Consider the following 63,784-nt stretch of genomic DNA (forward strand, 5'->3'; position numbering starts at 1 on the left):
CTTTCAGCACAGGGACAGGTATTGACAGGCAGAGTTGACAAAGGAAAGCATGAGCAAGGGGAAATCATCAGAAGTTTCTAAAGAAATGTGACACAATCAATATTATAGAAAGATTAAGACAGTAGTGGCAGCAATGTTGAAATAGAGTAGGGATTCATTTGTTGTAGGGATTATATGATATATCTTTTCATGTATCCTCCAGAACCCAGAGAAGACCTCTCCCTATGGGTAGGAAAAACATCTTGTTCAAGCAGCACATCTTTTTAAAAATTAAAATTCGTTGGGGTACTAATCAAAGATGTTTTAGATTCACTTCACCTAAATCCTGACACTTAAAATGAAAAACAATGTAGAGATACTTAAGACAGCAATAGTGACGAGAACTTAGCTAGGAAAAGAGATGGTCATTGGCTATCCAGAGATTTCAAAAAAATCTCTGAAGGGAAATAGTAGATAGGAGAGTATGGACACATAAACAGGACATAACATACCAGGAGAAGCTGCAACTGGGATGAAAGTCAACCTGCCCTCTGGAATCCTAGAAAGATCTGGGCTCAGACACACCCAGGAACTGTCTCTAGTGGAAATGAGGGAAGAGGTGAGAAGGAAGGCTAAGAACAGAGATCAACTAAAGATCTGAATATAGGAAGACCACACTACTCACATATTCCACCTTCTTCCATCTTCACCCAGAGCAAATACACAGAACCTAGTACTCGCCACCAGACAAAAATTATAACAAAAAGAGAAACTTCCTCTGTGGCAAAGATAGCCAACCATCGCCCAAAATTCTGACACCCTCTTCTATAGTATAGAGTGACTCTAGGGTCAATGGACAGGTCACCTGCTCCCTATCAATCTACATCTCCTTCAAGTTGGTGTCCACCTTAAAAAAATTACATGTGGTTGTGCACATCTATAATCCCAACAACTCAGGAGGCTGAGGCAGGAGAATTACAAGTTCAAGGACAGCCTCAGGAACTTAGCAAGGACATAAGCAACTTAGTGAGAACCTGTCTTTAAATAAAATATAAAAAAAGGACTGGGGATGTAGCTCAGTGATTGAATGCCCCTGGATTTAATCCTTGGTGCCAAAAAAATTAAAAATTACTTTAAAAGGTTTCTTTAATAATAAACAGAATCCAAAAGCTGCCTATATTTTTTCAATGACTGGAGATAATATGAAGATGTAAAACTATAAAAGCAGCCGTTTCTTCAGATGGCTCAGAGGCAGAACCATGAAGTTTCTATGAGTTTAAGAATGCTATAGGAATCAACAAAAAAGGGCCATAAATGTAACATATACATATAAAATCATTATATTAATTATATAACATATAATCCATGCAACTAATATAATATTATATGTATTTTATATGTATAAAATATGCATTAATTTCCTCCCCAAAACTGCTTTACTAAAAACATGAGACAAATAAAAGTGCAGGTACAAGCTAAGCAGTTAAAAATATTAGTTGAAAACCTTAAAGAAAGCTATTGTAAATGGATGTTTACAGTGATAAATTTTATAATACAGCCTACATATGAATAGGAAAAATATTATCAGGTGCTTATAAAGTAATCTCAATACAAAGGAACATTATGACATTCTGCTGCATGAACTTTAAAGAGTTACTGTTTTAAAAGACACTGTTTAGTTAAAAACTAAAGTGTGTTCAACCTGATTATAGACCATGACATGGTACCTCATTAATATGTACAACTTTTTAAAAGTGCTGTTTACTTAAAAACATCATTTTTTTTTTTTTTCCTTCCAGTACTGGGGATTGAACACCAGAACACTCAATAACTGAGCAACATCCCCAGCCCTTTTTATTTATTTTTTCAATTTTGAGACAGGGTCTCACTAATTCACTTAGGACCTCACTAATAAAAACTTCATTTCTTAAACCCGCTTGCATCTAGACAGGACCACATGTCTTGTTTTAGTCAATGGAATGTAAGCATAAGTAACATGTCACTTCCTGGCCAAGGCAGTTAAGTGCCTGTCTCCATTCTCTCCCGCTGCCACTGTAAGGAGACACAGAATCACAAAGCAGTTTCCCTTAAGAACAACAGAACCATAAGACAGAAGGTATCAGGTCACTAAATCATCATGTAAGGGAAAGCTGCCTGCTGAGAAGAACAACTTTCTTGAATTGTCACAGGAGTAAAAATAAATAAATAATTTGCTATTTTGTTAGGTCATTGAAAATTTCAGGCTTACTTGTTACAGCGGTTAGCATTCTTATTAGTGTCATTCTCTTGAAAGGAAGAGAGGGAGGGAAAAAAAATCACTAATATTTCTGGGTTTTAATGACCCAGAAATAAGCCTTCCTTTATGCCATTTGGGAGACCAACAGTCAGCTTCCTGTCCATCACACTAAAGAAAAGCCTGACAGCTGGCATGTTCTTCCATATATATTCATATTAAGAAGAACTAAGACAGGAGAATCAAATGTTCAAGGCCAGCCTCAGTAACTTAGCAAGGCCCTAAGAAACTTAGTGAGACCTATCTCAAAATAATAAAAATAAAAAGGGCTGTGGATGTTGCTCAGTGGTTAAGCACTCCTGGGTCCAATCCCCAGTACCAAAAAGAAAGAATGAAGAAGAGGAAAAAGAGGAAGAGGAAGAAGCGGGGGGAGAAAGAAAAGGAAGGGGGAGGAGGAGGAAGAGGAGGAGGAGGAGCAGGAAAAGAACAACTAAGTAATGGAATAAAAGGGATGTGTATAATTATGACCAAGAGGTCAGATGTGCTAGTCTGAGCTATTCATGTAGTACCTTATCATGAGCAGCTAGTAGTACTAAGCTTATGCTTCAACATTCTGCCTGGAAATTATTTCCTTGCCCAGTACTAGTTTCATTACTTATACTTTCTGACTTTCATGTTACCTCAGACAATAGTCTTATAAAATGATTGGTTATGAAACAACACAGCTCACCATTTTTTCCAGCCTCCAGGAAGTTTTCTTGGTGACCACCATCTAGTACTGAAGTCAATACCATGTTTTAGGTTTTCCTTTTATCAGCACCCCACTTGTAGGTACCCACTTTTATATTAATCAGCATTCTCTGCTTAACAACCAATCACAAAATCTCAGTAGCACACAAGAAACAAATTTTGTAGGTCAACTGGGGCAGCTCTGTTTCAGGCCACACAGGTCATGTTGACATCTGTTCCATATTTCTCCTTCTGGGGCTCAGATGGTGGGCAGCAGATGTCTGGACATGTTTTGCTCATACAGTGGTTAGAATCTCCCAAAGGTACAAGTGGAAACATTTGAGACTTCTTAAGGCCCAAGCTCAAAATTGATGTACTATGACTTCTGTCCATGTTCTTTTGGTCAAAGCAACTCAGAAGTACAAGCCCAGCATCAATTATTAAGGGAGAAATCTACCCTTTCATGGAGGTGGAAAAGAAGGAAGAACTGAATATTTTCTGAACAGTTATCTAATTATTTTACTTTATTATAGACAAAAGATTATGATTACTATATGGCATAAGCTGGTTAGTATAAACATACTAAAAATTAAAATTAATTACCAAATGCTGATAAAATGTGGGAAAGGGAAGGGGAGAAAAGTAATTGAAATAAAATTTTTATCTTTTCAAAAAGGGAGTAAACAGATGATGTCTAAAGTTAATTAATCAAAAAGTATGGATAAAATCATATAAAGTTACCCAAGAACTAAATACTCATATGATTTAAAATGTTTCTGGGGGTAGGCCTGATAATAGAAGTAAGGGAGGAGAAACAGATGATTTTAATCAGGAGTACTTTTGTACCATATCTTTTGGTTATCATGTTCATGTACTACTCTGATTAAGAAAATGAAGTAGTACATGAAAAAATGTTCAACATCACTAATCATCAAGGAAATGCAAACCAAAACCACAAGGAGTTATTACCTGACCCCAATAAGAGTGGCTGTTACCAAAAAGACTTAAAATAACAAGTGCCACTTCAGAGATTCTGAAATGAAATCAAGCAGAAATCCTCAAAATGAAAGAATCGAAAAAATGGAAAGCATCACCAACACACTAGACCACTTAGAAGAGTTTCAGACAATGAAGTCAAAATATGTAATCTTGAAAATAAAGTTGACCATGGAGAAAAGATGTTAAGAGACCAGGAAGAGGACTTCCAAGAAATATGGGATAACCTGAAAATACCAAATTTAAGATTTATTGGGATAGAAGAAGTCTTGGAAATACAAATCAAAGGAATGCCTTTTCAATGACAGAATATCAGAAAATTACCCAAACCTAAAGAATGAAATGGAAAATCAGACACAAGAGGCTTATAGGACCCAAATGTACAAAATTACAACAGACTCATACCAAGTCATATTATTATGAAAATGGTTTAATATACAGAATAAGGATAGAGTTTTAAAGGCTGCCAGAGAAAAATAAGGAGTTACATTTAGATGGAAACCTATCTGAATCACAGCTGATTTCTCAACCCAGACCCTCAAAGCTAGGAGGTCTTGGAATAATATATACCAGGCTCTGAAAGAAAATGGATACCAGTCAAGATACAAAACCCAACAAAATTAAATTTCAGCATTGGTGATGAAATAGAAACCTTCCATGATAAACAAAAGTTAAAAGAATTCACAACTAGAAAGCCTGCACTACAACATTCTCAATAAAATATTTCACAAAGAAGAAACAAAAAATAAAAGTGAAAACCAGCAAAGGGAGGAACTACACTAGAAGAATAGTCAGGAGAAACTAATTCAAAGTAAAAACCAGAAACAAACAAAAGTGACAGGGAATAAAAATCATTTCTTAATAATAACATTGAATAAATGGCCTAAACTTTTATCAATCAAAAGACCCAGACTGGCAGATTGGATTAAAAAACAGGACCCAACAATATGCTTCTTCATGAAACTCACTTCATAGGCAAAGACATCCACAGACAGAAGATAAAAAAATGGGGGAAAACATGTATCATTCACACAGAGCTCATAAACAAGCAGGGGTTTCTGTCCTCATAACAGATAAAGTAGACTTTAAACCAAAATTAAACATAAGAGTCAAAGGACATTTCATACTGCTTAAGGAACTATATGTCAACAAGACATAATAATTATAAATATTTATGCCCCAAACGATGAAGCATCAAACAAACCCTTCTCAATTTCAAGAATCAAATAGACCACAACACAATAATACTGGGAGACTTTAACGTGCCTCTGTCACCACTGGATAAATACTCTAAAAACTAAATGAAGAAGCTATTGAACTAAAAAATATAATTGATGACTTAAACTTAACAGATGTAGAATATTTCATCCATCAACGACTGAATACACTTTCTTCTCAACAGTATAGATCCTTCTCTAAAATAGATCATGTTATATAAGTTATTACATATGTTAGCCTACGGTTGTAATATTACCTTAATATATTTTTAGCCTCTGGAGGGTTGTTTTGATACTGCCCTTTCTATTTTTTTTTTTTTTTTTTGTACTTGAGTAGTGTTTATTTAGTGGACTTTGGTAAAGCCCTTGATACATATTAATCTCTTCACAGTACACATTTAATGATGGTCCAGTAATCTCAAAACAAAACAAAACAAAATAAAACCAAAAAAACAAAACAAAACAAAAAAAAAACCCAAAACAACAAAAAAACCGAACAACTTTACAGACTAATCAATCAATAAATTAAACAAAACCAAACCCACACAACTCCCCCACCCAACCCCCTCCCAAAGCTAACACTTGTGAGTTGTATTTATAATGAAACCTAATGTTTTAAAAACAGTTCTGGTTTTCCAGCCAACCCACCCACCCTGGGTATGCAGCAATAGTAATCAATTATTTTATTCTCTCCCCCCCCCCAAGATTAATCCAGTGTTATTTAGCTTTTTTAAATATAAATTGGGAAAAGTGTTAATAAGCTTTTAAAAAAGGCATATTCGTCTATAACAAGAATGACATATAAACCAATCAATAAAAGCATTTGACGACATTAAATCACCACAGGCACTGGTTGTTGTTTCAAGTCAGGATCTCTATCCCAATATCTTACATTCACAGCATTACTGAGGTAGTTAAAATACTGAAAATTGGACTCCAGGTTGCTGGGTTTGTGAATGTGAAAGACATTATCTTTTGAAAGTATTTTCCCCCAAATAATTCAAGTTTTCTTAAGGTAAGAACTACTAAACCTGCTCTAATTAGCAGCCTTTTTAGAGGAAAAGTGATGACACTTTAAGAAAGCAATTTCCATGCTTGAAAACTGCCATGAGCGAGTGTTCTTACCTGACTGGCTTTTTATTTACCAGACTAATAAATGCACATCATGCCTGATGTACTCTAAATATAAAAGTTATTTTCCTTTTAAGGAAAAGACATTTCTCTAAGAATTCATGCTGGCAGAAGCCACCCACCCACACTCAACTCCTGGAGCCATTTGGATCAGTCCACTGCCATGTTAGCCCCTTCCCTTCCTCACAAAGGCCACTGGCTTGATTACTGAGACTTCTGCTGCATACCCACAACAGCGTTATTTTTGTCTTCAATGCACATTGTGGTGATTGCATATCTGCCATGCAGATGCCCCTCTATTCAAGTGCTATCTTTAAAAAAACACAAATAGACACACCTTAATAATTTTTAAACCAGAAAGCATCCCTCCACCAAATCGCTCTTCTCCCACTGATAAGAGAGCAATGTATACAGCTTATCAGTTATTACTTTTTTTTAAAAAACTTTTTAAGTTTATTCCCTCAAAATGTTTTCTCCCAAGTTGCCCTTGCTAACATGACTATTATGTATTTTCACTCTTTATCAGTACAGTGAAATATGCCAGGGCAGTTGTGGGCCCAATGTAATGAAAGCATCTACTGAAATTTAGTAATCTGTACACTTGCCTGTTTAGACCAACTAGCTGGATTCCATGGTTGCTTATAAAACCTGTCTTCCACATAACAAAGTGCTGTGCTAGCACAACCTGAGTACTACCCTGGCCACCCTCCACTCCAAAATAAATCTACGGGACTTTATTCTAGTACTGATATTTTATAGTTATGTCTTCCCTTGAAAAAACTTTTAAGAGTATTATCAAATCTGAATATAAATCACTGATTGCACTGAGAAATGCAAAACCTATATACATATTATGAATCATAGGAACCACCACTTCATTCATTCTGTGCTACAATATTATGTTCTCATTGGAAAACACATTCTAGCATAGGAGAATTTAACCTATGTTATAAAGGTAGTTCACACTATAACATTACCAAAGCATGTTGCATTACAGTTAAATGTTTCCAAGTAGTACAAATTCCCTGAGTTAATGTGTTTTAATTTTAAAGGTTTGAGGCTGATCACTTAGGGGAAAAAACTAGCAAGCAATCAAACAAAAATTATGACCATGATTTCAAGACATGGAATCTACTCCACCCCTAAATTTAGTACATAAATTCAGATACCTATATTATTTATGATAGGAAGTTATATTGAATCATCTGAAAAAAATTTTACTGCACAGATTGGTATAGCATATCAATTCACGAGTCTAGCCTTAGAAATTAATCTGTAGGTAAAAAAGAAAACTCAAAACTGCAGAATAAACAAAGGATCTCTTCAAAAATTAATACTGTAACTTTCCTTCATAAAAGACGGTTTGGCAAGTCCACAGATAATCATTATAGTCTTTGACATATAAACCAACGTAAGGCCCAGAGCCTACCACAGGTCAAACCTCAATATGGCAAATTGGAGTCTGTCCAAATTTTTTGTTGAATTGAAAATATGTGAAATAAATTGGACCATCAGCCAGGCTTGAACATATCTGTCATACAGGATTTTGTAACAGGATTTGACACATACTGTTAAGTGTTTGCTTAGTCCTCCTAGATATTCATGGTGCACTGAAAGGGATATTCAGTCTTCTGGCAGATCCCTTTCCTTCTGAAGAGAAGTTTAAAGTTTGCCCCAGAGCTTCAAGTCACAAGACAGTCTAGGTTGGTCACTGCCTTTGTATATAATCACCTTTCAAAGCATGGGGTAATACAAGGATAATGTTCATTTATCTGGTAACTCCAGTTATAAGAAACACTCAGACAGGGTTTAACTTCTACTGGTATTGCTAGGGACATCCCAACACCAGTTTGTACGTGCCCAAGGCCCTGAACACTAGTTTGGAAGCCAGTGGGACATGTCTGTAGTGTGTAAGATGAGGTGTGTGTGGTAGATACGATCTGCTGACAGCTTGGTTGTTCCGATACAGGATGGCGATACTGCAGTGAGGTCTGCTGAGTCTGAGGGAGATACTGAGGTTGTTGAAAATGAACCGGCAGTGAGGGCTGGGAGGCTGTCTGGAACACACCTAGTTGTGCTGACTGAGGGCCTGCCTGTCCTCTCTGTTTGTTTGCTTCTTTTACATCATTATCATGAGCAATCAACAGTCGTTCGATACACTGCACTAAGAAATCCCAGGAGTAAGCAGTAAGACGACGTAGTCTTGTAGGCCACGTTGGAGAAAGACGAAGTATAATCCTTGAAGAAGCCACACATGCAGCAGCTACTAAAGAAGGTGCATAATTTAGAAAGGCATAATCTTGCAGAGATACTTCCAGGAAGTAATCTGCATATTTGGCCATGTAGAGTTTTGTTTTTTCCAAGCAAATCATTGGCCAGCCATCATGAAGATCTGTTTCATGTACTGCTTCAGACAGATAATACTCAATAAAATGGGCAGCTGTTGGAAGGCAGAGGTTCCACTGAAAGGTTTCTAATAATAATAGTTCCATATGTAGCAAATTTTGTTTTGTTAACACTAGATTCATATTAGTCATACAACCCAGGCTGTTGAGCTGCTCCAGCTTAGGCACACTATCTTCTTTCTCTTCAAATTTACTTGCTAGAAGCAGACAGGAAAGCGCAACTAGATGTAGCTGCTGGATAGAGATGTCATAACGATCCATAAACAAGTCCAGCAAATAGACAGCAAGATGTCGGGCAGAAGGGCAGAGTGTGAAGCGATTGCTCACAATGGCAATCAAGTCAGCAAAATACCTTCTGAGACTTAGTTGAGGGGACTGGCCTTTGTAGGAGGGCAACTTCAGCTCCTTGTACCGAAGCGCTTGGTGAATATCAGCAGCCAGTTGTCCTCGCCACCACTGCCCCTCCAGCTCCATGGGACCCCGCGGCGTGCCTAGCCAGACGCGGCAACTTGTCCGGAACCGCGGCCTTCGCAGCCCCAGCCCCGCCGGCCCCGCTCATGCTGCGGACAGTCGGCAGCGATGCAGCAGCCTCAGCTCGGGCCCAACGCCGGGGCGCTCGCGCCGCCCATTGTTTGCCCTTTCTATTGATATTTATTTTTGTGTTCTTGTTTTTTCCTGATTAGACTTGTTAGATTCTTTTAGCAACTTTTAGCTGTACTATTTCAGATATTTCTGCTCCTACTCTTATTTTTCCCTTCCTACTAATTTTTTATTAAATTTGAATTTTATTGGTTCTAATTAGCTATATATGAGTGTAGAATGCATTTTAACACATCATTCCTATATGGGGTATAATTTCTCATTCTTCTGGTTGTACATGATGTAGAATCACACAGGTCATGTAGACATATATGTACACAGGATAACAATGTCAGATTCATTCTACTATTCTCCCCACCCTCATATTCCTCACCTCCCTTCACTGCCCTCTACCTAATACAAAGTAACTCTATTCTTCCCTAGGCACCCCTGCATTGTGAATTAGAATTTCATATCAGAGAAAACAGTCAGTCCTTGGGATTTTGGGGATTGGCTTATTTCACTTAGTATGATATTCTCCAGATCCATCCATTTACAGCAAATGCCATAATTTCATTCTTCTTTAAAGCTGAGCAATATTCCATTATGTATGTATACCACATATTCTTTATCCATTCATCAGTTGATAGACACCTAGGTTGGTTCCACAGTTTAGCTACTGTGAGTTGAGCTGCTATAAACATTGATGTGGCTGCAATGCTATAGTTGATTTTAAGTCCTTTGGGTATATAGCAAGGAGTGGGATAGCTGGGTCAAATGGTGGTTCCATTCTAAGTTTTCTGAGGAATCTCCATACCACTTTCCAGAGTAGTTGCACCAATATAGAGTCCCACCAGATACATATAAGTGTACCTTTTCCCCTCACATGCTCACCAACATTTATTTTACTTATATTCTTGATAACTGCCATTCTGACTGAAGTGAGATAAAATCTTAAGAGTAGTTTTGATTTGCATTTCTCTGATTGCTAGTGATGTTGAACATTTTTTCATGTATTTGTTTGTTGATTGTATTTCTTCCGTGAAGTGTCTGTTCAGTTCCTCAGCCTATTTATTGATTGGGTTTTCTGTTCGTTTGTTTGTTTGTTTTTGGTGCTAAGTTTTTTGAGTTATGTTTTAGTCAACTTTTTCACTACTGTGACTGACCAGCACAACTGTAAAGGAGGAAGGGTTTATTTGAAGGTTCATGGTTTCAGAGTTCTTAATCCACAGAAGGCTGGCTCCATTCCTCAGGGCATGAGGTGAGGCTGACTGTCATGTCAGAAGAATGTGGCAGAGAGGAGCAGCTTACATCATCAGGAAGCAGAGAGAGACTCGACTCTCCAGATACAAAATTCCAATCTCCTCCAGCCACACTCTACCACTTCAACTAATCCCATCAGGAATTAATTAACTGATTGGGTTAAGATTCTTACAACCCAATCATTTCTCCTCTGAACCTTCCTGCATTGTCTCATGTGAGCTTATGGGGGACCCCTCACATTCAAGCCATAACAAGTTCTTTATATATCCTGGAGCTCAGCAATCTATCTGAGGTGCATATGGTGAAGATTTCCTCCCATTCTGTAGGCTTTCTCTTCACGTTATTGAAAAATTAAAATTAGAGCTGGAATTAATGAAATTTAAACAAAAGAAACAATTGAAAAATTGACAAAACAAACAGTTGGTCCTTTGAAAAAATAAATAAGCTTGATAAATCCCTAGCCATGCTACCAAGAGTATTATACAGATTTAATGCAATTCCTATGAAAATCCCAATGACATTCTTCATACAACTAGAAAAAGTAATGATGAAATTCATTTGGAGAAATGAAAAACTCAGAATAGCCAAAGCAATCCTAACAAGTGAAACAGGAGGCATCACAATACCAGACCTTAAACTATACTACAGAGCTATGGTAACAAAAATGGCATGGTATTGGCACCAACATAGACACATAGACCAATGGTACAGAACAGAAGACACAGAGACAAACCCACATAAATACAGTTATCTCATACTAGACAAACATGCCATAAACATACAATGGAGAAAAGATAGCCTCTTCAACAAATGGTGCTGAGAAAACTGAAAATCCACATGTAACAAAATGAAATTAAACTTCTATCTCTCACCCTACACAAAACTCAACTCAAAGTGGATCAAAGACTTAGGCACTAGACCAGAGAACTCGAACACTTGCTCCTGATACAATAAAAAGTAGACTCAAATCTTCACCACATCATCCTAGGATCTGACTTCCTTAACAAGACTTCTAAAGTATGAGAAGTAAAATAAAGAATCAATAAATGGGATGGATTCAAACTAAAAAACTTATTCTACTACTTAATTTGAAAATACTTTGTTAATCTAGCTTCTTTCTGATACACGTACCTTAAGTTATAAGTGTTCATCTGAGTACCATTTCATCCCAGAGATTCTGATACTTTAAGCATTTATTATCACTTAGTTAAAAAAAGAAAACTTTTTATATTTACTTTTCTTGTACTTACTTCTTTGACCTGTGAGTTATTTATAAGTGTGTTATTTAATTTTAAGTAGTTGAGACATGGGGGTGGGGTTCAATTTATATGTTAGTCAGCTTTTTGTTGCTGTGACCAAAATACATTCCCCAAAAGAAAATAACTTAGCGGAGGCTCACAGTTGCAGAGGTGGTCCAGCTTCTTTGCTCTGGGCCCAAAGAGAGGCAGAACATAATGATGGAAGCATGTGGTAGAGGAGTGCTGCTCCATTCATGGAAACCAGAAAGTAAAGAGAATGAGGGGAAGGAGTTGCATGGAACATGAACTCTTCCAGGGCATGAACCCAGTGATCCACCTCCTTCAACCAGGCCCCAACTACCTACACTTAACACTCAGTCCATTTGAACTAGGATGAACTAATTGGATTATAGTTCTCATCATCTAATCATTTACCTATGAATATTCCTGTATTGATAAAGGTGTTGGGGGGGACACCTCATATCTAAAGCATAACACTCTCTTAACCCTAATCCATATATCCATCTGTCCAAAGCATTGAGCACATTACCCCATCCCTCTAAATTCATTTGAATGGTCCAGGTCAGGAACACTTGGCCTTAAAGCAACCAACCAACAGAAATGTTATCAACTAATAATTTGCAGCCTACTTTCCAAAGGTAATTCATATTCCCTCCAGAATTTTAACTGAAGACAGAACAATATGAAATTGGAAATAGTAGCTAGAACATCCCTTAAACTGAGTTAGTATATCATGGACTTATATCATGCTTTTGCTAAAAATGGTGACTCTTCTTTTATGAATGCAAATGCTCAATGAGTAACTGAAAGCAGGACAAAGCTTGGCATCTCTACCTTAATTTTGTACAGGTCTGCTTTATTACCTTAAACTTTGGGTAAGGTCCCAATAAGCTCTGCACATATGCATGTTAATGACTTAAGGAGTCATTAATGTAAGAAGTTATTAGCTCTAAATACCTAACCTAACTCATTCCCCTTGAGACTGAGGACACTGAGTTAAGAAAAGATATTTTCAATTGCTAGAACCTGGAGTGACACTGAGAAGTCTCCAGTCACTGCCCTAAACCTATAGTCACCTAGGATTCCAGGAACAGCAGAACCTTACAGAGAGATCACCCCACGATGTGACCACAACCCTAAGTGGTAGCAATGGGAGCAATTACTCCAAGACATGAACTGAGACTGCCCCCATATGCAGGAAAAATCAATTCATGGAAACCAGATTACCCCTTTAAGCAATAGGGACTTCTCCAGAGCCACTTCACAGAATCAGCCCCAAGATAATGATCGACAAGATCATGGCCTAACCCAGGATGACTTGCTCTATTAGTTATGCAAAGCCCCTAGCCATACAAATCCCCAACTCTCATCTTTGCTCCCTTTTACAATAAAACTCAAATTTCTGTCAGTCCACTAAAGACTGATTTTTAGTCACTGTACCCTATAGTTGTTCTTCCCAGCATGGCCACACTGATTAAAAGCTCCTTTCCTGTCCTTCACCACTGTTTCTTGCTTTAATTGGCATATTGGGATAGGTAGCTTAGCCAGGTTTGTTGAGATTGCCAGGGCCTTCATCCAAATTCTCCAATAATATTAGGACCAGCAGTTTAGGGTCCTATACCAAATGAATAAGCAAAGGAAACCTGTTAACAGAGGAAAGACAGACTATGGTGCCCTGAGAGATAATGAGAACAACCTTAGATTTCATTCAGGCCCCTATGAGGTTCAAGTAAGCTTTGATGCTTAAATGTGAATGTCCTCAAAACTCCCAACTGTATCTGAAAAAAAGAAAGGAGGGAAGGAAGAAAAGAGAGAAACAAAGAAAATGTCCTTATTGCTTAAGCTAGTTAAGCAAAAGAACCCAAGTAAAATGATTACTTAGACTGACTCTGAAGTAACAGTCCTTTGAGGTAGGATACTGTCTATAATACAAGCTGTACCCTTATACTGTTTTTTTAACTAGAAGTCAAGAAACCCTATTGGTTGAATCAACTGCATTCAAGATAGCAACATTTGGTTTTACCATAATTTTTAAGCAACAAAAGATTCTTCTAAAAATATCTACTCTCTTGAATAAAAGGAAAAAATAAGTAATGCTATAAAAGAGTTATCCAAGCTAAACCTTATTTTTTAATTTTTTCCTTAACTCTGAAAGAAAGGTATAAAAAATTGTTCTGGAGATAGACTTAAAATGTAGGCAAAGCTAGCAGGAACAAAAAGTGGCCCCCACACACAGATTTAAGAGCTCTAGTAAGAATTTGTAATTCATTCCCAAAGACTAAATCTGGTACTGTTTTGCTCATATAATACATTAAAAGTACATAAGGTGGTAATAAAGGGGTTTTATCTTTCCCCTTGAAGAACAAGGAAATGTAAAAACACAGAGTTCACCTTTCCCCTGGTGAGGAAGCATCCTCTGGTTAAGTCACAGTCTTCCCTACTATCATATTACAAACTTGTACGACCAAATTCAGTGTTGGTTATCGTAAGTTCTGACAATATATAAGCAACCTGTTGCACCTAGGCCAAAACAGCCAATGAAGGACATTACCTTTGTCTTGCATTCAGTTCACCAATGTAGACTCAGCCTCCCCTGAAAGATGAGTTACCTAAAATCCCTCATTTCTTTCTTTCTATTTTGTTTAGTTGTGTTTTGTTTTCAGTACTGGGAACTGAACCCAGAGACTATTTACCACTGTGCTATAACCCCAGCCCCTTTTTATTTTGAGACAGGGTCTCAGTCACCCAGGTTGACCTTGAACTTGCAATCCTCCTGTCTCAGCATCCTGAGTCCCTGGGACAATCCCTTGTTTCTTTTTCCTGTAATATGATCCTATAAGGATCCCAAATCTATTCTCCCCTAAGAAAATTTATGGATACATATTAACAGATAATTCAAAGGAATTCATGTAATCTCTACCAGCCAACATTCAAATCATAGGACTTCCTTAGGGGGAAAAAAACAAAACACCACTTTTTCCAGAAATATTTAAATTTGGACAATTTTCATGTTTACTGGTAGCCCTCAGCAACATTTCATAATGTAGCTAAAATAAAATGTCACTGATAATTTTTTTCTCTTATAAAATGACAAGTGATTCAGTATAATGAAAGTTATATTTAGCCCACAAGTAGTTGCCACATTTAATCATAACAGGGAGAGAGCTATGTAAGATATATTTAATATCCTAATTACCTAATTGGAAAAAGCACTAAACTTAGAATGTTTTAAAAGGAGGAATATGAGAATATTGAACACCTAATATCTCTACCAGAAATAATACATTTATAAGAGTATATCTCTATAAAAGTATTAATCATATATATAAAGAAAAAAAAAACAGAACCACTGACTATTAACAGGTAGGCATAATCAATTCATGAGAACAAATATCTACCTTGATGTTTTAGTCCTATCCACCACTGGTTGCCTGGGTTTCAAATCCAAATATGCATGATGGTTGCTATAGTGACAATATGCCACTTTTGGAACCTGGAGCTTAGTAGTACTAGGTACTTATGAGCTTCATAAAACCGCCAGAACTTCTTCCCACACTCTGAATCATAGCTCAGACTTTATAACTTCATAAAATGTGTTTTTATGCTGTTCTTTGCAATTCAATTTTGTAACTTTATCAGCATAGAGTATGTATTGTGTGTATGTATATAAAGTCAAAAGAAATAATGTAACTTACTTAGCATGTTAAATATATACAATCAATGAACACTTAATTAGTATTAAAGATAGGTTGATAAGACATATTTTGCTCACCCTTTACATTTTTATTATTATAAATGGGCAAGAACTTATCTTAAAAATTCATCTCTTAGTTAATGGTTACTAATACGATAGTCCTATAATCCACCATTTAATAGGAAAACATAAAATTCAAATATACACTAAGAAGCAGAATCTTATTTTAACATGGAAGGTTGATATATTTTTGTTTCCTTTATGAATAATTCCTAAAAATTAAAGGCTAATTGTTAATGGTGCCCCAGAAAAAGGCAGCTCATTGTTAGCAAAATGCTAAGGAAAAATATATCATTGTACATATCAATATATCAGGGTAGATTTCTAGATGGTCAAAAAGTCAGAGAACTAGAACCCTTCACTTATTGTTAGTGGAAATGGAAAATGGTACAGCTACTTCTGAACAGTTTGGCAATTTCCCATAAAGTTACACATACAACCTATCACTCACTCCTAGTTATCTCAAGAGAAATTGAAATATATGTCCAGGGGCTGGAGATGTGGCTCAATGGTAGAGCACTTGCCTAGCATACATGAAGTCTTCGATACCCAGTTCTGCAAATAAATAAATAAACAAATACTCAACAGAAAGACTTGCACATGAATGTTCATTGCAGCATTACTCTTTACAACCCCAAACTGAAAATAATCTAAATGTTCATTAACAGGGGAATGAGTAGACCACAAAACAAAAACAAAATTTCACGCAGTGGAATGCTATTCAGCAACATTAAAGGGATGAATTACTGACATATGCTGTCATGCATGAAACCTGGAAACATTATGGTAAGTGTAAGAAGATAGAAGAGGACACTCCACGGTGGCCTCTCATAGGCCAGACTCTGCTTGATCAGTCATCTTGCTCTGCTGGCTCAGCAACCATGTCCAACAAATCCCACATGGCTGAAGAGAAGCAATTCAGTAACTTAAAATCAAAGAGCAAAATGCAAGAAAAGTCTTCAGACTTTCAAAGAAACAATTGAACAGGAGAAGCAAGCAGACAACTGTAAAGAAGCATGCATGGCCAATATGCACTATACACTCCAAGTAGTACCTTTTTATTTTACTTTCTTTAGCGGTTTACTTTGTAAGATAAAAACAGGTTGAATCAAGTTTAAATGACCATGCTACCCTTTTTATGTTGAGAACTATTGGTAACGAAACCCAGCTCTTACCTCTCCCATCTGTAGGTCCAGTAAGCAGGGAAGGAAAGAACTTGCACACTGACAAAGGAAGTGTTGGGTGGGAACATGGTGAAATCTAGAGCAGACTCTAAGCTAACCCAAGGTGTCCTGCAGACTATAGAGTGCAGTTTAATAGGAGTCATTTTCTTGTCATTGCCAAAGAATTTTAATTATTATAACCCATGATTTTTACTAAAAATAATAAACAATTATTTTTTAAAAGAGAAAGAGATCATATATTGCATGATTTCATGTATTTGAAATTCCAGAAAAGGCAAACATATAGAGACAGAATGTATATAAGTAGTTGCTGGGAGGCAGAAAATTAGCTATAGATGGGCATGAGGAATCTTGAAGGATGAAAATGTTCTAAAACTGATTTATGGTGATGGTTGCACCACTTGATAAAATTACTAAAAATCATCATCTACTTGGGTGAATTTTATGACATGCAAAGTTTATCTCAATTTAATAGTGGGGTTTTGTTAAGAGCCAGAGGACAACAGAGCTGCAAGGATCCCTGCCAAAACTCTACTTCTATAGATGAAGAAAGTAAAGACCAAGGAGGTTATAAGCAACTTGTTTAAAGATCTCCTACCTAGATCACAGCAAAACCAAAACAGAAAAAAAAAAAAAAAGCAAAATCTAGCCTCACTCTTCCACCCATTGTGTTACATCTACTAAAACTACTCAAGGAATTTTTTAAAACTGTAATAATTATACAGAAAGAATTGAGAGGTGTTATAGAAGCATCAAGATTTGAGAGTCAATAACTATGACTGTTTAAACCTACAAAACATTAATAAATATATTATTGTTCAGAAAGAGCAATAACAGAAAATTCACTTGTCACCCTCTGAAGCTATCAAAACTTGCTTTCAAAATGGTTGACAAAAACCCCCAATTATGCATTTTTTTTTCAGCTTTTCCAATGGGAACTATATTTTGGGGTAATTAAGTGTTCCTAGTTCAGCAAAGAAAACGTCTACAGAACAAAAACTAATAAATGTAGATGGAAAGAAAGAAGATATTGTCATTTTATAGCCCCTAATAAAAATGTTTAGGCAAGAATTATGAATTGCTATCAAACCTATTCAGTGAATGGTCAATGGGAGAGTTGGACATTTGCAGCAAACAAAAATAACACTGCACAGTTCAGTCCTTTTTAAGGAAGACAATAATACAACAGAACTTTATATGGTTGATCAAGATATCATCAACTTAATCCAGATGTCATTTTAAAGCTATTTAAGGTTGTTCAAATAAATATTGTAATATCATGTAAAGTTCTCAACATCACATAAAGGCTAAAGTCTTTTAACTTTAGCCTAATCAATCCTTTCCCATTAATTTGCACGTTTTAAGAAATCAGGAACTAGAGGTGAAAGATGAACACCAGGAGAAAGTAGTCAAGTACAGAAGGTGAGATACTCTATCTTTGGCAGTTTGCCTAGTCTCTTTCAAAACTCATTTTATAAAACAAACTGTGGGAATGGAGACCATTAAAGATTAGAAGACTAAGGCCAGCGTAGTGTTTAAGGCTTGTAATCCCAGCTGCTGGGGAGGCTGAGGCAGGAGCATCGAGAGTTCAAAGTAGCCTCAACAACTTAGCGAGTTTGCTAAGCAACTCAGAGAAGCCCTGTCTCCAAATAAAATACAAAAAAGGGCTGGAGATGTGCCTCAGTGGTTAAGTGCCCCCGAGTTCTGAGTTTAATCCCCGACATAAAAAAAAAAAAAAAAAAAACCTAATCTTTTAATTTTTATATCAAAAGAAACGATATATACAACCAAAGACAAATGTGTTCCTTAATTGGATCCTGGTTGGGAGAAGCAGTTGTAACAGACTATTGGGAAGTAACTCTAAATCTGCATATGGAATATTAGATAACATTGAAAATTATTTTGCTAGGTGTGATGTTATTTTTGTTATACAGGAATACGTGTCATAGACATACAATGAAGTTACTAAAAGATCTAGATGTCTAGGGGCCACTTCTAAATTCTTCAAAGAATTTATTAAAAATTAAAATCCAAGTCTTAACTTCCTAATTCACTGTTACCACTAAACGCTTGTTAAATATTCATAAAATATAATTACACAAAACTCTTTTGCACACAAAGGTTGAAAAGTGACCTAAAGGATTCCTTCAAAAAAAAGGTACAGTGCTGAAGAAAACTGAGGTAACAACATAATACTGTTGAGAACCTAAGGAGTCAGGAACAGAGAATCACGAACAGAGAGCTTTGCCCACAAAGGACTAAACACATCTAGCTTCCTCGGCTCATAGGTGAATAGGTTTTGAGGCGGATGTGGTTGTTCTAGTCTTAGGTAACGCTCTGAAGCGGCAGCCCCCAAGAGCAATCCTCAATTACTACATGAAATCACTTAATCCTTTCTGACTTCACTGTCCCTTACAACCAGTCATGTACTTGGCAAGTTGTGAAGTTAAGGGACAGTATTTCAAAAATTCCTCTCGTTAGGGGTGCCAGCTGAAGAAAGCCACTATCCCCCTAGCTTTTCCATGAGCAACTTCAAATCTCAGTAGCAGGTACTGGGGCCCTTCCTCAAGTCCTGGAGAACAGGCTGGTAATCAGCAGATCTAAGATTCATTTGTCACTTTTTCTCCCCCTCTAAATCCAAAGGGTGGCGCTATCCTCGCTACCTCCCCACACTGGGAGGCGCGCGGAAGTCCACCTGCGCAGTCCGAGGGAGGTCGGTCCTACAGGCCTCGTGGCCGCCGAGCCCCGCCCGGCCCCGCCTGGCCCTGCCGCGTCCCGCGCCTCTCTACTCGGAATGGGTTAGTCGGAAAAGTCCGCCTGCTCAGCGATGCAATCTCAGAAATTCTTAATACTCTGACCAAGTGGACCACTGAGAGAGACCATAAGAGTTCGCACCCAGCAAGAAAGAAACGTGCAAAAAGAAGTGTCAAGAACTCCCGCACTCCTCCAAGACCCACCGCTTGGGACCAAGAACCAAAGTCTTCCGATTTCCAGAGCCCAGTGAGGGCCCGCCCCCGCACCCCGCCGCCCCGCCCCTGGCTTGCGTGCGTCAGGGGTCACGTGCCGCGCCTCCCTTTCCCTACCGGCAACCAGGCGCTTCCTTGTTCCGGAAGTCGCGCTCATCCGCGCCGGACTCCTCCCACCACGGGTGACGTCAAACTCAGCTCCTACCACTGCCCAGCCTCCGCCTCCAGGCGCGGGGAGGGCTGTCGTTTCCTTGCAATAAGCCCTGCTACTTCCGGGCCCATAGACAGTATAAGCGAGGGTTTTGAAGTTACGGACTGGGCAGGCCGTGGACAAGCGTGAGTACGTTTGAAAGGCCTACGACTGGCTATTTGCAGGCCACCCACGCAGGGGCCTTTCCCCCTCTCCGCAACTTGTGCTCCACTTGGTTCCGCCGAGACCCACGACGGTTCCGCCCCCTTCTTCCTTGTCATTGATGTTGTTGTTCTTGTCAGTGCCGCAGCCCCGACCGCCGGGAGCTCGAACCCGAGCCGGGACCGCCCGAGTGGCGCGGTGGCGGCGGCGGCGGCAGCGGCTGCGGCTGCAGCAGCTGCGACGGCTGCGGGGGCTGCTCCGGGGATTGCGGGGGCGGCCGGGAATCGGCAGCCGACGGCGGGGCCGGATGGCTCTGTGCGGGCAGGCAGCGGGCGCCGCGTCGCTGCCCAGCGAGCTAATCGTGCATATCTTCTCCTTCTTACCCGCGCCCGACCGGCTGCGGGCCTCGGCCTCCTGCTCGCACTGGCGCGAGTGCCTCTTCTACCCGGCTCTGTGGCCTCAGCTCCGCATCTGCCTCCGCGTCTCGCCCGCGGAGCAGCCCCGGCTCGAATTCCTCATGCGCAAGTGCGGCTGGTTCGTGCGAGAGTTGCGCGTTGAGTTCGCCGCGGAGAATTACCTGAGCGGAGGCGGCGGCCCAGGCGACGGAGGTGGCGCGGACACCGGGAATGGAGGGGAAGAAGTCGAGGGCCTGCAGCTCTCCACCCGTTGGCTGGAAGTGCTGCGCACCTACTTGGAGCTGGTGTTGTGCGTGCTGGTCAGCATCCGGAACAACAGGTAGGTTTGTGGTGGGCCCTTCCCCTGCTCCCGCCTGGCGACGGCCCCCTTCCCCTCTCCCCGAAATAGATTCTGTGGGACGCACCAAGCCCGCTTCAGTCTTGTTTGCTTCAGGGAGGATGTCGGTTCCAACCGGGCGATTTCCTTAAGGCAAGAGGGCATAATAGGACATGTCTTGGTACTTTACAGCGATGGACTCTCTTTTTCAAACACCACTTCAGGCACTCTTCATTCATCCTCTCGGTGGAGGTGGGATGGAGCTGACAGGCGCTATCATTCTTCGCTTCATACATGGGAGAGGTCAGGCTTGGAGGGTGAGGCCTGTGGGAGAAACAAGATATAACCCGGTTTTCAGACGCTGAACTTGACCATTAGAAATAGGTAATTCGTGGTAGGGGAAGGAGTGCTACTTGTGTTCCATAGTTACAGAATCCTCCTAAAAGAAATCCTTAACAGCCATTTTTTTTTTAAACCTGGAATTGTTCTAATAGGCTGGACCAGATCCAAAGAGTAGGAGGAGTGTTTGTTAAAGGTATTGGGGGAGAGATCGATTGTCAGAGTTGGAAGTCTCTCCCCCCATGCATCTCCAGACTGAACTTGTCCCCAGTGATTAAACTAAAAGTAACACAGTATAGCTTTTGATTGGGGGTGGATAAACATGAAACTGTGCTGGGTTTGCATCAGGACTTCACTGTAATTCTGGAACTAACTCCCCATTTCTAATTCAGTATCCTAATCATCATTTTCTTTCTTTTTCACCCCTTCCAAATTCCTATTAATTTATATTTTTTATACTTGAATATTTTGTTCTTAAAACTCTTAAGTTGGAAGAAAGTTCAAAAGTTCAGGGAAACAAAGAAAACCTTACATAGTAATAATGGTTTAGTACTTTCAAATACTTTCATATTCATTTCCTATTTGAATCTTTCAGTACCCCTGTGAGTCAGGGTTTGATTGTTATCCCATTTTATAGAAAGGAAACTGATGCTTTACAGAGTCAAGTCATATACACATTTTCATGCAGTGTTACTTTTTTTTCCAAGAATTGTAACCTTCCTTTTGCAATGCACACACTACCAGCATTGTGCGAAACATGGTTGAGAGCAGGCCTTGGTTAATCTGAGGTCATGTATATTTGTGTGTATATATATTATAGGTACATAGGTAGATATTTCCATAATTTTGTGTCCAGATCAGAAGTCAAAAGATAAACATTATAACACCAAGTTGTATCTGGAGCATGGCTCTATTATTCCAGTGGCCTGTGTATTTCCACAGCTTTTCACATCAAGACATTCCATTTTCTTACTTTGCTTTTATTTTGCAAAAGAGGCTGTTAAGGCTAAAAATTGGTATTGATTAGGTTGGAGATTCTTTCTGTGAATCGAATGTGTAGCTAGAAGACTAATTGACCCAGAATTTGGAAAGACTTAAACTCACTGATGAAACCAAAATTAGAGTTGAAGTCAGTGAGTACCAGATAGATGTTTCTTTTCTGAAATCAGATAGCCCTTCTGTGCAACTATCCAAAAATGCATGCCTTTGGTCCAAGTAAGAACTAAGATTTTAAGTTCCTACTTTCTTTTTGGCATTGTAATAACTGGATGTGTGGATGGGTAAATAACATTATGTAGGCAAATAGTGGTATATCACATCTTCCCTTTGTTGTTTAATTTTCCTCTCCTCCTCCTCACCTCTACCAGTTTGTTAGTATGCCAGTCTACCTGTCTATAAAGCCACCTATGCCTGCCCTTCTGTGTCAGCTATCACCTTTATACAAATACAGAAGACTGTCATCCTGATTTTAAAATTTGTCTTGTCATCTACTATAGGAATGGAGTTATATGTGATGCTGCTTTGGTAGCATATTCATTGAATATGTTTGAAATTAAACTAGTATAATTGGGTGTATTATTTGTACTAAGGATAATTCAAAGTTTTTTATTGCATTATAATTATATTTAATAGTGGGATTCATTGTGATATATTCATAACATGCAAATAACAATTTGGTCAAATTTTTGAAAAATAAGTTTATATGTTTGGTATAAGGTAATCTCACCTTTATCTTTGAAAATGTCTTGAGTTGCTCTGGTAATACTGGAATTATTAATATAACTGTCAAAAATATAGACATAACTAGTTTCCTTTAAGTTTTAACAAATTTGAAGATGTTTTAAATCAAATTGTTTATTTTGTAACTCTGGAAAAGCCCAATATTTCTTTCTGTAATCAAACTACAGACATCAGATCAGGTTCAATTAGACCTGAAGCACAGTGTATAACAACATTATTTAGTGGCATTTTGTTTTCCAAACCATGAAATTTAATAACTAATGATAAGAATGAATATTCAATAATGTTCTTTTTAAATTTATAATGGTTTTGCTTTATAATTTCTGAATTTCTACAAGTAGGAAAAGAGTGTATGAATTATACCAGAGCATAAATATTGTGCTTCCAGCCTTTGTGCTAAATTGCTTTATACAGTTCATATAATCCAGACTGTTACTTTGTTTTATTCCAGATATTTTCATGTACTTCAAGAAAAGAACAAAAACTGTAACCTTAAATTGTGGGAAATTTCAAGGGTACTGATCTTCAGAGAGGATAATTGACATTTTGTTTTGCTTGATTTCTGGGTTACATGTTCAAGTGCATTGTCAGAAGGACTGCCACAGTGATACCTTAGGTGTTAGGAACAACAAGTGAGGTGAAGTGTAGAACTGCCTTTTGAAGGTAAAACAGTCCTTCAGGTTTCATTAATCCCTTTACAAGGGGCTAGGATACCTGTCATTTTGATATGTAGAACAGAAATACAGTAAGGACTCAATCAATTGTATTATAGGTTCAATTGGCTGAATTTCTTTTACAGTTCTCCAAGAAATTGGACTATAAAACAACAAATTCAGAAATTTATTTTATTAGCAGTTTTTAATTTGGTTGTCATATTGAATATCAACTTGAAATGCTGTAGTTCAGACCAAGAAAAATGAGAGTTCATGATTCACAGGATTTACGTTAATAAATAATAGACTCACTCACTAAAAACACATTCTTTTAACAGTAGCCATGGGCACATTTTCATCATCTAGTTTATGTTTTTCTGGACTGTATAAAATATTTTACATAAGCTTTTTTTTTAATGAAATGCTCAATTGGGGCATTTAAAAGAAAATATTGTAAGGGGTCAGAAAGATATGAGGTTGATTTCTCATTAAAATTATAGATTATACCTCTAATTACATGTATGTAAATTGACCATTTCATGATTGTATCTGCTTCTATACCCTCTGTATTAGTCAGCTTTCCATTACTACAACAAATACCTAAGATAAATCAACCTATAAAGATAAATGGTTTATTTCGACTCACAGTTTTGGACATTTCATTCCCTAGTCAGTTGACCCTCTTGCTTTTCAGCCTGTAGCAAGGCAGTAGATCATGACAAGGAGCATGCTATAGAACAAAAACACACTTATCTCATGTCTGGGATGTGGAGAAAGAAAGGAAGAAACTATAGAGTCCAACAGTCCCTTCAAGTGCACATACCCAGGACCTAAAATTTCCCATGAGGCCAAACCTCTTGAAGTTTCCACCATTTCACAATAGTGCCACAGGTTAAGGACCAAGATTTTAACACATAGACCTTTGGAGAACATTTCAGATCCAAACTATTCCACCTTCTTACAGAAGAAAGTCTACTAGCAATTCTTCGATTTTTTTTTTCTTACTGATTTGACATACACAGGAAGAAAAGTCTTAGCTTTGTATTATTTCCTCAGTATCAGTCTATCAAAACATAGTAATAAGACCTCTTTAATAATACATCTATAAATAGTTAAAAATTCTTTGGGCGTTTTAGTTCACTGTCTAAGATGGTAGGAAATACCTTGAAGGCTATCTACAACAGCCTTTTCTTGAAATATTTTTCCCCATTAGAGGTAATAAGTTGTATATGGAAAATAGCATTTCACTTTTGGGAGTTGACATTGTTATTATTATTCTTTGTTTTAAAAAGCCCATTTACAGAATAAATAAATCCGTTGAAATCGTCCCAGTCTGTATGACCCTAGTAGTAGTTACGTGTAGAGGAGTGAAGTGAGACTATGCAAACCCACAGACTCCTTACCTTAAAACTGACATATTATGGCTAGGGATAGCCTCAAGGTCATTGAGAAGAGAGTCTAGAGAAACTAATTTCCTGGGAGGGCTACTAAGAAAGGAACTAGAGCTCTCTCTTGGTACTTTTGTTTTCTTTTGCTTTTTGTTTTGTTTTTGTTTTTGGCATTCCTAGGGATTGAACCCAGGGTTTTGGGTACACTAGGAAATTGCTCTACTGTTGAACTACATCCCTAGTTTCATAGGTGCATTCTTACGATCACCGAGAAACTGATAAATAGAGGATAAAATGTAAAGAAAAAAAAAAGTAAAAATATCATTTTTGTCTGTTAAATGAAGCTGTTGAGCAGCTTTTGAGTGAAGTAATAAAACTTTTTCTAATTTTTTTTTTTTTTTTTTTTTGTACTGGGGATTAACCCAGGGCACTCGACCACTGAGTTGCATCCCCAACCCTATTTTGTGTTTTATTTAGAGACAGGGTATCACTGAGTTGCTTAGCACCTCGCTTTCGTTGAGACTGGCTTTGAACTCAAGATTCTCCTATCTCAGCGTCCCAAGCCTCTGCAGTTTTTAATGTAGTATTATTCCTGAGAGAGCCTTGGAAGAACTCACCCATAGAAAAAAAAAATTTTTTTTTTTTTTTTTACCTGAAACATTGAGAGCCTACTGTGTCTTATAGTCAATACAAGCTCCCTGTTCTCACTGAATCTACAATCCTAGAGGAGAAAGACATAAGCAAGTAACTTAATAAAAGATTATATCAGAAAATCTGATAATAAAAAAGAACTATGTAATAGTGATTAGATGGCAACATAAGATAGTGTTCTAGGAAAACCTGTTTTGAGAAAGATATTTGAGCTGTAACAAAAGAGTTGCCCATTGGGAGATCTGACATTGGGAATGACAATAACATTCCAAGTACAAAAACCTTAAACCAGACCAATTTTTCACTAGCAGGAATAGCAGGAAAGTTCGACAGGACCATGGCAAATGAATGTGAGAGCAATGTCATGATGAGCTCCAGTGGGTAGAGAGGAGGAGGAATGGGTTACATGTGGAATGAAGTTTGAATTATATTCTAAGCATAGAAGGCATTTAAAAAATTAAAGGACAAGAATAAAAAAATGTGGGCTGGGGTTGTGGCTCAGTGGAAGAGTGCTTGTCTGGCATGTGTGAGGTCATAGGTTTGATCCTCAGTTATATATATATATATATATATATATATATACACACACACACACACACATAAATTTTAAAAAATAAAATAAAGGTCCATTGATAACTAAAAATATTTTTAAAAAAGAATACAGAAATGTAGTTTCTATTTTAAGGTCATCCCCTCTGGTGGTATATAATGAATAAGAACAAGAGAGGAAGTAGGGAGACTAGTTGGAAAGCAATGGCAGTAATATATGGAAGAGCTGATAGTAGTTTGGACTAAGGTAGAGATAGTAGAGGTAGCTAGAAGTGGATGAATTTGGAATTGTAGAGCCAAGAGGACTTGTTGATTAGATGTGAACAGTAAAAGAAAAAGAAGCATTTTTCATCATTTCTCTTTAAGACTCATTCAATTTTCTTGACTTCCTTATTGTTAAAACTATCTTTTGATAGCATGTTAAAAAGCAATTTTAAATGTTAGTTGTATTTAAATGTACCTTTTACATTTAACTTTTGGGATTTGGGGACAATGGTGATTCTTACGTGGAACTTATAAATTCTGGGAAATACGTTTTGTTAATGGATCCTAATAAAGCTAAGAAGAATATTGTTACAGGCCAGTGACTTATTTCTGGGCTCCAATGTTGCACTGTTTAGCATGGTAGCCACTAACCACATACAACTCTTTTGATTTTAAATTAATTAAATAAAATTGGTTCATCCCACAAGCCACATTTCAAGTGTTTTTTAGAGTCTTTAAGTGGCTAGTGACTACTATATTGTTCAGTATAGAATAGACCATTTCTATCTACAACAGAAAGTTCTACTGGATAACATTTTTCTAAAGTGTTTGTTTTTGTTTGTTTGATTTGGCCATAGCTATTCATTGGCATTTTGGAGAAGGGGAAGTATTATTATTATTAAAGAGTGTTACATCAGTGTAAAAACACTTACATTGAATGTGGGTTAAGAAAAGTAGAATTGACCCAAGGGAATACCATGCAACTATTTTAGCATTTATTATTTTAGAAAAGGAAAAAAAAATTATTTTGTAATCTTTTTCACTTTTAGGAAAAGTTTTAATCTCTTTATGAGTATCTTTTTTAAAAACCAGGTTCATTTGTATTCCTTGTTTTGATACCTAATTAGAATTAGCTATATTAAATCCACTTTAAGGTGGCTGCATTTTGCATTTTTCCACTATTCTTATTACATCACAGAAATAATTTCGTATCCTCTGGTATGAACAGTGATAAACCACAATTACTGCCATAGGTGAAGTACCCCAATCTTGAACTACAGAAGGAAGAACAAGGTCTTAATGCTTGAGATCTCAAATACTTTGTGTCTTAGTTGTACTAAACAGTCCAACTAGAATCTGAGGAAAAAATTAAGGATTTTTAGTCCTCTGCTATTAAACCTTGAGGAATATTTCTTGGGCACATAGTTAATAGTTTTTGAATAATTTGCCCAGATTGGTTTTCCTGAGACTAAAAAGTTGTAATGGGGAAATTCTTATGTTATGAAGAAAATAAACACGTTAATCAGCTTTTAGTCACTGTCATCAAAATACCCAAACAAGAACAACTTAGGGGAAAAGAAGTTTATTTTGGCTAATAATTTCAGAGGTTCGGTCCATGTTTATCTGACTCCATCTCTGTGGGCCCAAAGTGAGAAAGAACATCATGGCAGAAGGGCATGGCTGAGGACCACTGCACAGTAATGGCAACCAGAAAGCAGAGAGAATAAGTGGAAGGAGCCACAAGAAAGGTGAACCCTTCCAGGGCATGCTCCCAATGACCCACCTCCTCCAGCCACACACCTCCCGCCTACAGTTACCACCCAATTAGTCCATTCAAACTGGGATGGAGTAACTATGTTACAGCTCTCATACTCTAATCATTTTACCTCTGAACATTCTTGCATTAACACAGGAGCTTTCGGGGGACACCTCATATACAAACCATAATAACAAAATACTCTTTTCAGTAGAATTTTAATATACATATTTAAGTTGTATGTTTTTCAGTAACTGTGGTTGAAAAAACAAATACAGTTTGGGTATGGTGATGTATGCCTATATTCCTAGGTATTTGACTACAGTCCTGGCTGAGGTGGGATAATTACTTAAACCTAGGAGTTCAAGGCTAGCCTGGCAACACCCCCCGAAAAAAGTAAAAAATTACAGGTTATGAGAAAAGAATTTACAGTTCTCCGAGAAAATATATTGTTTTAGAAAGATTCCTATTGTATAATATAAATGCAAGTGACATCTCTGATACATGAGTTGTAGCTAGATTGACTTTTTAGTTTTTCTCATAAACTAAGGTAAATAAACTGAATGCCAGACCCTGTTCTAGGACCTGGAGATAAAGCAGTAATCAAAAAGTTCTTTATCACAGAGTTTATTCTAGTGGAAAAAGATGACAAGTAGATAGTATGTCAGCTGGTAATATATGCTATCAAGAAAAACAGTGAAGGGGGATGGGAGTGGTAGAGGTAAGAAGAAATATTTCTGTACAAAAATATATACATTGTGGAAGATCTCAACTGCTGAAGTAGCTAGTATTTGTAGGAAGCGGAGGGACCAAGCCTTGTCTCTCTCTGAGGAAAGTAATATTAGACAGGACCAGTAGTAAGTGAGGTGACTGCAATGGGAGTATTACTGGCATGTTTGAGAGCACAGAAAGCAGTAAGATGTAGAAGAAGGGGGCTGGGTTTGTGGCTCAGTGGTAGAGCACTCACCTAGCACACGTAAGGCCCTGGTTTCATTCTCAGCACTGCATAAAAATAAAATAAAGGTATTGTATCCACCTATACACACTTTTTTTATTTTTTAAAGTAGAAGTTGGCCTCACAAGGGAGAGAGTGAGCCAGACACAGTAGCAAACACCTGACTCTGAGCCATTTGGGAAGCTAGAAAGGAGGATTGGAAATTCAAAACTATCCTGAGCAACTTAGTAAGATCCTGTCTCAAAATAAAATAAAAATATCTGGGAATGTAGCTCTGTGCCTAGCATGTGCAAGGTCCTGGGTTGAAGCCCCAATACTGCAGTAAAGCAAGGGGACAGAAAAATTATGTGAAAAATCTGTAAGCTCCTGTAAGGACTTTGGCTTTTACTTTGAAATGAAGAGCTCTCAGAGCATTTTGAATCAAGGAGTAGCATGATCTGATATTTTGAAAGGATCGCTCTGGGTGCTGTGTTGGGAACAGCTTGCAGCATAGGGTAGGAGTAATCCAAGCAAGAGATGATGGTGTGGCTTGGACACAAGTAGAAACAGCAAAAATGATGAGTAGTCTGATTCTGTATTTATTTTTATCTAGAGATTTTTCTGGAACTGGGCTATGAGTATAAAAAATCAGATATAATTGTATGAAGTCCTTTAAACTGCTGTTCCCTAAATATCTAAAAATACTTTTTCTTCATGGTTGTTCTTATTCATTTTATTTTTATTTTTGTGTTAATCATTTGGATGTCATTAGTACATGTCATTAGGGTTTAGACACAGTTTATTTTCTGAAAACATTTCCTATCTTTGGTGTTGAACTTGTTACTACCAGAGGACTTGTACAGCAGTGCTCCATTCATATAGTCCTTACATAAATTTGGGTCAGTCCAATGAATTTCCCCAAAAACTTCCTGGGCTTCCTTATTATAATCACTGGGAATTTTCCTTTACTTCTTTTCTCCTCACTTACTTTTTCTGCTTACAAAAACTCATTATTCTTTGGCATTTGCCTGAGTCTGCTTCTCACATGAGCTATGGATTCAGATGATGGAGTGGGTAGAAAGGAAGCAGGTGATACTGTAAAGGAGTATTCTTTCTACCCCTTGTGCCCAAACCACTGGTCTCATCACCTGCAGCACAAGCCCCTGTTGAATCCATTTTTCTACTCAGACATTCCTCATGTGTACTCTTCTGCTACATCCCTTACGTAGACAAGGTAAAGGGAAGAAATAGGTACCCCAGTCAAGCTACCTTTTAACTGGGTTTATTATTTCAGATGTTGCTTGTAACATCAAAAAAAAAAAAAAAGAATTCCACACTTCAAAAGCTTAGAAAGAATAATTTTGGTTAAAGACAAAGAAGAAACATAGCCACCTAAGTCAACTTTGATCATTTAGTAGCTTAGCCTCACGTTCTCAAGCCACACATCCTCCCTACCTAACAGAACAACCACCAGGGTTATTAGGCTGGTAAGGCCCATTCATATTGCCAGCACTGCAGAGGGCTGTTTAGATGTGTTTTTGACATCCTTCAAACCCTAAGCTGACTTTTCTAGTCAAACAGCAAAAACCTTACAAACAGATACTTTATTATTCCTATTTTATAAATGGTGAAACTGAAGCACAGAATACTTGGAAACTTGTCAGGGTTACACAGTTTGAGAAATAACTGCCTGTTTTCTAATTTGCCTTATGAAATTTTATTGAACACACCAAAACTAGATATGTTATCTGTCATCCAGAGTCAATCAATAACTTAAAGATTTTGCAGGATTTGTTGTCTTTTCTCTTTGCTAAAGTATTTTAAGGCAAATTCCAGATTTAATTCTTAGTATCACCTGATTTTTAAAGAAACAGTATTTTTGAAACCTTATTTCCACTTCAAGAATCTAATAAGTTCATGGATGGTTGAAACTTAACTACTGTTAACTCCTTCACATCATTGGCACACACACAATACATTTTTTAGTAATTGAATGAACAGAGAATAGAGTATGCTGAGTTTCTAAGTGCTTGATGAAGTGAGTTAGCCCTACATTTGGAACTGATGAGCTTTTAAAATATGGTTAAAGAAGAACACAATTAAAGAAATGTATTCTCTTTGGTGATAATAATGGGATTTGTGAAAGGACTAGTTAATAGGTTATATGCTATCAGTGTTACCACAGGAGCCAGCCCAAATTAATTTGAAGACTTCAGATGAAATAAAAATAGTTCTAACTATAAAATTTTCCTGGTATATTCTTGTTACATACCTTTTGAGCAAGTTGTGTGTTGTGGATATTCTGCAGGAAAGAACACTTTCTTTTATTTGAGTTCCACTTGTTTTTCAACAATAAATAAATCAGTGAAAACTCAGGTCACAGATTTCACTATTAATTAAAAGGAGTATATGGCTGGGCACAGTGGGACATGCCTGTGATCCTCTAATTCAAGTGGCTGAGGCAGGAAGATTTTAAGTTTGCTCAAAATAAAAAGTATTGGGACTTTAGCTCAGGGGCAGAGCACCACTGGGTTCCATCATCAGTACAACAAAATAAATGAATGAATGAATAAATAAATGAATAAATAGAAACAAAAGTTGTATGTGGCACAGTTGGATTAGTCTCATTATGGTAGAGTCTCCTGGCATCAAAATGAGGCATCTATTTATTGCCACAGTTCAGTGGGTTCTCTTCTAGTGTTCTTATCTAAATGCTCTTTTTAGTTCCTTTTTTTGCCATCTAAAACAATAATGAGCAATGTGGATGCAGTTTCCACCACATGGTATGTAATCTAATTTCAACATGTTGTATTTGAAAGCTGTCCCTGAGTTGCCAATTATTTTGTTTTTCTAACTTTTAAAATTGATTGTTGTTTTTCATATTATTTCATACATTTTCATTTTGAATGGAAAAATAAGTACCTAAAATCTTTCTTTCCACAATTGCCCCTCATATACTATTCTAAGATAAATCACTTATAATTTTTCCTGTCGCTTCCAATAAGACCATTATGTTTAAGCACACAGTTTTAATAATAACAAATAGTATAAACAAAGTGGGTGTCAATAGCAGAGTTCTCTACTTGGCTGTGCCTCGGCTAGTGTTGGAGACTTAGACAAGTCACTTTAATTTCCTTGTCTGTAAAGAGAGATGATTAGATTCCATAAATCTTAAAAGTCTGTATCCTTACATCTGTGAAGAAAGTTTATGCATGTTACAAGAATATTAGCATTTTATTGCTGCAGTTAGAAAGAATTTTTGTTAAAGTGCCCTGGAGTGGTATGTTTTCAACACTGTGAGGACAATTAAAAATATTGCATAGCTAGATCTAAAACCAAAAATCTTCAGTCTCCTTATAGTAACTCATTAAAGTTTACTATGATTCAGGGGTTTTTTCAGTGACTTTAAAGTTAAGTTTTTATAAAGGCGAAAGTTATTAAAGCTTTTTTTTTCTGAATTCTCAAATAATGTTTATAATAGAAAATGTGAAAAAATGTAGAAAAAAAATTAAGTAAAACTCACCGGAGATGATCACTGGTAAATGTGATGCATCTTTCTGAAAAATTATAATAATACTTTATTATTTTGTACTTTTTTTATTAATATTATGGTATGTGCATGTTATTTACATAATCAAAAACCCTGTCATGAGAGCAAGATGGTGGATTAGCAAGTCCAAGCCTTTGTTTTCCCACAGAAACCATTGAGCTAATAATATTCAAGACAAGAATAAGTTTTTAAGTGCAAAATCCAGTTAAGAAGTTAAAGCACCCCCAGATAAGTACAAAGCTGAGGAAATTCACACCATTATAGGTAAGAGAAGCAAATTTCACTTTGCTCACTTCAGCCCCTTCCCCAAAGCCAAGAGAATCTCCTGTGACTTTGTTTTTGGTGGGAAAAGAGAGTGGAGCTTGCACCTGGCTTCAGATCTCCTAAGCTTACATGTTCCCTAAGGAGCCAATTTCTATCTTGCTGCTTACTGAGCACTAAAAGACCAGTAGAACATAGAATCCTGGGACAACAGAGAAGAAGAAGAGTAAAGGAATGAGCATACTCCTGTAGCTGACACTATTCTATAGAGACTGAGAAAAAGCTAAGAATGGGGGCTTTTCCTCCAAGAGGGGAGAAGAGAAATGAGGTAAACCTTGTACCCAGTCATATCCCCAAGGAGCTGGTTTCCATCTTGCTTCATACCAAGTACTGAAGGATCAGCAGAGCCCAGTTACCTGGAACAGCTTGGAAAAAAGGAATAGGAGTGAGCACCTCCTGTACCTGATACTATTTTGTGAGATCTGGGGGAAAGTGCAATTTCTTCAAATGCACAGACTTGAGCACAACCATACAGTAGTCCCTCCTTATCCATAGCTTCACTTTCTGAAGTTTCAGTTATCCATCCTTAACATACAAAAATATCAAAAGAGAATTCCAGAAATAAAAGTTTTAAATCGCATACCATTCTGAGTAACATAGTTAAATCTTATGCTGGCCCATCTGGGATGTGAGTCATCCCTTTCTCCAGCATATATATGGTATATATGCTACTTACTTGTTTGTTACTTAATAGACATCTCATCAGACTGACTTCCAAGGCATCACAGTACTTAACATTCAAGTAACCAGTATTTTACTTAATAATGACCCTAAAGCACAGAGTAGTGATTCTCCCAATTCAGATAAGCCAAAGGAAACCCTTGAAGTGTTTCCTTGAAGTGAAAAGGTGAAAGTTCTTAAGGAGAGAAAATAATCATACACTGAGTTTGGTGTAATCTACAAAGAGAACATTCTATCTGAAATGGTAAAGAAGGAAAAATAAATTTAATATTGTTGTGGCCCCTCAAACTGAAAAAATTATGGCCACAGTGTATGATAAGTGCTTAATTAAGGTGAAAAGGACGCTAAATTTTTCAGTGTAAAAGAGAACATAAAACACATTTCAATTAACAGAAACATTCTGCCACAGAAAGCATTAAGTCTATACAAAGACTTCGGTAAGGGATGTCCTGAAACAAATGACATTAAGCCATTGACAGCAAATACAATTCAGGAATAGGTTTGGACTAAAAAATATCAAAATTACTGAAGAGACTATATCTGCCAATGAATAAACTGTTGCCACATTTCTGGCAGAGTTGAAGGTATCGATTAAGGATAAAGAATACCATCAAAAGCAACTCTTAAATTGCAGTGAAACAAGGCTTTTCTGGAACAAGATGATGGCTACATTCTTAAAGGTGCAAAAGAGGCACCAGGGCATAAAACACGGAAAGGCTGATAAACTCTGGTACCATGTAATTAGACAAAGGCAGTAGGGTACAGAATGAAGAACATATAAGCTCACAAAAGCAAAATAGAAATTATATTTTGAAAGACCATATTAATAATTTTATTACTATATATTCTATTGGTTGTTAATTTCCTCCTGTGCCTAATTTATATATTAAACTATATAAATGTATGGGAAAAATTAGTATATATAGGATTTGATATTATCTGTTGTACCACTGGGGATTGTTGGAACATATTTCCCTGCAGATGAGGCAGAGCTAAGGAACGTGAGAAATCAAGAAGTCATGATATAATCAAAGAAATAAGATAAATGTATAGTAACCAACCCAAAGGAAATGGAGATTTATGTTCGGTGTAGTGGCACATGCTGTAATCCAAGCAACTCAGGAGACTAAGAGTGGAGGATCACAAGTTCAAGGCCAGGCACAGCAACTTAGTGAGACCCCTGTTTCAATTTTTTTTTTAAAGGGCTGGGGATGCAGATCTGGGTGCCTCTGGGGTTTTTCCCCAGTACTGCAAAAAGAAAAAAGAAAAAGAATTGGAGATTTATGATTTACCTTCATAGAGTTCAGATTAGTCATCTTGGAGAAGCTCAGTGAGCTACAAGAAAATATTGACAGACAACTAAAAAAGTCACTAAATGAACAAATTAAGAATATTTACAAAAAGCAGGAAATTACTTTTTAAAGAAGAAGAAACAAATACTGCAAAAGAAAACAATACAATAATTGAACTGAAATAATCATGTCAGAGGAACAAAAGAAAAAAATAAAAAATGAAGAAAATCCATGGGAATTAATGTGACTCCATCAGGTGAACAAATATAAGCAGTTAAGTCCCAGAAGAAGAGAGAGAGAGCAAGGAGCATAAAGGTTGTTTCAAGAAATAATGGCACCAGGCACCATGGCACATCTGTAATCCTGGCAATGTAGGAAACTAAGACAGGAGGATCGCAAGTTCACAGCCAGGCTCAGCTACGTAATGAGGCCCTAAGCAACTTAGTGAGACCCTGTCTCAACATAAAAATTAAAAAGAGCTGGGGATGTGGCTCAGTGGTTAAGCACCCATGGGTTCAATCCTAGTACCAAAAAAAAGAAAGAGAAAAAATGGCTAAACATTTCCTAAATATGTGGAGGAAAACAGGAATCCATATTCTTTCATCCAGATTCAAGAAGTTTCCTATTTGGTACAAATAAAGAACCCAAAGTGGTAACACCACCATTATAATCAAATTGTCCAAAGACAGAATATTTTGCAAACAACAAAAGTGACTTATCACATGTAAAAGAATGTCCATAAGACTATGAGCAGTTTTCTCAGGAGAAACCTTGCAGGCTGGGAGAATGGAATGATATACCCAAAGTACTGAAAAAAGAAAAAAAAAAAAAAAAAAAAAAACTCTGCCTACCAAGAATAATAAAGCAAAGCAGAACTTCAGAAATGAAGAAGAAATAAAAACTTAACCAGATAAACAAAAGTTGAAGGGGTTCATCACCACTGGCTAGCCTTATAAGAAATACTAACGGGAATAGAGTACTTCACATTGAAACACAAATGCTAAGTAGCAACACAAACCACATGAAAGTATAAAACTCACTAATAAAGGAAAATGTACAGATATAGAATACTATTATAATACTTGTGCATAAACCACTGTTAAAAATATCAAGAATAACTAGATAAAATAATGAATTTGAAATATAAAAATACATGAATTGGAACATCAGTAACAAAGTGTGCGGGGATGTATAGAAGTCCTGTACATGAACAAAGTTATCTAAAAATGCACTCTTAGATCTCTGATAATCATAAAAAAGATACAGTAGATACACAGAAGATAAAGCATACCATTGTAACATTAACTCAGAAAGAGATAGCAAGAAAAGAATAAAAGAATAACAAAACAGAAATGGCAATAGAAGTTTTGCTCTTCCATAATTACATTAAGTGCAAATGGACTAAACTCCCCCATCAAAATACATAGTGAAACTAAATAGATTTTTTAAATACCCATGTGCTGTCTATAAGACTTAACTTAAGCTTTAAGGATACATGTAGACTGAAAGTGAAGGAATGGAAAAAAGCTGTTGCATACAAATGGTAATCAAAAGAGAGAAAGGTGGCTATGCCACCTATGTCAGACAAAATAGACTTTTTAAGTCAAAAACTGAAATAAGAATACAAAGATGGTGTTATGGTTTAGATGTGAGGTGTCCCCCAGAAGCTCATATGTGAGACAGTGCAAGAAAGTTTAGAGGTGAAATGATTGGGTTACAAGAGCATTAACCTGATCAGTGAATTAACCCACTGATATGGATTAATTAGGTGGTAACTGTAGGCAGGTAGAGAAAGACTGAGATGGGTCATCAGGACATGCCTTTGTGGTATGTATATTATCCATGATGAAACTGGAGGAGGTAGGTCATCAGAGTGCCTTTGGGATATGTATTTTGTCCATGGTGAGGGGAGGGGAGAGTCTCTGCTTCCTGGTATCATGTTCCAAGCTGCTTTCCTCTGCTATGTATGTACTTCTACCATGATGTTCTGCCTCGTTTCAGGCCCTGAGGAATGCGGCTTGTTCTCTATACAGTGAGACCTCTGAAACTGTGAGCCCCCAAATAAACTTTGCCTCCTCTAAAATTGTTCTTTTAGGATCTTTTGATCATAGCAGTGGGAAAGCTGACTAAAACAAGATGGTCATTATAGAATGATTAAAAAGTCAATTCATTAGGAAGATACAACAGTCATATATGCATCCAACATCAGAGCACCTAAATATAAACCCAGTATTTACAGAACTAAAGAGACAGATACATAGCAATACAATAGTAGTAGGATATTTCAATACCCCACTGTCAACAATGGATAAATCATTTAGACCAAAAGTCAGTAAACAAACAATGGAATTTAAACACACTATTTACCAAATGAACCTAAATATGCATGTACACACACACACACACACACACATATTTAGGTCCATTTGGTGGTATTACATTCCATCCAACAGCAGCAAATACACATATTTGTCAAGTACACTCAGAAAATTCTCCAGGATAGGTCATGTATATAGGTTATTAAGTACTGTTAACAAATTCAGGAAAAAGTCATCATGTATCTTGTTTTTGGTTTTGTTTTTTACCACAATGACATGAAACTAGAATTAGCAGTAGGAGAAAAACTAGAAAATTCACAAGTACATTATTCTAAACAAACACTCAAATAAATCAGATCAAATCTTAAGGCTAATAAATGTAAATACAACCTACCCAAAGGACTTATATACCCAAAGAACTTAAAATCAACATACTACAGTGATGCAGCCACATCAGTGTTTATAGCAGCTCAGCTCACAATAGCTAAGCTGCGGAGCCAAACCAGGTGCCCTTCAGCAGATGAGTGGAAAAGGAAAATGTGGTATATTTTCACAATGGAATATTACTCAGCCATAAAAAAGAATGACTGTGTGATTTTTCTGGTAAATGGATGGATCTAGAGACTATTATGCTAAGTGAAACAAGCCAGTCCCAAAAACCAAAGGCCAAATGTTCTCTCTGATATGTGGATGCTAACACAATGGATGGGGGACAGAATCAAAGTTCATTGGATTAGACAAAGGAGAATGAAGGGAAGGGAGAGAATGGGAATAGGAAAGAGTGGAATGAATCAGACATAACTATCCTATGTTCACATATGAATACACAACCAGTGAAATTCTACATAGTGTACAACCACAAGAATGGGATCCTAATTAGAATAAATTATACTCCATGAATGTATAATATGTCAAAATACACTACTGTCATGTATATCTAAAGAGAACAATTTTTAAAAAATACAACATTCTACAACAGTGTACAGAAAAAGTACTACTAAGAGGAAACTTTATAGCAGTAAACACCTATAGTAAGAAATAAGTAGTATTTCCAAAAACTTAAACTTTAAACCCCAAGTAATTAGAAAAAGAAGAAACTGGACCTTAGCAGAAGGAAAGAAATAAGAGCAGGGGAAATAAAGAACGAAAGAGAGAGAGAGAGGGGAGAGAGAGAGAGAGAAAGAAAGAAAGGAAATATCACAAGGCCAAGAGTTGCTTTTTGAAAGGATAATTCTAAAATAAGACTCAAAAATAGACACGAAGGAAGGGACATTATAACTGACATGGCAGAAACCCAAGAGATCATAAGAGCCTACAATGAACATTCACATGACAGTGAATTGGACAACTTTAAGAGAAATAAATTCTTAGAAACATAGAACTTACCAAAACTGAATCATGAAAAAATAGAAAATATAGATAGATCAACTTGAGGAAAGAGAGTGAAAAATCATAAACCTCCCAACAAAGAAAACCCCAGGAGCAGCTGACTTCATTACTGAATTTCAGCAAATGTTTAAAGAACTAATGTTGATCTTTCTCAGGCCTTTCTAAAACAATCGAAGATGAAGGAAACCTTTCAGATTCATTTTATGAGACCAACATTACCCTGATGGGAAAGCCAGACAAGGATACTCACTACAAGAACATTATAGTTCAGTGTCCCTGAGGAACACGGATGTAAAAATCCTCAACAAAATTGCAACAGACCAAATTCAACAGCACATTAAAAGAATCATTCATCATGATCAAGTGGAATTTATTCCTGAGTCTAAAGATGGTTCATTGTATAAAAACTGGTAAATACAGTACACCACATTAACAGAATGAAAGTAAAACCCACGTGCTTACCTCAGTAGATGTAGAAAAGACATTTGACAAAATTCAACATCCTTCAATGATAAAAATGCACAAAAAATAAAAGACACAAAAAATTAGATATTGCAGAAATACAAGACCATTAACAATAGCAGGGTACAGTGGTGCATACCTGTACTCCCAAACCACTTGGGAGGCTGAGGCAGGAAGATGCCAAGTGTGAGACCAGATTAAGAAACATAGACCCTGTCTCAAATTAAAACAAGAACAAAAATAAAAAGAGGAAAAAGAAAGCCATATATGACAACCCCGCAGCTAATGTACTCAATTTTGAAAAATTACAAGCTCTTAAGTTCAGAAATAAGACATGTACACCCACTCTTGGTGTTTCTTAATGTAGTTAGTCCTAGCCAGAATAATTAGGAAGGAGAAGAAGGAAGAGATATTCAAATCCAAGAGGAAGAAATAAAATTGTTCATTTACAGATGACTTGATGTTATATATAGAAAACTCTGAAGACTCCACACCAAAAACATAATGTTGCAAGTAATAATTTAGCAAAGTCGATAGTACAAAATAAACATACAAAACTCAGCTGCATTGCTACACACTAACAACAAGCTATCTGAAAAAGAAAGCAGTCCCATTTGTGATATCATCAAACAGAATAAAATAGGAATGACCTTAACCAAAGAGGTAAAAGGTGACTATTATATACTAATAGAAAGCAAAGCATAAACAAATGGAAAGACATCCCATGTTTATGGCCGGAAGAACTAATATTGTTAAAAAGTGCATACTGCCTTAAATGATCTGTAGATTCACTGTGAATCTCAGTGACATTTTTATAGTAATAGAAAAGTCATCCTAAAATTCATATAGAACCACAAAGACCCTGAATAGCGAAAGCAATCTTGAAAAAGAAAAATAGCTGGAGGTATCACACTTCCTGATTTCAAAATATATTACAACAGTAAAAGATTAAAACAGTGTGGTACTGGCCTAAAGGCATATATACACCAATTTAAAAATAAGCAGAAGACATGAATAGACATCCTTCAAAGGAGCTATGCAGATGGCCACCAGGTATATGAAAGGTGCTTGACATCACTGATGGACAAGGAAATACAGATCAAAACCACAGTGACCTATCACCTCATTCCTATTAGTGTGGTCATTATCAAATAAAGAAATTAAGTATTCATGAGGCTGTGAAGAAATTAGAACCCATGTACACTGTTTGAGAGACTAGAATGGTGCAGTATAGTAGCTTCTCAAAAAATAAAAATTGAACTCTATGATCTAGCAATCCCACTTCTTACATGTATGCAGAGAACTAGAGTTGGGCTTGGGGTGTTGCTCAGTGGTAAAGCACATATCTAGCATACACAAGGTCCTAGGTGATGTTCTCAACACACACACACACACACACACACACACACACACACACACACATACACACATACAAATTGGAATGAGGATTACCAAGGTGTATCTGCACCCTCAAGTTTATTGCAGTGGTAGACAATAGCCAAGATACAGATGCAGCCCAAATATCAATCAAAAGATGAGTAAATAGTTTACTTACAATGGAATATTATTCAGCATTAAGAAGTGAAAGAAACCCTACCACTTGTGACAACATGGATGAAGTTATGCTAATTGAAGTAAAACCAGTCACAGACAAAAGCATGATTCCACATATATGAAGTACCTAAATTAGTAAAACTCACAGACATGGAGAATTAGAATGGTGGTTATCAGGGGCAGGGAGGAGGGGGAACTGATTGCTCAAAGGGTATAAATTTTCTGTTCTACAAAATGAAAATGTTCTATATATCTGCCATACAACATACTACCTATGGAATATGGTATTTTGCACTTTTATTTATGGGGTACATCTTGTGTTAACTATTCTTACCACAGAACACATACATAAAGAACATAGAAGTTTTTAGACCTAATATGTATGTTTAGTATTGTAATGTGGTACTACAGGTACATGCATGTGTCCCAATTCATTGAGATGTGTGCAATATTTTGTATATGTATACCTGAATAAAGTTTTTTAAAAGGCAGAAAACTCTTACAAGAATGATTCAAATGGTAAGTGTCCCTCAAAGAACAGGGAGGTGGTGCTCCAGCAAGTGAATATAGAATCCCAACTTGTCTGTTCAAAGATATATACATTAGTCTCTCAGAAACTCTTATCAGTAAGTGTCTGAATCAAGCCAGTAGCTTCTCTTGCACTTTATCCTGTGTTGATCTTGCAACCTTGAGACAATTTGTCTTGCCTTATAATTTTTCAAAACAAAAGGAATGGGCTAATTTTGATCATTCAGTACAAATCTCTGTTGCACAGAATGATTTTTTTTTCCTCCATTAGTGAATTAACAGAGTAAGTCTTCATGATTCTAAATATTTCTATGGTGCTTCTAAACATATTTGCCATAAAACCTAACAGCATGAATGTAACTTTTTAATAGATTTATTATTAGTTTCCTAAATATCCTCTGGAGGTTATTAATAAAGAATCATTTATATACAAGAATGAACACATTTTGCCAAGATTTTCAGTTTTTATAATGAAATTTTGATGACTTTTTTATTCTATCATGATGTATACAGTGAATATACAGTATCTGACCAGAATGTTTATTTTTATGCTATTATTTTAAATATTCAGTTATATAGAAGATTTTTAAACCCCATGCAAACTCCATCAGATAATAAATCATTTTTGTAAATATTCTACCCATAAAGTCTAATACACAGAATTGGCATAAACAGTCTCAGTTTTCCTCCAACTAATGCATTTAATATTTTGTTTATGGTCCATATAAAGCAGAAGATCTCAGTTGGGAAGCACATGATTGCCCCATGCCAATCCCAAAAAATCTGTCCAAAACCACTTATAAAGAGAAATTTTACTGACAGAAATGGAATATGCATGTAAACAGTGTAAAGGAAAAAAATATTCTTTAAGATTTGTGTGTTTAACATGAATGGGTGCTGAATTTTGTCAAAGGCTTTTTCTGTATCTGTTGAGGATCATGTTGAACTTTGTCCTTGATTGTTTTGTAATAAATTACACTTGAGTTGCATATATTGAACCAACCTTGCATCCTGGGATGAATGCAATTTGATCATGGTGTACAATGTTCTTAATGTGTTTTTGAATGCAGCTTGATATTTAAGGATTTTTGCATCTGTTTTCAACAGGGATATTGTTCTATTTTCTTTCCTTAATAGGTCTTTATCTGGTTTTGATATAAAGGTGATACTGGCTTCATAGGATGAATTTGGGAATATTCTTACCCTTTTTTTCATGGAATCATTTAGGGAAAATTGGTGTTTATTCTTTGGGGGTTTGGTAGAACTCAGCTGAGAACCCATCTTTGGTTGTGGGTTTTGTGTAGGAAGGCTTATTATTGCTTCAGTCTCATTGCTCGATATTGTTCTATTTAGGTTTTCTGTAGTCTCTTGGTTCAATTTGGGTGGAGCATATGTGCCTAGAGATTTGTCAGTATCTTCTAGATTTTACAATTTATTGGAGTATAAATTTTCAAAGTAGTAATGGTCCTCAAATTCAGAAATGTCTGTGTTGATATCTTCTTTTTTATCTCTAGTTTCATTAATTTGTGTCTGCTCTTACTTTTTTGGTTGGTTTGACTAAGAGTTTATCAATTTTGTTCATTTTTACAAAAAAAAAAAACAATTCTTTGTTGCATTGATCCTTTGTAGTATTTTTTTATTCTCTATTTCATTAATTTCAGCTCTGATCTTAATTATTTCCTATATTCTGATGGTTTTAGAATTAGTTTGTTCCCACTTTTCTTGGGCTTCGAGATATAACATTAGATTGTTTATTTGGGATCTTTCTGTTTTGTTCCAAGAGCTACTGGTGTATTCTGTGATTGTTGGATGAACTATTCTATAAATAAATATCTGTTAGGTTGATTTGATATATAGTGTTATTTAGGTCAGAAGTGTCTTTATTGGTTTTATATCTGGATGACCCGTCTCTTGTTGAGAGGGGTATGTTCAAATCACCAAGTATTACTGAATTGGAGTCTTTATCTGAAACTTAAAATCAAGAAGTGTTTGTTTTATGCAATCAGGTGCATGAACATTTGGGTCATAAATATTTACTATTGTATATTATTTTTGGATTGTTCCCTTCAACAGTATGTAACGGCCTTCCTTCCTAGTTAATTTTTGCTTGAAATCTGTTTTGTCAGACATGAGAATAGCTACTTCTGCTGATCTCCGTGCTCCATTTGAATGTAATATCTTTTTCCATCCTTTTACTTTTAGTCTGTGGCAATCTTTGCCTATAAGTCTCTGGAAAATAGTATATGATTGGACCTTGTTTTTCAAGCCATTCTGTCAGTCTTTGTATTTTGTTTCTGATTTCTATGTAATTAGTCTGTAGGTGATGCTTTCAAGTGAATTTTTATTTGATTTATTGTGTCTCACATTTCTAGGAGTTCTGACTGGATTCTTTTTGGAATCTCTATCTCTTTATTGAAATGGTCCTAAGCCTTGTGTAACTGATCTCTTAATTTGTTCCTTAATTTGTTTCTTAGGTTTTCTTTTAACTCACTAATTACTTTAACATTCTGCTGGGTTTTTTGTTTGTTTGTTTTGTTTTGTTTTGTTTTGTAGGTGGAAAGAATTATTTTATTTATTTATTTTTAACGTGGTGCTGCTGAGGATTGAACCCAGTGCTTCACATGTGTTAGGCAAACACTCTGCCACTGAGCTACAGCCCCAACCCTGTAATATTCCATTTTTTAAAGTATTTCTCTGATATTTCATCCCCTTCCATGTCTGTCTGTACCTTTGTTGGGGGATTGAAACTTTTGGGGGGAGACTTGTTTGCCTGTTTCCTCATGTTTTCTGCAGTTTCTGACTTCTGTCTATTGAGATGAATTCCTCTTACTCTTGTGAGGAAGTTCTTTGGTGTGCACTTAATTTTTTCGTAGGAAGTCCTGTGTTGTTGGTATTTCTCATCTTCAAAACACATACTCAGTGTAACTGCAGTTTTCAACCACCAGTGCCTCTCAGTTTGCTGCTTCAGAACTGCTGACTTAATTCACATACAGAAACTATAATACTGGGTTTTTTTCCTCAAACATCGTCTTGGAATCTTTCTCTGATTTAATTGTAGGAGTTGATGTCCAAGAGTGAGACCTGATGTCCTCCTCTTGTCATTCCTGTTTGGGGCCTAATCATTGGTTTGTGGGTTTTGTTTCCCCATCCTATGTGTTAAAAGTATTGTTGAAGCTGGGCATGGTGATGCACACCTGTAATCCCAGAGACATGGGAGGAGAACATGAATTCAAAGAAAGCCTTAGCAACTTAGCAAGACTCTGAAAAAAAAGGGGGGAGGGAGCCAGGCGTGTGACTTACTGGTTACTCACCCCTGGGTTCAATCCCTGATACCAAAACAAACAAACAAATAAAAAACATTGTTGAAACTTGAATGGGATTAGTTTTTGTGCAGAGGAAGGTGAGCTGTCACTTTGCAGAGTTTGGGTGTAGGTCAGCCTGGAATCTCCATGAACTCACAGTGTACCTATTGCTTCTTCACGCCTCTCAGAAAAGTGGGAAGCAATCAACAGCAATAATAATAATGATCAATGTTGAGCATTAGAATAAATGTCCCAGAGCCTACTAAACATGTACACTATTAATTATCACAAAAAGGGGAATGGCAAGGTCAGCATTTAACAAAAGCAACCACAGTAAACAGCTATAAACTACATTTAGCATTAAAGTACACAGCATGTGTTGACTATACCTCCCAAGTACCCAAACAATATAAATGACAGGAGCAGGAAGTATATAAACTAAATCGTTCTTAAAGATAGTAAAATTATATTTCATTAAGGAAAAAATGGTGTAGGAAGGAAAAAGAAAGTTAAAATATTCAAAGCAGGAGAGATAGCAAGTGATGGCTATAAAGAAGAAATGAAAAAAAGATAAAAAATAATTTAAAAAGAAATAAAATAAGGAGAGAGAAAGAACAAGTGAATTTGGCTATTGAAGGGAGAGGCGTAATAAGAGAAATAAAAACAAAAGACAAAACTGAAGTAAAACTGAAGCAAAACTGAAGCAAATTAAAAAAAAAAAACCTACCCTCTAAAGTCAAGACAAGGTGGAACAACACAGATGAGGAAATTTTTTAAAAAGGAAAAATTATAAAAATTAAAAGAAAATATATATGTATGTGAAAAGGAAAAATATTTGTCTTTATATGTGTATATATATATATAATATAAATGTAGATATTCATGAGCAAGTCTGTGCAGCTAAAACACATACACAGTCACACATCCACATACTTAATGGAAAAAGGAGAAAAGAAAAAAATCTTAAAAGTAAAGAAAAACTGAAAGCATTTTCTCTAAAATCAGGACCAAGACACAATGTCCACTCTCACCACTCTATTTCAATATAATTTTTGAAACTCTAGCCAGAACAATCAGGAAGTTGAAAGGATATAAATAGGAAAAGTAGTCAAAATTATGTTTTCTAATGGTAAGATTCTGTACCTAAAAGACCCAAGAAAACTCTACCAGAAGACTTCCAGATGTGATCATAAAATTCAGCAAAGTAGCAAGTTACAAGATCAACATACAAAGTCAATAGTTTTCTTTTCTTTTTAACTTTTTTTTAGTTGTCAACGGACCTTTATTTTATTTATTTATTGGTGTCGTGCTGAGAATCAAAAAGTGCCTCAAACATGCTAGGCAAGTACTCTACCACTGAGCTACAACCACAGCCAGAGATGTCAGTAGCTTTCTTTTTTATTGTAAACAAATGGAATACATGTTGTTTCTCTGTTTGTACATGGAGTAAAGGCATACCATTTGTGTAATCATAAATTTACATAGGGTAATGTTGTTTGATTCATTCTGTTATTTTTACCCTTCCCCCAACCCCTCCCACCCCTCTTTTCCCTCTATACAGTCCGTCCTTCCTCCATTCTTGCCCCCCTCCCTAACCCTAACCCTAAACCTAACCCTAACCCTAACACTAACCCCTTCCAACCCCCATTATGTGTCATCATCTGCTTATCAGCGAGATCATTCGTCCTTTGGTTTGAGATTGGCTTATCTCACTTAGCATGATATTCTCCACTTTCATCCATTTGCCTGCAAATGCTGTAATTTTATCATTCTTTATGGCGGAGTAATGTTCCATTGTATATATATACCACAGTTTCTTTATCCATTAGTAGCTTTCTTACACTTCAAAAATGAATCTGCTGACAAAGAAATCAAGAAAACTACCCAATCACAATAGCTTCAAAAAAATAAAATACTTAGGAATAACTCTAATTCAGGTGAGAGACCTCTATAATGAAAATTATAAAACACTAAAGAAAAAAATTGAAGAAGATAATAGAAAATGGAAAGACAAGCCAGGTTCATGAGTAGATTAAATTAACATCTTCAAAATGGCCAATATTATCAAAAGAAATTTATAGATTAAATGCAGTCAAATGGAATGAGTCATAGAAGATATCAGAGGAAAAATAAAATCTTAGAAACAAATGAGAATAGAGATAAAACATATCAAAATCTTTGGGACAGTATGAAGACAATTCTAAGAGGAAAGTTTATAGCATTGAGTTACTACATTAAAAATATAAAAAACCTAACTTTACATCTCAAAACCCTAGAAAAAGGACAAACCAATTCCAAAATCAGTAGAAAAGAGGAAATAAGATCAGTGCTAAAATTTAAAAATTTGAAAATAATAAAGTATACAAAGGATCATGCAACAAATGGTTCTTTGAAAAGATAAACAAGATTTAGCCAAATTAACCAAAAAGATAAGACCAAATGAACAAAATTAGATTTGGAAAAGGAAATATCAACACAAACACTTCTGAAATGTAAAGGGTCATTAGTATTTTGAAATTTTATATTAAAAAACGAAAAATCTAGGGGATAAATTTCTAAACATGTGACCTGCACAGATTGAACCATTGGGATATAGAAAACCTAAACAAGCTATCAGGCAATGAGATTGAAGCAACAATTAAAATCTTTCCAAAGAAAAGCCCAGGACCAAATGAATTCTCAGCTGAGTTCTGCTAGACCTTTAAGAACTAATGAAAACCCTCCTTAAATTATTTTGTGAAATAGAAAGGGAACACTGCCAATTCATTCTACGAGGCCAGTTTTGCCCTGATACCACAACCAGAACACATCAAGGGAATAAAACTTTGGACCAATATTGCTGATTAAGATAGATGCAAAAATCCTTAATAAAATATTGGCAAACCGCATTCCAAAACCCATTAAGAAGATAGTACACCATGATCAAGTGGGCATCATCCCCAGGATGTAAGGTAGGTTCTACATATGCAAATCAATAAATGTAATTCACCACATACATAGAGTTAAGAACAAGAATCACATGAACATCTCAATAGATGCAGAAAAAGCATTCCACAAAATCCAGCACCTCTTTATATTTAAACCACTGGAGAAACTAAGGACAGAAGGAACTTACCTCAATATTTTGAAGGCTACGTATGACAAATCCAAGATCAAATTGAATAGAGAAAAATTGAAATCATTTCCTCTAAAATCAGAACAACACAAGGATGTCCATTCTCACCACCCCTATTCAACATTGTTCTTAAAACTCTAGCCAAAGCAATCAGGCAAATGAAGGAAATTAAAGGGATACAAATAGGAAAAGAAGCCAGATAATCTGTTTGCTGGTGACATGATTCTATATTTAGAACACCCTAAGAATTCTATCAAAGACTGGTAGAACTGATAAGTTCAGCAAAGTCGCAGGATACAAGATGAACATACATAAATCACTCACTTTCTATACTCCAGTAATCAATCTGCTGAGAAAAAAAATCAGGAAAACTATACCATTCACAGTAGCCTAAAAAAAAAAAAAAAAAATTGGGGGAATAAATCTAACCAAGGAAGCAAAAGATGTCTATAATGAAAACCAAAATTGAGAAAGACCTTAGAAAATGGAAAGGGCTCCCATGTTCTTGGATAGACAGAATTAATATAGACCTCTACAATGAAAATTATACACCACTGAAGAAAGAAACTGAAGTAGATCTTAGAAGATGAAAAGACCTCCCATGTTCTTGGATAGGCAGAATTGATATTATCAGAATGACCATACTACCAAAACTGTTACACAGATTCAGTGTAATCCCCGTCAGAATACCAATGACATTCTTCATAGAATTGGGGGCGGGGAGTCCTCAAATTTATATAGAATAAAAGACAGAGAATAGTTAAAGCAATTCTGAGCAGCAAGAGCAAGGCCCAGAGGCATCATAATACCCAGTCTCAAATTATACTACACAGGTATAGTAACAAAAATAGCATGATATTGCCATAAAAGCAGTTTGAAGGCCAGTGGAATACACTAGAAGACACAGAAACAAACTCACATAATATAATCACCTGATCCTTGACAAAGGTGCCAAAAACATTCTGGAGAAATGGTGCTGGGAAAACCATATATCCATATGTAGAAGAATGAAACTAGATCCCTACCTCTCACCTGCATAAAAATCAACTCAATGCGAATCAGAGACCTAGAAATTAGACCATAAACAATGAAACTGCTAGGAGAAAACATGAGGACAACGCTCCCAACACATTGGCACAGGTACCAACTTCCTTAATACAACTCCCACAGCTCAAGAAATAAAACCAAGAATAAGTAAGTGGGATGCCATTGAATTAAAAAGCTTCTGCACAACAAAGGAAACATTTAAGAATATAAATTGGGTTTCTATGCCCTGTATTGTCACCTTCAAATTCTTTCCAGTCCATGATCTGAATCAGCAAGCATAGCATTCACCTCACTTTTTCCATCTTTCAGGGATCACGGTCCTATAATGCTTACTGTCCAGTGTCTGAAAACAATTGAATCATATATCTTATGCAATATTTTAGTTATAGTGGGTGGGCAGTTCTTTAATCCTTTGGAGAAGAAATAAGTCTCTTCATAATGTGTTTTAATAACACAGAACAGTGTTGTAGTGGAAATCGAGTTGAAGGGAGAAAATATAGAGATTGTATGACTTTCCTACCTATATATTATTAGAAATTGAATTTTCCAAAACCAGATGTTCATTTTTTAAATTTTTCTTTTTAGAAAGGATTATGAGAAACAACGTAACTTCCTTATAATTTATGAATGGTAGAAAATTTAGAATAAAGGATAAAAGGGGAAATCATTCAAAAGCACACATAACTATATTATACTTACGTATCCTTTGGAGTCTGATATGGTAGCCATTCTATCAAAAGCAGCTTCATATCCTTTTTCAATGGAAAACTAGGGCTTTTTTAAAATTTTAGTTGTAGATGGACACAGTACCTTTTTTTTTTTTTTAAATTTATGTATGTGGTGCTGAGGATCCAACCCAGTGTCCCATGCATGCAAGGCAAGTGCTCTACCACTGAGCCATAATCCCAGGCCTGGAAAACTAGGATTTTTACATTTGTTTTATATCTTTCCTTGAAAATTTTTTAAGAATAATTTCTGTAGTCAACACATGGAAAGCTTATTTGAGTTACTAAGGTGACTAATTTTGAAATTTTTTTAAAGGTCAAGAAAAAAATTACATTATTTCTATTAGTAATCCTTTGTTTTCCTTGACATACTCTACATTGGCTGTTTATAACCTTTTCTCGTTTACTGTTGGATTTTTTTTTTCTTGATTCCTATGGTATTCTTTTATATCTAAAAATAGCATTTATTTCACTTTTTCTCACTATGTTGGAATGCCCTTTTTAGTGAAGTATGTCATTGAATATTACATTTTTCATTTTTATATAGTCAAAATTTTCCTTTTTGATTTTTATTTCTAAGCTTAGAAAGTCTTATTTCAAAGGCACCTCTAGCTCAGTGTGTACTAAAGAGAGCTCATAATCTAGCTACTCCACCACCTCAGCACACAAACACACAATTGCCTGATTAATTTGTTTCATTCCTAGTAGTCTCTATCCAAGTGAAAAGCTCTACCATCTGTGTAGTCCCACAACTCAGAAAATTTAGTATTCTTGATTATTTTCCTACTTCCCATAGTTAATCCAGCACCCACTCCTGTCCATTTTACCTCTTAAATAAAGCTCATGCCATCTATTCTCTCCACCTCCACCACCAGAAACAATTCAGGCTGCCGTTACCTCACATCTCTAATCACTAACATACTCTCTTAACTAGTCCCTCTGCTGTGGCTCTGCCCTCCTTAACAGGCTGTTCCCTTAAGGTTATAGTAATATTTTCCAGATACAAATTTAATTATGTTATTCTCTGCTTAAAACCATTTGGGGGCAGCTTATTGTAGTGAAGGCAGAAATATTTTTTTTGTTTCTTTGACATAGAATCCTACCTATATCTACAGCCTTGTTTCATTTTATTTCTAATCACTCTATACCAATCACTCTGGATTCTTTCAGCTCACTTTGCTCCAACTTCAGGGGCTCTGCATATACTTTTTCATTTTTCTGTAACTCTTCTCCTGGTTAACTCCTACTTACCCTTAAGATTCATTTTATTTCAGGAGACCTTCTCTCACTTAACACAGTGTCAGATATTCTCATGATGTATGGCCACATGGTCTTGTCCTTCACAGCACTGGATCACTATCGTACCCCTAATATATAGCACAGCACTTGGCACCTAGTTGGCCCTCAAGGGATATTTGAGTTAATGAGTAAATGAATTAGTCATTATTCCTTAAACTGAATTTTAGGATCATCAGGCTTTTCAGTGAAATCAGGGTTGTTAATTTGGGAAAATGAGACATATTATAAAGAAATGATATTTTCATTTATATTTAAACATTTCTTATTAAAGTTATCCCTTTGTTTTCTGTTATAAAATGGGATCTCTAGTTGGTGATGATTGCCATTTAGGAGTTTTTAATATTAGTTTTATCTAACTTAGAATTTTACTATTAGAAAAGTATGTCTTATAGCTGAAATTATTTAAAGCTAAAATATTTTTTCATAAGTTTTTTTGTTGTTGTTTGTTTTGTTTTGTTTTGGCAGTGCAGGGGATTGAACCCAGGGCATCATGCTTGCAAGGCAAGCCCTCTACCAACTGAGCTCTATCCCCAGCCCTTTTTAATATTTTTTTAACCTCCATTAATCAAAAGCTATATATTTAACCATAAAACTAGAGAAGGGGGGTGGGGAGATAGCTCAGTTGGTAGAGTGCTTGCCTTGCAAGCACAAGGCCCTGGGTTTAATCCCCAGCACCGCAAAAAAAAAAAAAAAAAAACTAGAGAAGGGTCTCTTTAGATTTAGTCAAAGAAAATCTCTTACTGAGATCAGGGCAGAGCCCCACCTTTGACACTTAACATGTTGACTGAGTTACCTAGTTTGAGAATTTTTATGTTTTGATTAGCATCTGTATAAAGCTTCAGAGCTTGTACAGTTCTTCATATGTCATTTTGTTGCTCATTCCTACTCTATAAGGTATAGTTATTAATGAGGAAGAATTGAGTCTTAGGCACATTAAGAGATTTTCCATATTAATTAAATATTGAGTCAAGGGTTGAATGTTTTCTCTCATATACAAAGCTAGAGTGGAAAAAAGGAATTTCAAAAAGGGATTTCAGGAAAATAGAAGGAGAACAGTAGAATAGAAGAAAGGGATGGGCAGTGAGGGAAGGGAAGAGGGGAAGGTGAAGTAGGGGGAATGAAACTGATCAAATTATGGTGTGTGCATATATGAATATATCACAGTGGATCTCACATTTATGTATAATTATAATGTACTAATTGAAAAACTAAGGGAGAACAGTTGAATAGAGGAGAGGGGAGGTACTAGAGAATGAAATGGAGCACATTATGTGCATGTGTGACTCTGTCACATTGAACCCCAATGTTATATGTAATTGTAACACACTAATAAAAATATTTTTAAAAATTGAACTCACGAACCAACCTTTACACCCACGTCCTCATTCAAGTTTATGCTGTTTTTCCCATATCATGTTGCCTTGTATTTTATGTATATAGAATACTGAAAGTATTTAGTTGAATTCTAAATAATTATAGGGTGTAAACTTTTCTAGGTTATACCTTTTGCACATTATTATTTGTAATATTTATGATTCTGTGTATTAATCATTTAGAAAATCACTTTAAATACTTTTTCTTATAGGAACCTCCAGAAATTTAGTCTTTTTGGAGACATAAGTGTTCTGCAACAGCAAGGAAGTTTGTCAAACACATACCTCAGCAAGGCAGACCCTGATGGCAAAAAAATTAAACAGTAAGTTATGTAGTGGACAGAGGTTTATACTAATATATTGCTTTTTATATATTTTATTCTAGTTTTTACTATAAAATTATAAAAATAATCAGAAAAGTAACTTTTTATTTTCTATAAGACACAAATGTGTTAATGAAATACACTGATCATGTGTCATTCCATGCCATAAATCTTTTAAGATATCAAATATCTTGCTGGATAATTATTGCTACTTAAAACTATTAATTCCCTGCTTGTCTTGTATGTCATCAGTCTTTTCTACCATGCTTATGTAAAATTCTGGTTTCCTCAGATAAGGAACATATTTTTACATGTTTATACATCTATGTGTTTGATGTATCTTATTCATTAGAGGTTAATGTGAATTTTAGTGGGATTTATTGTGGGTTGAGTAGAAATTAACTAATTGATGAAGGAAAATATATATATCTCAACATTGCATGCCATTTATTTCCTATTTTTAAAAGTCAATATTAAAAGATTGTAGCTAAATGTTAGTGAGATCATTGTGGCATGTGTTTTCCTTATAGAATTCAGCAGCTGTTTGAAGAAATACTGAGTAATAGTAGGCAACTGAAATGGCTGTCCTGTGGGTTTATGCTGGAAATAGTAACTCCAACATCACTGTCATCTCTCTCTAACTCTATTGCCAACACCATGGAGCACCTGAGTTTACTGGACAACAATATTCCTGGTAACAGCACTCTTATCACTGCAGTTGAACTAGAACGATTTGTGAATCTGCGCTCACTTGCCCTGGATTTCTGTGACTTTACAGCTGAGATGGCAAGAGTCTTAACCGATAGCAACCATGTGCCTTTGCAGCGACTATCTCTCCTGGTCCACAATGTTTCTGTGATGCACAAGTCTCTGGACAACATGCCGAATGATGACCACTGGAAAGCCCTGTCTCGAAAGAGCACCAGCCTTCGGGTCTATATAATGGCTTTTGATATCAAGAGTGAAGATATGTTAAAGATTCTGAAACCCAGTATACCACTAGAGAGGATTCATTTTGACAGCTATATCACTTGTGTTTCAGGGGCCATTGTTGATCTTATATCCAGGCAGTATGACAAGTTCCTCACTCATTTTATATTGATGAATGATGTGATAGACACGTCTGGTTTTCCAGATCTTAGTGACAACCGAAATGAAGATCCATTGGTTTTATTAGCATGGAGGTGCACAAAGCTCTCTCTTCTGGCCATTCATGGTATGTGATTTTTCCCCCTATTAATCTGATATTGTCATTGTACTTAAAATATTTTTTTACACTTAAAACATTTATGCCAGTAAAAAGATGGCACTGGCCTTTATAGTATCAGGAAATCTTGCAACAAATTGACATGCAGTCTTAAGCTTTTTAAAGTTTATAAACTATATCACTTACAGAGTGAAAGTCATACCTCCATCCCAAACATTCTGCTTCAGCTTCCCTCTTTTTTCTTCTACTGCATAGTATTTCACATGACATCTGAAATTAAATTTAGCTAAGAAGATATACACGTCCCCCAACAATAGATATATTTCCTCTAATCACAAGACAACTTAAAAGCATAATACAAGTATGGTTTCTTTTATGTTCACTGCCTCATCTCTTAAGAGTCTAGGCATCTGTGTACTAGTTTGTATAATGTTTTTTCAAATGATGACCCCCATTGGTTAGTTACATTTTAATTTCTTCATGGAGCCATTCATCTTAATGTGAACTATTCTCATTTGAATAAAATTGCTGTTCTGAAAAACTAAAAAAGTTTTACTTTTTTTCTGATATAATCCAATTACAAAATAGCCTATAATAATGTTTTAAATGTTTTATTAGTTCTATTTTATTAGTCTTTAAACTGTTTATAGCATACTCTTAATATGTGGGAATGGGTATATCTTGTTTTTCAAGTTTTCTTTTATAATTTGGCCAGTCATTAGAGGTAGCAAAGAATAGACCAGTATCGAAAATGGCAGGTAAAATGGGAATACAGAGTGCCAAGTTATTTAAAAGTTCATTTAAGCCCCAGTCTTCTTAAACTTCGTTCTTTTTAAAGATGTAAGGTGTTAGAAGAAAAGCTCCTCTACCATCCATTCCCTTTTATTCCTTCTCAGAGGTAGCCATTATTCTAAAGTTGATACATATCATATCATGACTGTTTTATGCTCTTGGTATTTGCTACTGATGATTAACAGTTTATCTTCAAACTCGGAAGTATCACTTCATTTCTTTGGATTGTGAAGTACCACACAACATGATTTTTCACGAATGGAAAATACCAGTTTACTATGTATTGTTAATCGATACATATATGTGAAATAAAACCTTGTACGTGTGGTACATCATTATGCAAACCTCCAAAATTTATTTATATATACTTTAAACTTTAAATGTCATCTCTCTTAGAGAAGGAAATGTCAGAATAGGATTACATTACCTAACAGGTCACCCACACTGTGGTCTTCTTTAAGACAGTATCAAATTTCTGGCCTTTTTCCCCCCCAGGACTAAACAGTCATGCTTCCTTTTCCAGTTTCAGTATATTTTTAATGAAAAGAACCAATTGGGGGAGATACAAATTTGAAACTTCTCAAGAAGCATCAAATGAGAAAAAGACTGACATTAAAAAAATTACATAAAATGCAAGAAAATGACAGAATTGTCTTTTGTTTATTTTTAAGGTTACACAGTGTGGGCACACAACCTCATTGCCATTGCTCGTCTTCGTGGCTCTGATCTAAAAGTGCTTGAAGTCACCGAAGAAAGCATTGATTTTGACCAAGGTGAACTAGCCGACCAGGATGTGGATCCAGTGCATAACCTTATTGAGCAGGTATCCCTGGGTCTGGGTCAACCTTGGCATGCTGTCATGGACATTGAATCACTCAGCGTCTTCACTGAACCAAATCGTCATTTTTATAGAGAGATGCAGCGCTTCAGTGAAGACATTTAGCTTTTTTTAAATGTACAATTCCTGTGGTTACATATGCAAGTAGGGTCCTATTATGTTTTTTTTTTTCAGTAGTGTGAATTAATCCCTTTGTGCTGTGTTTAATCAGTATTAGCTTTATAGAATTATATATGTATATTCTACTTCTTGATCAAAGAACGTAGTCGGGTATTGGTTTAGAAGTTCAAAGTGACAATGTATAGGGCTTTCACGGTTAATGGAATTGTTACCAAACCTTAAGGATATACAGTTGAAGATTGTCTGAGGTTGCTGGCTAACTTTGTTTTTCACTGAGTTACTCTGCCTTTTGGACATTTTTATTCTTTGTGTGTCAGAGTTCAGAACTCAGGAGCCAAAATATTTTTATACGTATATATATATATATCCTTAGCCTGGTGGATTTATATGCAATGCACTGCATCTCTGTATTCCAATAGCATTTCATTAATTCTGATTTGAAATGGAATAAAGGAAGATAATATAATCCCAAATGAGTTATCTTTAACAGAAAGCCGAGTTTAACTTCCATTACCTACATTAGAGTTGATATCACCAATTACCATTCTGAATTTCATATAGTACTAGGTTAGAACATTGCTTATCCTTTTTTTAAAAAAATGCATTTACATAAACATGAATATTTAAATGGTCAGATTTTTTCAGACTGTATCTGATATAATTTTATTCAATTATTGCATTATACATTCAAGTTAGCTTTTTAGCCCAGATTTCAAATAGTGGAGGAAGAAACAAACTGTATTTCAGTGTAAAACCTCCTAAATAAGATCAAAATAGAGTTGTAAACAAACATGTTTGCAAACAGACATTAGTCGTGAAATCCCTAGCAACAAGTCACTGGATTTTTCTCTGTCAGCACGCGTGTCAGCTGCCAAAGAATAGACTTAAATGAAGAAGTGCCCACATGCTGGCAGGGGCCGGCCCACGGTGGTCAGCCAGATACTGCTAGATTGTAATATTTAAGGTCGAATTTCGACCTGTGGTACACAGCTGTGCTGTGGCTCTGTCAGCAACCTCAGAACTCTGAAAAAAAAAACAAAAAAAAAAAACAAAAAAGCAAAAAAAAAAAAAAGAAAAAAAAACCATGCACCTGTTTCACTGTGAATAGTGAATGTAAAGGAAAGAAAGGAAAAACTGAAAGCTTGTTCTATCACAGGTATGAGCTGCTATGATACATGAAGAACATTCCATGAAGTATGTTTTAAAACCTTGTTATATCTGAGAGGCTTTAAAAGCCAATTTAACTGTTCAGGGCAACCGCGGTACAGACGTGGTCTCTGTGAGACTTCCACCTGACCCCAGTTTTAAGTGGTACGAATGTTGTGCATTTAATGTTAAAGGACAGTCTGCAATAATAAAGTAAGTAGCCAACGTGGGTGCCCAGCAGTGCTGAGACCTGGCTGCTCTATTGTAAGCTTTGGAAACACAATTTATGCAACAGATGTCCAGATATGATTCTATTTATGGAAAAAGTTTATATGTTTTACAAATGGTTTTACCATCTTATATTAAATGACCTTTTGACAGGTGTGCACTGTTTTGTCTCCAGTGAGCACATACCATGCGGATTTTATATGTACATCAGTAGTGTGAATCCACTGGCACAGTGTGTGTAAATGCCAGATGTGGTGAGATTTTATCTTGTATATGTGATCAGATAAAATAACTCCTGACAGAAACTGTAAGGAAACCAGCTGAATGTTTGACCTGATGACTGATGTTGTATGGTTTATGTTAAATGTATATTCTTTTAATCAATGAATAAAGCATTAAAAAGTGATCATTGTAATTTATTGTATATAAAGCATGAAAACTTTGTGTTAAATAAACTGCAGTAATCCTCATAGTATATAATCATGTTAGCAACTGTTGTATACTGGTGCAGCAAAGCTTAAATTTGGGAATATATCATAAAAAAACTTAATCTGAGTAGAGGGTTTTAATTTTTAAAGAAACTGACAAAAAAAAACTTAAAAGCAAACAGTAGACTGGTTAGCACAAAATAGTGAATTATGTACTCATTGTTGATATGGTAGAATTTTATAGACACTATAGGAGCTTATTTTTTAAAACTTACACTATATGCAAAAATACTTAGAATTGCCAGTATTAAATACTTCATAAAGCCCTTTATTGCTTTGATGTCGTGATCTCTATTCTTGGTTATTGAGAAAAACAGCTCTCATTTATGGGGAAAAAATGGTTTCTTTTCCTTCTTCCATCTTTCCTTCCTTAATCATTCCAGATTTTTTACTCTTTTAGGCAATGCCTCATCTTTGAATTCATTATTCAAAAAGAATTGTCTGTATTCCAGGTGTGCCTCCAAGGATGGTTTGGCAATTTGGACATAGTCCCCACAAAAACAATGTTAAATACACTGAACGGAATTCTCAAACTAACCATAGGTGCCTATCCAACCACAATCTGAGAACTTCTAGCACCTCTACCAAAAGCAACTTCTTGCCACACATAAACACTAGAGACCACACACAATGCCAGACCATACCTCCGTGCCTTTGCAAGGGCTACCTGCTTACGCATCCATTTCTGACATTCCCTGGCCCTGTCCTGCATTTTCAGAGCACTTCATTTCTAACTCTTCCTCCCTGGGTAGAACCTTCAGATGACAAGTAGTTGGCACACTTCACTGGTCATTGTCTGATGTACAATGAAAGGGAAAAAAAGGAATTGTCCTTAGACCTATCAATTCCTTATTTCTTGGACACACCAAACTCCTTTGAATTAGTCTGTTTAAGTATGTTTTTTCAATATACCCAAAGTGTATGAAAAAAGAAAGTCTTACTATGTATGAATAGCAATCAAGTGAAGGTTGATGTGGTAAAGCTCTAACTGGGAAATTCGGTATCTGTTTTCTGGCTCTAATGCTGCTTGAGCTGAGACCCCTCTTGGAGATTGTTTCCTTATCTCTGAAATAAAAATTGGACTTGGGTTATCTAAAACTGATTCTTCACTGAAATTCTCAACTGTTGGTAGTCTGATAGCTCATAGACATACAAGATCGTCATTGAACAAAGATACCAAATAGTTTCAACATAGTTTACTAAACTATATGAAATATATGTAAATTACTGTCCTGTTTCCCCACCATCCTAGACATAAAAGAAGCTAGGGAGCTGCTGGAGTGAGGCTTAAGGAAGTGTGCTTTCTGTTGAACACAAGGATGCAGAAACTAGCCTCCCTGGGGCTTATAACATGAATCTAAACGGATCTTTATGAAGCCAGTAACATAATGCAGTGCTCATCGAGTAACATACAAGCTGGTGTGAATAATGACAAGGACTACACAGCGTTGTCTAAACCAGTGCTTCCCAACCATTTCCATGTCCTGGCATCAAAGAATTTTCTATTGGTGCATTATCATTATACATAATAGATTCATTATGCCATTTTTGTACATGCACATAACAGTTTGATCAATCTCATTCCCAGGTACCTTCTCTTATCCTCACCTCCTTCCCAACCCACTTGCTCTATACTACTGATCTCCCATCTCATTGTTTTGATTAGTGCATTATAATTATGTATGTGTGAGAGTGATTGTGGTATATTGAAACATGAACAGACCATCAATTGGCAGATTTCATTCCCCAGTATTTCCCCATGCCCTCCTCTCCCTGTCCATCTCCTTCCTCTACTCTATTGAGCTCCTTCTATAATCATGAGATTCCCATTCCAAAATGTATACAGCTGAATTTAAGACATTTTTATTGGTGCTTTATAATACATTATAGTGAGATTCATTATGCCACATGGGAATTTAAGAAATTTAGCAGTTATTCTTTCTTTTGTAGAGATAGCATTCATTTCTTGTAATTTAGTTTCAAATTTAAATGATTTTTTTCATTACAAGTATTTCAAAACAATGATGAAGCTGTAATTTGTGATTCCCAAACATAACCCTACTACTAGTTGAGACACCACTAAGAGTACACCTTAGTTACCAACAGACAAGTATCTGATCCATGAACACAAGTAGACATCTGCATAGCTCCCAACACCCTCAACCCAAACCAGCTATGTCTGGGGCATATCACACACACAGGCTTCCTGCATGACCTTTTGACACCTGGTACATACACTCCCAGCTTCTTAAGGAGACCCTTGTCCATGAAGCACAGTACAGCACTCTTATCCGGCCAAGGAGTCATGAGTGTGTGAGTTTGCTTTCTACCCAAGGCACTAAGAAACCCCGCTTCCCTCTTGCTACTCAACAGAGACTGAAAGCATCAGCAGGCTCCCAGCCACCCCAGGACTCATTAGGTAGCCTTGAGGGCCATCACTTCGGTATTTGGTACAGTCTACTAATTAGGGTTGTCGGTTGTGGAAAGATAATGGAAGGTGTATCATGAATGAGTTTTCAGGACAAAATAAATCATTCTTTCTGAAAGATTTTTAAAAACAGGGCAAGGACACCTTGTATCAGCAAGGAAGAAGAAAATATTTGGAACTTGAATTGGAATATCCATCTATTAAAAAGGAATTAGCTCTTGATCACTTGGAAATTTTACATCATTCATTTTATTCCTTGACCTCATATCATGTCAGTTATCAGTTTATTGCCTTTTAACCCTGAATGTATCCTTCAGTAAATACTAATAACAATTCCTTTTAGTGTTCTAAAGTGAGCACAAAGTTAAATTTCTTGGTAAGGACACTCAGGGGACATAGCAGAAGGAAGAGGCTCTCTCTTGGCTCTGGAGCAGGTCAGGGTAGGTGCAGCTTGACTTCTGGTGAAACCTGCCCAGTCAGGGTTCAAGTTTCTATGAAACTTACAGCTTGACCTTCCTTCAGCCTTTCCACGCAGAAACTAGAGGCACTTCATGTTCCACAGTTAAGCGTCTCCCCCATAGGTCCTGGGTCTCCTAGTGCAGGTCCCTGCCACTTTTTACTGTTGGTGCACCACCCCCCCTGAGCTCTAGACCTTGCCTGTTGCTTACCAAGCAACTCCAGACCAGTTCAGGCCTTGCAGAACTATCCCTGGGCCCGAACCCCTGGAGTTTGTCTTTCTTTGGGTGCCCTTCCTCATCCCTAGGGTACCAAATAGTGACCTTATAATTTACCTACTTAAGAATTATTTGTATTAAATTTCCCATTTAAACTGGGTGGTTTCTCATTCAAACAGGACTGCTACATGTAACCTTTCCAACTATCCCACAGCATTTTATCCTAATACACTTTTACTTTGGGGCATGGTGGTGCACATCTCTAATCCCAGCTACTCGGAAGGTTCAGGCAAGAGGGTCACAAATTCAAGGCTGGCTTGGGCACTTCAGCAGACCCATCTTAAATTTTTTTATAAAGTAATATACTTTTGGGGCTGGGAATACAGCTCAGTTGGTAGAGTGCTTGCCTTGCAAGCACAAGGCCCTGGGTTTGATCCCCAGCCCCACTAAAAAAAAAGTAATATACTTTTGTTAAAGAGTCTTTCATTGACCCTATATATTTTCTGCAACTTTTTGCATATAAACTTTAAATATTTATGTCAGTCAGCTTTTCATCACTGACCCAAAAACTGACAAAACAACCTAGGCAAGAAAAAGTTTATGGGGCTCATAGTTTCAGAAGTTCAGTCCATGGCCCACTGACTCCATCACTCTGGCCTAGAGATGAGGCAAAGCATCAGGGCAGAAGGGCTTTGTGGAGGGAAGCTGCCTCACTCATGGTGGCCAGGAAGCAGAGAGAGCAGGAGGAGCCAGGGAAGATAAATATAATCCCCAAGGTACACCCCCCAGTGACCCACTTCCTCCAACCACGACCCACCTGCTAGAGTTACCACCCAGTAATCCATTCAGATTATTAATCCATCAAATGGATTAAATCTATTTGTTGGAGCAGGTCCAAAATGGCTTCCTTGCTGAGGTTTCCAGCAGGCTGTTTTTAGTTTATGACCAAGGTCATGCTGTTAGTGAGTAGTCAAGGTCAGAAACACTGATTCAATGTATGTACTAAAGGTCATAAACATTTGCTTGTGAGCATGTGCCCACTTATGTAACCTGTTGGCAGTGTGCCTTGTTTGGCCTGCAAATAAAAAGGGCCTATGGAAATGGCTTGTGGGGAGCTAAATAGAACTGACTGGGGCAAAATGGAACTGGCTAGGAGCTAAACCTGAAGCTAGAAGCTGTTGCCACCTTTGAATAAAGCATGTCTGCTGTCTTGCTGCTTCTTCCACCTGCTGAGCTTCCTGGGTCTGCGCCCCAGCACAACAACACTGATTAGGTCATGGCTTTCATAATCTAATCATTTTACCTCCTACATTAACACAGAAGCTTGTGGGGGAACACCTCATACCGAAACCATAGCGATGTATAATTTTAAAATTTACATTCACAAAACTGTTAAAATTTGTCCTAGATTTAGTTTTCATATATATTAAATACAAAATTAATCAAAAATATAAATTTGGGTTGGCTATAAACTTGTTAGAACCAATGTTTTCTTCAGTACTGAGGATTGAACCCAGGGGCCTTTGCCACTGAGCTACTCCCAGCCCTTCGTATTTTCAAGATAGGGTCTCACTAAGTTGCCCAGGCAGGCCTTAAACTTGCTATCTTCCTTCCTTAGTCTCCCAAGTAGCTGGGAGTTGAATATAAGTGTTAAGAAGTATTTTTTCACATACGTAAGTAAATAAAGAGAAAATGTTTTGTAATAGCAATGGCACACCTTTGAACTTCTGACCATATGGCAGGGGGAGGATAAAACTGATCTACCATTAAAATTATTTTAGATAAGTCGACTGGTTTAAAGCAATCAGAGGGCTAAGGTTGTGGCTCAGTAGTAGAGTGCTTGCCTAGCACATGTGAGTCACTGGGTTCAATCCTCAGCACCACATGAAAATAAATGTTATAAAAAATGTTTTTTAAAAAAGCAGTGAGAGTTATTCACTTTCTCAGCACTGACCCCAATATTTTAAATTGTCCCTCAGGGGCTCCAGAGATTCATACACCTTAGTATCATGCACTGCAACTGGTCTGGAACTGGGTGAGAGGTAGAGTTCCTTTTGTAATGTAGGAGTTGGGTGATTAGGAAAAAAGGCCTACTACACCTTCTTCAAAAATTCGTCCCTAGGCAAAACAGCTATGGAAAGAATACAGAAGGTGAAATTCTATGAATAAGTATACTTGCATACTGCTCGTAAAGTCTGTTCTGAGGCAATGTTCGCCAGTTTGAAGGATACAGCTCATATTTCCCATATGACAAAGAACTAGCATGCTTATTTCTGCATTGTTTGTAATGAAAAATCAGCAACCTTAGTATCATTAATAACAATGAATCTGTTGTGGCATATTAATATGTGAAACGCTACCCAGTAGTCAAAATGAACTAATCAGACAGATTTACTAACGTGAATAAGGCTCCAAGTGTTAAAAACCATCCTTTAGAAGGACCTATTCAAAGATGCTATTTATCTGTATTTTTTAAAGGTAGGAACAATAAACCTACAGATTGTATATGAACACATTTAACTGAAAAATAACAAATATTCACACACTCTTCACAAGCATGCTTACCTATGGAACTTGAGGACAAGATTGGTATGAGCGGACTTGAGGGTTTATTTAACTTTTTTCTTTAAAAAATACAGCAAAATGTTAAATTTTGCTCTAAGTAATAACTAAAAGAATATTCATTACATTGTTTTTTTCTATATTTTTAAAGAATTTGTAATTTAAAATGTGAATACAATTCAAGTTATCTATCAATAAAGGCATCTTTATGAATTGACTTGGTTCATCATCCTGGCTGAGTCTAAAGTGTGACAGTCTTAGTCCATTCTGTGCTACTGTAATACAATACCTGAGACTGGATAATTTATAAAGAACAGAAATTGATTTCTCACAGTTAGTGCTGGTAGGTTTAGTGTCTATTGAGAGCCCAGCCTCCCATTCCAGGATGACACCTTAAATGCTATACCCTCCAGAGAGGAGCAACGGAAGAAACAGGAGTTTAGCCTGCTCCCACAATTCTGAGCAGAATTTAAACCCAAAAGGCAGCACCCCTACATTATGCCATCTATGTGCTGCCCCTCTCAAACAAAATGACTATCCAGTGTAATTCGGCAAATAATACTGTTCTTCCACTTAGTTTTAGAATGCATAGTATTAAAAATTTATCCACATTCATATACCAGTATTCTTGTTGTATTTCTTGAAGTGCATTAATTGCCTATGGCGTATTGGTGCATGTGTATCACTAATTCTATTGGATCACAAAGCAACAGAATGATCATGTTGGTATGTGAATTTACGTCTAATAACATACACAGTATATGTATATGTAAAGGCATGTTGGAAACAGAAACATCTATTTTTATTTTGCCTAGTTTTAGTAAGAAAAAATATATACTTGGTATGTGGTTAGCCTACTTACTGTTAGACAAGATAACAAGATATAAAACTAGAATAGGTACTACCTTATAGTTGCATTATTACTGGAAACTAAGAACTCTACTTACCTGAGATAATATATTGTTGGAGATTTTCAAGTGCTTATGATATATATAATTTTTGTCCTTTATAAACATTATCAGCTATATTTGTGAATCCAAAAAAATGGAGGACATTTTTCAAAGACTAGTTGATCAAATCACTTTTGTTAACACATTATTAGCTAACTGACTTCCTCTAATATTAATAAAACCAATAGGTTATTTTGACACCCTTCCTCAAAAACAAGGAAATTAAATCTCTTTTTACATAGCAGATTCCTTGAAAATATACCAATAAGCATAATTTTATTAAAATATCAACTAGGCG

General features: G+C 36.4%; 2 protein-coding genes across 2 annotated transcripts; one reads left to right on the top strand and one right to left on the bottom strand.

Annotated features, from left to right (window-relative positions):
• Positions 1 to 6,539: 6,539 nt before the first annotated feature.
• On the bottom strand, positions 6,540 to 9,209 carry LOC306652935 (cyclin-J-like). Its single transcript, XM_079125599.1, has one exon. It carries the CDS (start codon positions 9,162 to 9,164, stop codon positions 8,013 to 8,015), a length of 1,152 nt encoding a protein of 383 aa, XP_078981725.1. The 5' UTR covers positions 9,165 to 9,209; the 3' UTR covers positions 6,540 to 8,012.
• A 10,599-nt stretch (positions 9,210 to 19,808) lies between these two features.
• FBXO33 (F-box protein 33) lies at positions 19,809 to 57,141 on the top strand. The gene is made up of 4 exons (XM_079119721.1): positions 19,809 to 20,782; positions 51,943 to 52,053; positions 52,584 to 53,269; positions 54,724 to 57,141. Exons 1-4 carry the CDS (start codon positions 20,169 to 20,171, stop codon positions 54,993 to 54,995), a joined length of 1,683 nt encoding a protein of 560 aa, XP_078975847.1. The 5' UTR covers positions 19,809 to 20,168; the 3' UTR covers positions 54,996 to 57,141.
• The last annotated feature ends 6,643 nt before the right edge of the window (positions 57,142 to 63,784 follow it).

Source organism: Sciurus vulgaris (assembly GCF_902686455.1).
Source record: "Sciurus vulgaris genome assembly, chromosome: 2".
Classification (NCBI taxonomy): domain Eukaryota; kingdom Metazoa; phylum Chordata; class Mammalia; order Rodentia; family Sciuridae; genus Sciurus; species Sciurus vulgaris.

Coding starts and splice junctions, on each gene's coding strand:
- LOC306652935 (XM_079125599.1), bottom strand. CDS start 9,164: ATGGAGCTGGAGGGGCAGTGGTGGCGAGGACAACTGGCTGCTGATATT.
- FBXO33 (XM_079119721.1), top strand. CDS start 20,169: ATGTTGTTGTTCTTGTCAGTGCCGCAGCCCCGACCGCCGGGAGCTCGA. Junction 20,783..51,942: donor GTCAGCATCCGGAACAACAG/GTAGGTTTGTGG, acceptor TTTTTCTTATAG/GAACCTCCAGAAATTTAGTC. Junction 53,270..54,723: donor CTCTCTTCTGGCCATTCATG/GTATGTGATTTT, acceptor TTTATTTTTAAG/GTTACACAGTGTGGGCACAC.